The sequence below is a fragment of the Sus scrofa genome, chromosome 3, assembly GCF_000003025.6.
Source record: "Sus scrofa isolate TJ Tabasco breed Duroc chromosome 3, Sscrofa11.1, whole genome shotgun sequence".
NCBI classification, from domain to species: Eukaryota; Metazoa; Chordata; class Mammalia; order Artiodactyla; family Suidae; genus Sus; species Sus scrofa.
This window is the reverse complement of record NC_010445.4, coordinates 126,325,591-126,395,902: the sequence shown is the minus strand read 5'-3', so window position 1 is coordinate 126,395,902 and position 70,312 is coordinate 126,325,591. Positions and strand designations below refer to the sequence as shown.

General features: G+C 52.6%; 1 protein-coding gene across 2 annotated transcripts; it reads left to right on the top strand.

Moving 5' to 3' along the window:
* Window positions 28,758-38,705, top strand: RRM2 (ribonucleotide reductase regulatory subunit M2). Of its 2 annotated transcripts, XM_021087850.1 has the most exons (11): window positions 28,758-28,961; window positions 30,750-30,888; window positions 30,981-31,055; window positions 31,409-31,552; window positions 31,815-31,931; window positions 32,438-32,571; window positions 34,586-34,680; window positions 34,792-34,925; window positions 36,288-36,392; window positions 36,484-36,597; window positions 36,689-38,705. In XM_021087850.1, the coding sequence occupies exons 2-11, from the start codon at window positions 30,790-30,792 to the stop codon at window positions 36,839-36,841; spliced, it is 1,170 nt and encodes a 389-aa protein (XP_020943509.1). In that variant the 5' UTR covers window positions 28,758-28,961; window positions 30,750-30,789; the 3' UTR covers window positions 36,842-38,705. The 2 variants fall into 2 exon arrangements, with proteins under 2 accessions (XP_020943509.1, XP_020943508.1); XM_021087849.1 differs by lacking the exon at window positions 28,758-28,961 and having other exon boundaries at window positions 29,672-30,888.

The following is a 70,312-nucleotide window of genomic DNA, read 5'->3' as shown; positions in this document are numbered from 1 at the left end:
TTCATGCAATGACCGGGGTGGGGGCTGGTGAGCAGGTTGGGAGATGAGGCGCAGCTTGGGAGCCGTCTGCTTAACTCCTGGAAAATAAGAACAGCCTTCCAATGAACACATTAGACTGGGAGAGAACTATGGTTGTTGATACTTTTGGCAGGAAATGTGTCCTGAGCGACGCTTTCCTTGGCCACTGGACTAGCCTGGCATCTGGAGATGAAGCCTGAGGACCACCCTCGCTGCTCTGGACTGCCAAGCCCCATCGCCTTCCAAAGTCCCCCTTAAATGCCTTTCCTCGACCCCTCCAAATCTCCCCCAGCTCAGACCCTCGGTCATTTCCCACCACTTCCGATGCATCACTAGCCATTACACAGGAGCCAGATATTGTATAGCTGCAAGTCATTATGAATATGCAGAAAGAGAGTATTTGTATTCAGATGAGAAATGAGACAGCGTTTGTGAGGTGGGTAAGCCCTGTTTCTATTTTTAATGCTGAATGGGTAACTTGAGAGAGCCACCGTGCTATCAATTATTGCTGATACAGTTCAACAGCAGCATCTCATATAATTGCTGTTGTCTCCTTGCAAAGCTCCAAGCTTTTGCATTTGGTTTCATGGCTTCGCCACTTCGAGGGATGCGGGAGACGTAAGAGAGAGTGAACACCATTGAGGACAATTAATGAGTTACCCATTAATGAGTTCTGAGCTTTATTCAGAAATAATGTATCTTGCGAGTTGGCATGCTTACATGATTGGTTTGGCCCCTTTTAAAACATTGGGGAAAATTCTGACCACATGCAGGAAAACATGGATGACTTTATACCCTGTTTGAACAAAAGATGAGACGTGGGATTTGTGAAGCGGACTTTCCATTAGTCGAGCGGTTTTCCCTCCTTAAAGAGACGTCTCCGGGCTTCTGGTTCAAAATGACGGATCAGGCAGAGTTTGCGTCTCCTGTTAGTTGAGGCACCTCTGAAATGAAGTGTTTAAAAAAAGGAAGTAGAGGAGTTCCCTGGTGGCTTATCTGGTTAAGAATCCGGTGTCCTCACTACTGTGGCCCTGGTTACTGCTGTGGCAGGGGTTCGATCCCTGGCCTGATGACTCTGAATGCCGTGGGTGTGACCAAAACCAAAACAAGCGAGACCCAGAGGAGTTTGTGCTATGGCACAATGGGTTGAGAATCTGCAGTGGCTCGGGTTGCTAAGGAGGTGTGGATTCAAGTGGGTTAAAGGATCCAGCATTGCTGCACCCGTGGCTCCGATTCAATCCCTAGCCCAGAAACTTCCATATGCCAAGGATGTGGCCATAAAAAAAAAAAAAACCCACAAAAACACAAACAAACAAAACGGAAAAATGGTGAGTTGTAGTATATAAATCACAAAAATTTTAACTAAAAAAATGTTTTTGAAAAAGTTCAAAAGAATAAAAATCATTTTAAAAAATTAAAAAATAAAAATAAAAAAGAAAGTTCATAAAATTTAAGAGGGACAGGGAAAGAGTTGTAAAAGGGAGAGAAAAATCACACACGAGAGATTTCAACACACTTTTAGAAGATGGAAAGCAGGCAGTAGAGACCTGCCAGAGGAGACAGGGCGCCACAGGCTGAGTCTCCTTTCCACTAACTGGCAGTTTTTATTTTTTCTTTTTCAGCCACACCCACGGCATATGGAAGTCCCCTGGCCAGGGATGGAATCCAAACTGCAGCTGCCACCTATGCCACTCCTGCAGCAAGACTGGATCCTTAACCCCTGTGCCACAGCAGGAACTCCCTCCAACTGACCCTTTTGAGTCGGAGACTAGGAGACCTCGCAAAGTGCGGTCAGACTCTAGGCTTGGTTAGGGTTATTTACCATCCCCAGGAAATAGTGTAGCCGGAGGGGAGAGGACAGTGAAGCCTGTGCCAATGTGACTGTGGACAAATCCTTTATCGATGGATTAATCCTTCTGTTTATCGCAGAGGTTAAGCTTTATAACACCACTGGCTCAAAAAGGGAGTGTAACATACATGAAATATCCGACTCTAAGCTCAAACGCTCTCTCTGAAGGCCAGCTCTGCAAGGTGGAAGCTGCCCTGTTTAGATGGTCAGGTCTTCACAGAACCAGCCTGGGGTTCTAGAGAGCTGGGAAAATGCTGACAGTCCAACTTCTCACTGGACGTGAGAATTAAACCGCGAATGAATCAGCCGAAGGAACAGAGGTCTCCGCTTAAAGCTCAGGTTAAACATTAAGTCTCTTGGCTCTTTTGTTCCAGCTCTTCAACTTGTAAAGAGGAGTTGAAGTAGCACACTACTCCCAGCTGGTCCTGCCAGGCTGCGCTGGTTCCCATACAGACTCTGCCTCATTGAAGGAGCCTGTCAACAAGCCCCCGAGGCAGACATCACCTTCCTGCATTTTATGGGTGCAAAGCTGAGGCTCAGAAGAGTGGGGGACCTGCCTAAGATCTCAGAGCTAGTAAATAGCAGAGCTGGGACTCAAACCCAGGTCTGTTTCGTCCCCCGGGTCTTTTCATTATGCAAGCTATGCCCAATTAAATGAGAAACCTAGTAGAGTAGACCGGCTGACCTCTGAGTATAAGGAACTACTATGCGGGTCCCCAGGGCTACCATACAGATAGGGTCACCAAACATTCCTGCTTGCCTGGGTCTGGGGGTATTCCTGGGTCATGGCCCTCCGTGTACGGTTGTACAGGTTGCTCATTGAACAAAAATACCTGACCAAGCAGCAGATCATGGCTGAAGCCAGCTCCATTCACCAAGCTGTTCCCTGTGGAGCAGAACTGCATCCCTCTAGACAAAGTGCAGCGGGAGCTCACTAAGGCCCTGCCAGTTCCTCTGACAGTATTGACTTGGAACTTTAAGGAGTTCAGTGATTGGGGTATTGGCTTTTTATTATTATTATTATTATAGCTGATACACAAGTTTGCATGTTTCTGCTGTTCAGCAAAGTGACCTGGTCGTACATATATATACATTCTTCTTCTAGACCTTCCATCACGGTCTAGCACAAGTGACTGGATCAAGTTCCCTGCGCTGTACAGTAGGACCTCATGGCCTATCCATTCTAAATGGAATAGTTTGCGGAGTTCCCGTCGTGGCGCAGTGGTTAACGAATCCGACTAGGAACCATGAGGTTGTGGGTTCGATCCCTGCCCTTGCTCAGTGGGTTAACGATCCGGCGTTGCTGTGAGCTGTGGTGTAGGTTGCAGACGCGGCTTGGATCCCACGTTGCTGTGGCTCTGGTGTAGGCCAGTGGCTATAGCTCCGATTCAACCCCTAGCCTGGGAACCTCCATATGCCGCGGGAGCGGCCCAATAAATAGCAAAAAGACAATAAATAGATGGAATAGTTTGCATCTACCAACCCCAAACTCCCAGGGCACCCCACTCCCTCCTCCTTTGGCAACCACCCATCTGTTCTCTCAGACTGTTTCTGTTCTGTAGATAGGCTCATTTGTGCCATGTTTTAGACTCCGCATTTAAGTGCTATCATACGGTATTTGTCTTTCTCTTTCTGACTTCACTTAGTATGAGACTCTCTAGCTCCATCCATGTTGCTGCAAATGGCATTATTTTGTTCTTTTTTATGTCTGCGTAGTTACTTTTTAGAAGTAGTTTGGTGAGTTGGGTAATGGCTTTATTCTATTTTGTTTTGCCCACGCCCACGGCATGCAGAAGTTCCCGGGCCACGGATTCAACCCATACCACAGCAGTGGCAACACCAGATCCCCAACCACTAGGACATCAGGGAACTTATTGGCCTCGTGTTTTGTTGTTGGTTTTTTTTAAATTTAGGGCTGCACCCACAGCATATGGAGGTTCCCAGGCTAGGGGTCAAATCAGAGCTGCAGCTGCTGGCCTACATCTCAGCCAGAGCAACCTAGGAGCCAAGCCGTGTCTGTGACCTATACCACAGCTCCCAGCAGTGCTGGATCCTTAATCCACTGAGCGAGACCAGGGATTGAACCTGCATCCTTATGGATACTAGTCAGATTCTTAAGCCGCTGAGCCACACCAGGAACTCCCTGGGGTGCAGTTTTTCAAAGGCCACCCTACCCTATCTCACTGGGGATTGGAACCAAGCAGGACCCTATGGGATCTCCCCAGAAGATACCCCCCGCCCCACGACCTCCACCTGCGTTTGCAGTCAAGCAAAACCAAATAAGAATAGTTTAGCCATTCAACTAAGTCAGGAACCTTTAGTTCTTCCTCAAGGACGCTAGATAATATCCCGAGCTGTGTCCTTGGAGCTGTTTGGCAGGTGCTGAAGCCCCGCTGGACGGAAGAAGTCAACTGGGTAATGCCCACAAATACCTAGCAGACCCCATGCTGGTTGGAACCAGAAGGTTGATGACGCTGACTCCCAGTGACGTCACCACCCACCAATCAGGAAAATGTCCACGAGCTGATCACGCCTCTGCTCCTCACTAGCCCCTCCGAGGGGGAGGTCATTGTCCTTGAGGCATTAGCCTGCCTTGTCCCCTCTTTGCCTGGCAAATAAAGCTACTTTTTCTGTTTCCTCCAGCTCTGTCTCTGCATTTCTATTCGGCATCAATGTACAGAGGCAGCCAATATTTTGGCAACAGTGTTTTAAACATAAATTTAATAATAAAGTTAGTCCTTTTTTTTCTTTTTTTAGTAGAAGTTGCTTTAATGGTAATTGTGATGGTTAATTTTATTTATTTTTTATAAGGATTTTTATTTTTTCCATTATAGCTGGTTTACAATGTTCTGTCAATTTTCTACTGTACAGCAAGGCGACCCAGTTATGCATACATGTGTAGATTCTTTTTTCTCACATTATCCTGCTCCATCCTAAGTGAGCAGACATAGTTCCCAGTGCTACCCAGCAGGACCTCGTTGCAGATCCATGCCCAAGACAATAGTTTGCATCTATTGACCCCAAATTCCCAGTCCACCCCACTCCCTCCCCCTCCCCCTTGGCAACCCCAAGTCTGTTCTCCAAGTCCATGAGTTTCTTTTCTGTGGAAAGGTTCATTTGTGCCATATATTAGATTCCAGGTCTAAGTGATATCATCCGGTAATTGTCTTTCTCTTTCTGACTTGCTTCACTTAGTATGAGAGTCTCTGGTTCCATCCATTTGCTGCAAATGGCATTATTTTGTTCTTTTTATGGCTGAGTAGTATTCCTTTGTGTAATATATACCACATCTTCTTAATCTAATCATCTGTTGATGGACACTTGGGTTGTTTCCATGACTTGGCTGCAATGAACACGCGGGTGCATGTGTCTTTTTCAAGGAAAAGTTTTGTCCGGATATGTGCCCAAGAGTGGCATTGCTGGGTCATATGGCAGTTCTATGTGTGGTTTTCTAAGGTACCTCCGTACTGTTCTCCGTAGTGGTTGTACCAATTGACATTCCCACCAACAGGGCAGAAGGGTTCTCTGATGGTTAATTTGATGTGGCAACTTGACAGAGCCAAGGAACACCCAGAGAGCTGGTCAAACATTATTTCTGGGTGTGTCTGGGCGGGGGGAGTGTTTCCAGAAGGGACGGGCATTGAGTCAGTGGACTCAGCAAGGCGGATTCAGTTCAGGGCCTGAACAGAGCAAAAAGGTGGAAGAAAAAATCCTTGCTCTGTGCCTGAGCTGGGACATCATCGTCCCCTGCCCTTGGCTGTGAGCCCTCCTCATTCTCAGGCCTTTGGACTCGGATCGAATTGCGTCCCAGCTTTCCCGGATCTGCACACGGCAGGCTGTGTGAATTCTCAGCCTCTGTAACCTGTGAGCCGATTCCTAGAATGAGTCTCCTGTTACACGCCCCTCTGTATGTACCCTATTGGTTTTATGTCCCTGAGAACCCCTCCTAAAGCAGTAAGCCACATAAAATCCCTGAGTCAGGAGTTCCCGCTGTGGCCGGGTGGGTGAAGGATCTGACGTTGCTGCAGCCGAGGCCTGTGGCGGAGGTTGCAGCTCAGGCTCAGATTTGATCCTTGGCCTGGGAACTTACATATGCCTCAGGGGTGGCTGAAACAGAAAAAAAAAAAAAAAAAATCTCTGAGTCATAATAAAAGAAGCAAATTTATCTTCCTACGTTTCTGAAAAAGTTAACCCTTCTAGTGTGTAGGGTTGAGTAGGCGCTTCAGAGACTTCTTCCTACGAAGCCTAAAATATATAACACCCGGCTCCGCACAGAAAGGTTATGGATGCCCGGTTTGGTTGAAAGCCCTCTGAGTCATCCATTGGTTCTGCATGATAGGGTTTATTCATGAGAGAAAAAGAAATTAATATTTTTTTCTTTTTTGGGCCACACCCACAGCACACAGAGGTTCCCAGGCTGGGGGGCGAATTGGGCTCCAGCTGCCAGCCTACACCACAGCCACAGCAACGTGGGATCTGAGCTTCCTCTGCGACCTACACCACAGCTCACGGCAACGCTGGATCCTTAACCCCCTGAGCGAAGCCAGGGCTCGAACCCGGGTCCTCATGGATGCTCGTTGGCTTTGTTTCTCCTGAGCCACAATGGAAATTCCAAAAGAAGTTAATATTAACCACCTGTGATTTTTAGTAACTTACTTCTGCCTTCATACCTAACTGACCATGCTCTTGCCCCAGGCAAGACTGTTTCCAAACCCAAAGTAAAAAAAGTACTTGAAGGCAAAGCAGCCTTCGCAATTTTTAAATTCCTTCTTACGCACGAATCGGAAATGGGATCTGAAAGTCACCTTTATCTTTCTACTTCTAGATGTTATTTTTTCCTTACCTATCACGTTAGAAGCATGTCCCTTCCTTTGTCCTTTCTCTTATTCAGATACAAATGAAAAAGCTTTTTGATGTTTTGCACGTATCAACATAAAGACTATATTCAAAGTTATTTTTAATCCACTCAAAAATACTTATCCAAATATGTTTTGACGACTTAAACTGAAAGCAAACATCTACCAAAAGGAAATCATCAGAAAAGAAACTCAGGAGTGCCCGTCGTGGCTCAGCAGTTAACGAAATCAACAAGCATCCATGAGGACGAGGGTTCAATCCCTGGCCTTGCTCAGTGGGTTAAGGATCCCCTGGTGCCGTGAGCTGTGGTGTAGCTCGCAGATGAGGCTCAGATCCCGCGTTGCTGTGGCTGTGGTGTAGGCTGGCAGCGGGAGCTCCCATTCAACCCCTAGCCTTGGGACCTCCCTATGCCGCAGGTGCAGCCCTAAAAAGATAAAAAGAAAAGAAACGCAATCTGTTTGCACAAGTATATACCTCACATAAATGCAATCTGATTCAACTCTATAAACATCGTAAAGCACTTACTAAGTGATAAACATGGGGAAAACACAAATAAATGACCTGTAATTCTTGCCTTCAAGGAACTAGGGTCCAGTGGGAGAGACAGCTGTGCTGATTAATTCAGACAGAGAAATGTGAAATAGCAAAGTACAAAATACAGACAAAGAGAATTTACAGGAGTTAATAAGTCCAGGAGAGGTCAATAAAGCATCATGGAGAAAACACATGGGTTTGGGGTTTTTTTCTTTTTTTAATTATTATTATTATTATTTCTTTTAGGGCCGCACCTGCAGCCTATGGAGGTTCCTAGGCTAGGGGTTGAATCGGAGATGCAGCTGCTGGCCTACGCCACAGCCACAGCCACTCGGATCCAAGCCACGTCTGCCATCTACACCACAGCGCACGGTTACGCCGGATCCTTAACCCACTGAGCGAGGCCAGGGATCGAACGCTCATCCTCATGGATACTAGTTGGGTTCGTTACCACTGCAGCAGGAACTCCCAGAGCTGGGCTTTAAAAGAGGAACAGGAAGTGAGGTCTCTAAAAGCAGAGGCTAAGGCACCAGGTTTGGAAAACTCAGGACATGTGGGACTCGGCACACCCGGGGGTGAGGCAGGGAAACCAGACCCAGGGTCGTCTCCCAAATGCTCCCCTCCCCCCACCCCCGGGTACTTAGCCTACCGCTATCGTGGGGAAAACAGCAACCTGGTTTTTAAAAAGAATCCTGCGTTTGGTATTGAAATGAAATCTTAAATTAAGCAATGGCTTCTCCAGCCCCAGCCCATCTGCCCTCTCAGCGCCAATGGCATCCTGCTGCTTGGAGAACAGTCTGCGTGGCCCTCTACTGGCGAACACGTGTGACAGCCAGGGCGAGTGCATGCCAAACCCGGGAGGTGCAGAGTCAGCACTGGCAGGGGCCCTGGGTCACGCATGCTCACATCAGAGTCCTAAAGAAGGCAAAGTGACAGCTCTGGGGTCCCCTGGAAAGGACTTGAGCGCTGTCATTTACTGAGAGGGTGGTGTCCTGGGCACTCGGAGGTTCTGATGGTTTAACCCTTGGCAGCATCGTGGAATAGATTCTGTGGTTCCCCCATTTGATGGACAGGGCACTGAGCTCAGAGAGCCCAAGATACTTGCCCCCAGTCACACAGCTGATCAGTGCTGGAGCCTCAGGCGGTCTCGTGCAGAGCCCACCCCCCGCCCACACCTGTCCTAATGCTGAGCGCAGGTATCTTGGGTCCTGGCCATCCCTCACCACCAACGAGCCACCCTCACTAGCGGAGCAGTGGACAGTGACACAAATGGCTTTGGTGGCAGTTGTAAAGCATGTGTTCCTGTCCTCTGAGGAGCCTCATGCCCAGACCAGGGCTGTAATAGCATCTTCTGGCCCCTGAAAAGACTCGGCCTGTCTTTGAGTTTTGAACCTGGCACCCGTGTGCCTCCCTCTAGCAGCGAAGTGCAGGAGAGATTTATCTGAATGCGCCTGGAGCCTCCACCGTCATAACATCACGCATCTCTGAGTCCAAAGATCTGAACACCAGCTGCCCTGAAAGCAAACTTTGGTTGCCATGGTAACCAGGCCATCCGCCTCTTCCTGACTTAACAGTGGCTGCCAGCCCTGGAAGGGGCCCTGGGTCACGCATGCTCATAACGAGTCCTAAAGAAGGCCGTGACTGATTTAGGGTCCCCTGGCAAGGATCTGAGAGCTGTGGTCTTAGCGTCAAAACCCAGCCATCCCGGGTCACTCTCTGGTGGCACACTGCGGACTCTGGGTCAGTAGTTAGGGTGAAAGCAGGTAAAGGGGGCTGGGGGGGGGGGCAAGTAGGGACAGACGGGCTTCTCCTGACCGGCTGCAGTGTCCTTCAGCCTCAGAGCAAATTTCAGCCAGTGCTTGGATCCTGATGGAGTTCAGGAACCACCCCCCCCCGCCCCGCTCTGTGTTGTTGGGGAAACGGGCCAGACAAGCCTCCCGGACCCAGTTCTGTTGATCAGAAGTGGCCATGGTGACCGGGGATGGGCAATTCCTGGGCTAAGAGCTGCAGGGAGCTGGGCACCAGGGCGGTGGCCCAGATCAGGCAGAGACTCAGCTTCCACAGCTCCGCTCTGGGTCTGGCTCCCTGGGCGGGTGGCCAGAGCTCCCCCCGGGCCCCAGACTCCTGCCCAGACCTGGGCCCGCGGAGGAGTGAAGCAGGTGCCAGGCAATTGCCAAGGAGACCAAGACTGGAAGAGAGTAGGGAGGTAGGACCGCAAAACACAGGGAGGGGTCCTGTATCACAAAAACAGCAGTGAGGGCACACTCGGGAACTGTGGGTAAAGCCTGCAGTCTAGTTAGTAGCATTGCACCAAAGTTAGTGTCTTGTTTTCCGAGACACCCAGGGTACTGTGGTCATGCCAGGCCTTATAAGCAGGGGAAGTTGGGTGGGGTGTGGAAACTCGGCCCTGACTCCTGGAAAGCCGGAATTATCTCAAAAGAAAACAGTATTAAAATTTTGTATTTTTCTTTGTAAAAGAATGTCATGGCCACACCCAGGGCCTATGGGAGTTCCTGGACCAGGGCTTGAATCCGAGCCACAGCTGCTGTAACGCTGGATCCTTTTAACCCACCGTGCCGGTCTGGGGATCGAACCTGCACCTCCACAGCCACTTGAGCCGTTGCGGTCAGATTCTTAGCCTACTGGGTCACAGCGGGAACTCCAAAATTGTGTATTTTTCTTTGTGAAAATTAAAGGAGGCTCTGGCTTTCATATCCTGATATATCATAGAGTAATTTTGTCATCCTGCCTCATGTCTTTGTCCCTCCCACTCGGGCACAGGCGTGCCACACAGACCACTGAGTGAAGGTCCACGGGGCCAGGCGCAGCAGAGGAGGGAACAGCTGGCCTCTTCTCAGTGCTCCAGCTTCGTCCTGACGTCTCTGCCATCCCACTTCCCCAGTCCCCAGGAGTCCTCCTTGGCTCCTCTCATATCCCGCCTTTAAACCTTCCAACCACATGTCTAGAAGACGGCCTCTTCCGAGCACCTCCACGGCCCCTTTTCATCCCTCTGCATCTTCCCTGGACCCCAGGCTCAGCCTCAGCTGTGCCAGACACACAGGCACCTCAGGGCCTTTGCACTGACTGTGTCTGTGTCCCTCTTCCGGAAAGCTGCCCAGGTCTCATCTGTCCACGTCTCACCCCCTCCCATTCCATCAAGCTAGGAAGGCTGATTTTATTTTATTGTTATTAAAAAAAAATTTTTTTGGGGGTCTTTTTGCCTTTTCTAGGGCCACTCCTTTGGCATATGGAGATTTCCAGGCTAGGGGTCGAATTGGAGCTGTAGCCACCAGCCTACGCCACAGCCACAGCAATGCAGAATCTGAGCCGCGTCTGTGACCTACACCACAGCTCAGGCTACGCTGGCTCCTTAACCCACTGAGCAAGGCCAGGGATCGAACCCTCATCCTCATGGATCCTAGTTGGGTTCGTTAACCCCTGAGCCACAAAGGGAACTCCTAGGGAGTCTTATTTTAAATTAAACCTCTGCTCCTACACTTCAGCTCCTCTTTAGATTCCTGTGTTCTTCCCACAGGCCTCTCTCCTTCTAAGACACAATGTAATATACTTATTAATTATGGTGATAATTTGCCTCTATTTTCCTTCTGCTAGAAGACAGGCTCCCAGGGCAGGAATTTTTCTGTGTTGTACCCAGCAATGACCCCAGCATCTCCGCTAGTAGTCAGTTGGAGTTCCCTGGTGGCCTAGCAGTTAAGGATTCAGTCACTGCTGTGGCTCAGGTTCAACCCCTGGCCTAAGAATGTCCACATGCCTCAGGTGCGGCCAAAAAAAAAGCGGGGCGGGGGGGATTGTACTTGCTCCTTGGTAACCATTCGTGCAGTCGCTGTTTGGTGTGAGGGGAGGGGTACAGGACGGCCACTTTCTCTCCAGGGACAAGAACGGGCAGACTGTCCACAGAACTGTTCTTTCGTGGGTGTTTTCCCGGAGCAAAAATACGTCTGGTCATAGGCATATCCCCCAGCCCAGGACACCTAGCAGTGGGGTCTGTTGTCACGTGCAGCTTTACGGAGCAGAGGCCTCTGGGAAATGGAGGCTCTCAGGTCAAGCTGGTCGGCACCATCCAGGTAGCTTAAGCTCACGGTGCCTCAGTTTCCCCATCTGTCCAATGGGGACTCTGAAAACACCTACCTCACCCTGTTGTGAGACGTGAATAAAATTAAGGTGGCAATGCATGTCAAGCCATTGGCACATAACAAGCGCTCAAAGAGTGTGAGCTGCAAGTGCATCTGTAAAAAGAGACTTTAAAATCCAAAATACACTTTTCCAGAGAACAAATGGAAGCAGCAAATTATTCCCTGGAGCTCCTTGGAGAAGTTTGATAATTGAACTGAGAACATACAATCAGCTCAAGTTAATATGAAGTTGGTGAACATTTTTTGGGGGGACTCGATGGCCCCCGTAGCAGTGACAGTCAGGACTTACTTCTGAAGCACCGCACAACTTGGTTTTACCCCCTGGCTCTGGACTCATCGGTAGGATTAGAAAGCAGAGGGGGGAGTTCCCTTGGGGTGCAGCGGGTTTAGGATCCAACATTGTCACTGCAGGGGCTTGGGTCGCTGGTGTGGTGTCAGTTTGATCCCTGGCCTGGGAACTCCCACGTGCCATGGATGCCGCCAAAAAAAGGACAGAAAGTAGGATGGGACAGAGCGCAAAGGACATGGTGATGCCACACTCTACGCCGCCCTCTGGGATGAGCCACCTGAGGCCCGGAGAGGATGTAAATTCCTTGCCCAGAGTCACGCAGCTGGCAGGTGCCACACACCACTGCCCTCCTCCATCCTGCATCTTGGCCAGGTGGCTGTTACACCGAGCGCCAAGCTACCCAGGGGCACAAGCACCAGCCGATGGAGAAGAGGAACTCAACCCAGGTTGGCCTGCTTCCAAAATCATGCCTTATTTTTTTGCTCTCTTTCTGTCCCACCCACCGCATTTGAATATTCCCAGGCCAGAGATAGAACCTGAGCTACAGCTGCGACCTATACCACAGCTGCAGCAACACCAGATCCTTAACCTACTGCATCACAGCAAGAACTCCCATGTTGGGGGAGTTCCCATCGTGGCGCGGCAGAAACGAATCCGCCTAGGAACCATGAGAACACAGGTTCAATCCGTGGCCTTGCTCAGTGGGTTAAGGATCCGGTGTTGCCATGAACTGTGGTGTAGGTCGCAGACACAGCTCAGAGCCTGTGGGCGGGCAGCTGTATCTGCGATTGGACACCTTGCCTGGGAACCTCCATACGCTGCGGGTGTGGCCCTAAAAAGCAAAATAAAAAAAAAAAGCACACAAAAAACCTCCCATGTTGAACCATTTTGATGCTCAACATGACTGTATCAATAAATGACTATTATATTCATTAAAATGTCTTTGTAGTAAACCCGTGGCCTGGGTCTTCTATGTCTGAAACACCTGTGCCACTGCTCTCAGCCTCGATGCGTGAGGCCTCAGCTTCCTCCTCCATCACCTCCTTCTTTCTGTCACCGTTGCTCTCACAGTTCCCAGAGCAGGAAGGGTGCCTTCTGCTTGGCTTCCAGCCTTGAGGGAACGAGCTTGTTCAGGACCCAAAGGCCAAGCTCGCCCCCTGCTGACCACTGGTGGTATACAGCTTCCAGGACCACAATCCAGTTCAAGCTGCGGGGCAGGGTGAGGCTCCCGACCCCCTTCCTAGCAGGGGCTGAAGGGCAGTCACCTGCCTTTAAGTTCAGGGAGTGAGAGTGGCCATGGGCCTTCGCCGATGCCCTTTGGAAAGTGCAGTGTTTGATTCGAGCTGTATGTTTATCTGGGGAGATGTGCCCCACCCCCAATGACACGCTTGTTCCTTCAATGTCACTTCGCTAAATTTCATATTTATCTCGTGCTACCACGGGCAAGACGCGGTGCTCAGGGCGGCAGGAAACACAGAGATTCATCCGATGTCTATTCACAAAGGTGAAAACGCAGCACGGTGGTCCATCAGCCAGCGGAGCACCTGTTACCATGGGCCGAGGTGTGGGCAATGCAATTGTTTATAGAAAGTAAACGTTGGAAACTTGGCCATGAGACAGACGGGGCGCACACACCACACAGCCTGCGCTCAGGAAATGTGTGCCATGGTCCGAAGTACCACTGGTCAAGGATAAATGACGTGTCAGAGGTGCCAGAGTGAGGGATGGGGCTTTTACTGGAATGAAGGGTATGTACACACACACACACACACACACACACACACACACACACGCACACATATGTCTGTATATACCTGCTTTGGTTCAAATGTTTTTTTTCTCTTGATGCATCCATGGTGCTAGAAAAAAGAAGCTGAATTTAAACGGTTTCACCCTCTTCCTGGAAGGACCAGCACAAGTGGAGTGGGCTCTTCTGCCCGCACCTCCTCCGATAGCTGGGGAAGGTCCAGAGGGTGACGCCCAGGGTGGCCCAGGAGTCCGGGCTCCAGGCCACCTGTTCCGCTTTTAGTCTCGGTCAGTGAGGTTAACAGAGTCTTTCCTGCAGGATTCTCAGCCCTTCGATCTGCTAACATGTCCTCCAAGGGAGAGGTGGGGGGCAACATTTCCCAGAATCCTTTGCCGGGGAACATTTCTCAGGGGCAAGTGTTCAGAAGGGGAAATAAGTGTCCCCATGGCCTTGTGGGGACCCTGTATGGCCAACCAGGCGGGCTGCCATCCTCAGTGCTCCCAGCATTCAGCCCTGGCCCTGTGCAAGCTGCTCGAGTCTCAGACAAAAATCAATTCATGGGGGAATTTCCGTTGTGGCTCAGCGGTAATGAACCCGGCTAGTATCCATGAGGATGCGGGTTCTATCCTGGGCCTCACTCAGTGGGTTAGTGATCCGGTGTTGTCATGAGCTGTGGCGTAGGTCACAGACATGGCTCGGATCCCGCACTGCTGTGGCTATGGCTTAGGCCAGCAGCTGTAGCTCCAGTCCCACTCCTAGGCTGGGAACTTCCATATGCCATGGGTGCGACCCTAAAAGTGTCTAAAAGACAAACAATCAAAAAATCAGTCCATGGGTCCTGGGGAATTAAAGGTGACCAAGGGGTGTCCCTGAGAGCAGGGTGGACTGTCAGGTCCCTTTGTCAGGCAGCTCTGACGGTCCGCTGAGATCTCAGGGCCCTGGGTTCCTACACAGCCCTGGGATGCATCCAGGGCCCGATGGACGGATCTGTTTCTTCCTTTGACAAAAAGCTCAGAAGAAGCACTGGAAATAGACACAGTGGGACAACCCATGCCATCTGCTGAGGGCAGCCTCCCCAGACAGCGGGGGCCGAGGGGGCGGGGGACCCTGCAGCACCTGCAGGAGGACTTAGGTTGTGTTGGCCACCTCGGCTTAAATCCCTTCTGGGAATTTAAATGCATGGGCACTAAAACGTCCTAAGAAGTCAAATGATTAAGAACGTATGGTTTCAGAGTTCTTGCTGTGCTGCCACAGGGTCGTCAGTGTCTCTGTGGTGCCGGGACACAGATTCGAGCCCTGCCCGGCACAGTGGGTTCAAGGACCTGGCGTTGCAACTGATGTGGCGTAGGTTGCCGCTGCGTCTGGGATCTGATCCCTGGCCGGGAAGTCCATAGGCAGCAGGGTGGCCCAAAACAAACAGCAGCAAAAAAGAATGTATGATTTTTAAGATTTTGTTTTGGACGTGCAATGTATACATACATACATATATATTTTTTTACATATATGAGTGTGTATATGCACATATGTGTTTTTTAAGGGAACATTGTCTAAATAACAGGAAGATGTCATCTCTTGCCAAGCCCTAATTTAATTACTAGGCTCTTATGAGGAAGTAAGTAAAAAGTTCAGCTTTCAAAGAATGAAATATCAGGAGTTCCTGTTGTGGCACAGCGAAAATGAATCCGACTAGGAACCATGAGGATGCAAGTTCGATCCCTGGCCTCGCTCAGTGGGTTAAGGATCCGGCGTTGCCATGAGCTGTGGTGTAGGTCACAGACGTGGCTCGGATCCCCTGTTGCTGTGGCTGTGGTGTAGACCGGCAGCTGTAGCTCCCATTTGACTCCTAGCCTGGGAACTTCCAAATGCCACGGGTGCGACCCTAAAAAGCAAAAATTAATTAATTAATTAATAAAACAAAACAAAATAAAACAAAAAATAAAACAGAGGAAAATAGCAGTTGAAATTCTTTTCCTATTCAAACTAACAGTAAGTGATGTTTACACCTTTCCCGCCCTGTTTTTCAGCTCTCCTCGAATCGTTTCCTTGTCTAGGCGGAACTGGAGGGTCGCACCCACACACCCTTGTCTTGGGAGGGGCAGGAGGCGAGAAAGGGGGGGCCGCCACTCGTGGGAAGATGCTTGGAATGAAGCCAATGGGTGGGGGGGGGGGGCAGGAGCACGGCCAAATGAGGCGGAGTGGAGGTCGAAGGGGCAGCCAGGCTGATGGCACAGCGGGTGCTGGGGGCAGGCGTGGTGGGAGCTCTTCTCTGGGCTGTTCAGGCACATAAACTGGTGACAGCCTTTGTGCTTAAGTGTCTCTCACATGCCACCAAAAGAGTCTAAGGGTTCCCCTCTTCATCTCTGTTCTGCTTCCCTCTATGTTGATGCCGTGTCCCGCTCTGTGCTCCCAAGAGTCTCAGGCTTAATTTTCAAAGCTCCACATGCAGCAAAATCAGGGTTTCTCTTAGCTCTCCTCTCACCCCCCAGGGCCAGCAAATGGCCTGAAATCAGGCTTTTTAAGAAAGGCTTGAGTCCACTGCCCATTCCTAGTGGGTCAAGAGACTAGAAATTGCCAGGGTCACGTCCCTCCCTGCACCTTCGGGGGCAGGCAGGCAGGGCAGGCGGAGAGCTGACCCGCTTGAATCGCATGAGCCCGGTGGGCCTTGGATGGACTTGAACTTGGGCTTTGCATGAGACAGGGGGAGGCGAAGTGGGACCAGGGGCGGAGGGTAGAACCCGGGCATCCTGGCCCCACCCACACTCTCTCTACTTCCTCAGCCTGTCCCTCTACTTCCTGGAACATGCTCTTGCCACTTTGGGGGATGGCAACCCACCCGAAGTGTGATTCTGCAGGTTTTTAAAAAGCGCATCTGCCCGGCCCAGTGGCGGCCTCATCCATCTCCCGGCACCGCCCGGGGCTGAGCCAAGATAAGCCGCCCATCATCAGACACAGGCAGGGAGAACAGGAGGAGCCGCCTTGGCTGTCTGGCTCCAAAAGCCTGCGCTAAAGTCACGGCTCCTCCGCTTCCATGTCCCACCTCAAATGAATCTCATCTCTTGTCAAACTTTTCCAACCTTTCTCACTAAGCAGGGTTATGTGATATGCAGCAGAAAATAGCATCAATTTTACTCCAAATGCTACATGGCCCACCTGGTAAAATGCTCCTGTAAAGCTGGAGTTCCCGTTGTGGCCCAGTGAAAAGGAATCTGAGTAGAATCCATGAGGATGGGAGTTCAATCCCTGGCCTCACTCAGTGGGTTAGGGATCTGCCATTGCCATGAGCTGTAGTGTAGGTTGCAGACGTGGCTCAGATCCTGAGCTGCTGTGGCTGTGGTGTAAAAAGACAAAAAAATATTAAAAATTATTCTCCATACTTATTATTATTATTATTATGTTAGCTTTTTAGGGCTGCACCTGTTGCATATGGAAGTTTCCAGGCTAGGGGTCAAATCAGAGCTGTAGCTGCCAGCCTACACCACAGCCACAGCCACACAGGATCTGAGCCACATCTTCAACCTACACCACAGCTCAGAGTACCGCCTGATCCTTAACCCACTGAGTGAGGCCACGGATCGAACCCACATCCTCATGGATACCAGTTGGATTCGTTTCTGCTGGGCCACAATGGGAACTCCTTAAACATATTTTTTAATGAGAAAAAGAATGAAAAGTATATGGCACATTTTCTGATGACAATGCAGTAAAAACAGAGTGAAAAGAAGAAGATAACCCAAACTGAAATCAAACCAACATGGATAATTAGCATTTTTGATCTTCTAAATAACTCAGATTGGAATTTCCATAGTGGTTCAGCAGGTTAAGGACCCCACATGGTCTCCGTGAGGATTGGGGTTCCATCCCTGGCCCCGCCCAGTGATTAAGGATCCAGCGTTGCCACAAGCTGCCGTGTAGGTCACAGATGTGGCTTGGGTCTGAGTTGCCTCTACTCTGGCGTAGACTACAGCTGCAGCTCCGATTCAACCCCTAGCCCAGGAACTTCCATACGCTGCGGGTGCAGCTGTAAAAAGGAAAAAGTAACAATAACTTAAATAAATAATAACTCAGATCAAGGTGGAAATCAAACCCAAAAAACTCTATTTAGAAAAAAATGCAAAAGTGAGCTCCTCCCTATTAAAACCTGTGGGACTTGCCCAAAGCTCACTCCAAAGAGCATGCAACTGGCATTAATGATTTGGTTTTTAAAAAATGCTGACTGCAATGTGGGACCCAGGTTTAGACCCTGGAATAGAGAAAGGACACTGGGGAGAAATCTAGCGGAATCTGCTACATGCCTATCAGAAGCACTGGAATAACAAAACGCTAGTCCTAACAAGGGCTCGTGAGGAAGGGGGGCAACTGGAGCTCCTGCTCGTAGCTGGTGAGGACGCAAATGGCACGACGACGCCACACAGCGGTGTGGCAGGTTCTTGCAAAGTTAAACCTACACCCCCGGCGTGATGCAGCCATAACACCCCGGGTAGTTCTCCTGGAAAAAACGGAACGTGTGTTCACACCGAAACCGGTCCAGGAACATTCGCAGCAGCTCGAGCTCTCCTCTCTGCTCGCCAAGACCCGAAACCCAGACGTCCGGCCCCAGGGGGCACATCCATCCCGTGGAGAGCCCTCAGCAACGAAAAGCAACTAACTGCTCATCCAGTCAGCACCCTGGATCATCTCAAGGGCACCAGGTTGAGTGAAAAAAAGCCAGTTTCTAAGGGCACACGCTGTGATTCCATCTCCGACCTCTAAGTGACAAAACTGTGAGATGGAGACCAGGCTGGCGGTTGCCAGGAGTCAGCACTGGCAGAGGGTGTGACTATTCAGGAATTTTCTTTTTTTTTCTTTTTTAGGGCCACATCCTTGGCATATGGAGGTTCCCAGGCTAGGGGTCGAATCGGAGCTACAGCTGCCAGTCTACACCACAGCCACAGCAATGCCAGATCCAAGCCAAGTCTGCAACCTACACCACAGCTCACGGCAATGCCGGATCCTGAACCCACTGAGCGAAGCCAGGGATGGAACCCACAATTTCATGGTTACTAGTCGGATTTGCTTCTACTGCGCCACAGCGGGAACTCCAGGGATTTTCTTTCTGGTGATGAAACCATTCTGCCTCCTGATTGGTGATGAATATTCAAATCTATACCTGTGACAGTATTTCTAAGGACCACACATGCGCATGCACACATACACACACACAGACACACACACACACAGAGGAGTGCATGTGGAAACTGGTGAAATCCACCTCAGATTCACCATTTACTTAACAGGATGGCACAGGGTCAGCTTCCTGATTTTAACAACGTGTGATGGTTGCATAAGGTGTTGAGGGAACCTGGGTTAAAAGTCCACAGGAACTCTCGGTACTAATTTTGCAACTCATTCTCTGTCTTAAACTCTTTCAAAGTAAAAAGTGATCATTTAGAAAAGAAGAAAAAAAAAAAGACACAAATGAAAAATGAGGAAATACAACTGCAACATATCTGATAGAAAAAGAGGTGCCTTCCCAAACCTATACAGCTCCTATAAATCACTATGAAAATAAATAATCCAGGGAGTTCCTGCTGTGGCGCAGCAGATATGCATCTGGCTAGTGTCCGTGAGAATGCGGGTTCGATCCCTGGCCTCGAGTAATGGGTCGGGATCTGGCATTGCTATGCGCTGTGTGGCTTAGGTCATAGGCAAGGCTCGGATTCTGCACTGGTGCGGCTGTGGTGTAGGTCGGCAGCTGCAGGTCTGATTCGACCCCTAGCCTGGGAACCTCCATATGCCGCAGGTGCAGCTCTAAAAATAGCAGCTTTCTATTATAGCTGCTTTACAGTGTGCTGCCCATTTTCCACTGCACGGCAAAGTCACCCAGTCACACATACATACGTATCTTCTTTTTCGCACATTACCCTCCCTCATAAGTGACTGGATACAGTCCCCAGCGCTGTTCAGCAGGACCTGACCCAGTCACTCCACGCCTAGACATAGAGCTACTGGGTGAAACGGTGTGAACAGACTTAGGTCGCAGCACTGGTGTCATTTATATTTCTCTTACACCAAGTATGCCATTCGTGTTATACCATTAACACTGCAGCAAATGGAGTAACAGCTGTATATTGCAGCGTTGTTTTAACAGTGCAACACTGGCGGTGGCCTGCAGGTTTGTTAGCAGCGTGGGCGGCTGCTGGTTAGACAAAGTATAACAATGTCAACGAATATTTATCTGTGGCAAGAGCATGTTCCAGGTGTTTTCATGAGGGTTTTTCATGTCATCACTCCATTTAATCCTCACGACCGTCCCAGGAAGGAGGTTCTAGGTACGATTATTGTGTCTGTTTTACAACTCGGAGACTGACGTTCATGAGCCAGTGGGGAAGCTGGGATTCACCTCCAGGCGGCCTGGGTCTAGGCACCCTTAACCACATGCCACTTTCCCAGGTGCCACCACGGAGGGACATGTAAGGCAAGTTCCTTGAGAAGCGCAAGCGACACAGCAGCGTGTATAAAAAGAACCCCAGAGGAGCTCCTGCTGTGGCACAGTGGCTTAAATAACTGATGTTGTCACAACAGCGACCTGGGTTGCTGCTGTGGCATGGGTTTGATCCCTGGCCTGGGAACTTCCACATGCCACGAGCATGGCTTTTTTTTTTTTTTTTTTTTAAAAAAAAAAGAGTTCCCATTGTGGCTCAGTGGTAATGAACCCAACTAGAATCCATGAGGGTGTGGGTTTGATCCCTGGCCTTGCTCAGTGGGTTAAGGATCTGGCGTTGCCCTGAGCTGTGGTGTAGGCTGGCAGCTGCAGCTCTGATTTGACCCCTGGCCTGGGAACTTCCATATGCTGCAGGTGCAGCCCTAAAAAGCAAAAAACAAACAAACAAACAAACAAAAAAACAACCCTAGAAAGTGTACATATCAAAAGAAAGGTCTGACAGATTCTCTATTGAACTTGATATTGTAGAAAACATTTACTCTTTTATTATATACTTTTATAATGTTTGACTTTTTACCAAAAAATGCATCTCTTTTTTTTTTTTTTTGTCTTTCTTTAGGGCTGCACACACGGCATATGGAGGTTCCCAGGCTAGGGGTCCAGTCAGAGCTGTAGCCACCGGCCTACACCACAGCCACAACAACGAAGGATACGAGCCGCCTCTGTGACCTACACTACTGCTCACGGCAATGCTGGATCCTGAACCCACTGAGCGAGGCCAGGGATTGAACCTGAGTCCTCGTGGATGCTAGTCGGAGTCGTTAACCACTGAGCCATGACCGGAAGTCCCATCATTTTTATAATTAGGAGGATAACAAGGATATTTAAAGGTAACAGACCAAACATTTAAAAGAGAGAGAGAGGAGTTCCCGTCGTGGCGCAGTGGTCAACGAATCCGACTAGGAACCATGAGGTTGTGGGTTCCATCCCTGCCCTTGCTCAGTGGGTTAACGATCCGGCGTTGCCGTGAGCTGTGGTGTAGGTCGCAGACGAGGCTCGGATCCCGCGTGGCTGTGGCTCTGGTGTAGGCCGGTGGCTACAGCTCCGATTCGAACCCTAGCCTGGGAACCTCCATATGCCGTGGGAGCGGCCCAAAGAAATGGCAAAAAGACAAAAATAAATAAATAAATAAATAGAATAATACTTAAAAAAAAAAAAAAAGAGAGAGAGAGAGAGAGAAGAAAGAAAAAATACCACACAGACTGGTAACTAGACTTACCGTGGCGATCACTTTGAAATGTATAGAAATATCGAGTAACTATATTGTACACCAGGAAATATCATAGTCAGTTACACCTCAAAGCCAAAGATGAGGAGTTCCCGTTGTGCCTCAGTGGGTTAAGAGTCCGACACAGAGTCTGTGAGGATGTGGGTTTGAACCTTGGTCACCCTCAGTGGGTTAAGGATCCGGTGTTGCCGTGAGCTGACCTACACCAGTAGGTCACAGACGTGGCTCGGATCCTGTGTTGCTGTGGCTGTGGCGTAGGCTGGCAGCTACAGCTCCGATTCGACCCCTAGCCTGGGAACCTCCATATGCTGCGGGAGCGGCCCTAGAAAAGGCAAAAAGACAAAAAAAAAAAGCTCCACCTGTTTGAGGAGAGGAGGGACGTGGGGGGGTGGGGAAAACTTCCTGCTTAACCATTTCCTGTCCACTTCTGGGTGAGCTGTATGTAAACTAATTACACAGTTTTAACTGAAAGGACTGGAGCAAAGTGGGGAGCTGCTCCCTGGACTTAAGGATGTGCAGCTGCCAGGCTGATGGCCCCCGACTATGTCTGAGCCCAGTAACAATCAATTTGCTACCAATACTCACCAGATTTTTTTGTTTTCTTTTTATGGCCAGACCTGCCACAATGGGAACTCCAAAACAGCTTTTTAAAGAGCTAACATTTAATCTAAGAAGAGACACTCTTTTTAGCAAATGCTAGTACCCTTCCAACAATGAAAAGGTGGATTTCAAAGACATTCTCCTTTCTGCACTGCAAAGGAAACCCTAAACAACACAAAAAGACAACCCACAGAGTGGGAGAAAATATTTGCAAATGAATCGACTGACAAGGGATGAATCGCCAAAATTTATAAAAACCTCCTACTGCTCAACACCAAAAAAAACCAAAGAACCCCATCAAAAAATGGGCAGAAGATCTAAACAGACAATTCTCCAAAGAAGACATACAGATGGCCAAAAAACACATGAAAAGATGTTCAACATCACTCATGATTAGAGAAACGCAAATCAAAACCACGATGAGATACCACCTTACAGCAGCCAGAATGGCCATCATCAAAAAGTCCACAAACAGTAAGTGCTGGAGAGGGTGTGGAGAAAAAGGAACCCTATGACACTGTTGGTGGGATTGTAAATTGGTGCAACCACTGTGGAAAGCAGTAGGGAGATTCCTCAGAAAACTAAACATAGAACTCCCATTTGATCCAGCAGTCCCACTCCTGGGCATCTATCTAGAGAAAACCAGGACTCGCAAAGACACATGTACTCCAGTGTTCACTGCAGCACTATTTGCAATAGCCAAGACATGGAAACAACCTAAATGTCCATCGACAGAGGAGTGGCTCACAAAGATGTGGTCCATACACACTATGGAATATTACTCGGCCATTAAAAAGAACGAAATACCGGCCTTTTTAGCCAGATGGATTCACCTAGAAATTATCATGCTAAGTGAAGTCAGCCATACAATGAGACACCAACATCAAATGCTTTCACTGACATGTGGAATCTGAAAAAAGAACACAATGAACTTCTTTGCAGAACAGATACTAACTCACAGACTTTGAAAAACTTATGGTTTCCAAAGGAGACAGTTTGGGAGTGGAGGGATGTGCTGGGGTGGGGGATGGAAGTCCTGTAAAATTAGGTTGTGATGATCATTGTACACCTATAAATGTAACAAACTCATTGAGTAATAAAAAATAATAATAATTTGAAAAAAAAACAGAAAATGCCAAGTAAAATAAATATCCAGCTTCTCGTCTGGGGGAAAAAAAAAAGACGTCCTCCTGCTCATTAAATGGGAGAAAGTCTGGGCTTTTGACCCCAGCTCCTCCATGAATCCCTTTATTGTTGGGGGCCAAGGCTGTGCTTGACTCTGGTCCATGCAAGGCCATGTTTAAGTTGGCAGGATGATCTGAGAGTTCTCTGGAAATGCTTCCCGGTGCAGCTGGGATGCAGTCTAGGTTCGAGACTTTTATGCTGCGATGCCTCTTCTTCCAACCTCTCTTATTTCAACACTCAGCCACACTGCCAACTTTCTCCCCCTCCCCATGCTGCCCTGACCGCCAGATGGCTACTCAAGCGGAATGGACCATGACAAGCCACGGAGCAAGGAGACAGCCCCCTGACACAGTGGCAGCACCAGGTGTGGACCAAAGAGTCAAGATGCCCCTCGGGGCCAGGCACGCAGCATGTAGCTGGTGTGTCAGGAGGTGCCGCCCTTTGGCACGGATGTTATCAGACCTGGCTCCTTGGCACAGGCCTCAGGCCAGAGTATCCAGGGACTGATGCTTCAGAGGGAAGAGGAATTAGGCCAGGAGGCATGGGGGCTTTGTGGAATTGGGACTCTGGGGCCTGGTCCCCTCTTCCTGATGAGTCACCCCTGCATTTCCTTGGAGGGAGCCTGGCTCCCACCGGTGATGGCCAACAGGTGCAGCACGGGCCCTGGGCTTGGGAGCTGCCTCTGCTTTGCCTTCCTGCACCGAGGACCATGGGGGGTGATGGGGAGGAGACAGAAAGGCAATGGCGACAGAGGAGCTGGATTTGTGACTCCGGGGCTCTGGTTAACTGAGGACCGGAAATGAACTTCAGTGGGAAACTAAGAGGAACACATTGGACTAACTCGTGCGCGTTCCATTCCGAGGGACTAAGAGAGCTGAGCCAGGCTAGTTAAATGGAAAGGAGTGAACTAAATACCCTGCCCCGTTTAGTCTCTGGGCTCATGCCAGGACGTGGAAATGATCATATGCCCACTTTTTTGGCGATGCTTGTAGCATGAGGAAGTTCCCAGGCTAGGGATCAAAACAGCGTCGCAGCAGTGACCTGGGCCACTGCAAGGACAACGCGACGTCCTTAACCTGCTGTGTCACAAGAGAACTCCTATCGCGCCCACTGTATCAGTAAAGGAACAGGCTCAGAAATATCAAGTGACTTGTCCAAGGTCATCGAATACATACGAAGTGACACGCATTCAGCCCTGAATCCAACGCTGGTCCCTTTATGCTACTTCACTGATCCAGTCGAAAAAGAGCTGAACTTCTAGGAAGTAAATCAACAGGGCTTTGCGGGGTTGATTCTGCAAAAATTCCAGGATTTTGCCTTTCCCTCACCTAAAGCTGTTATTCAGCTAGGACTGTGGGCGGGGACAGTGGCCTGGGGAGTTATCTCTGCTGGGGTCGGCCTTGTTTTTTTGCTCCTTCCCAACCCCCCAACTCATTCACTAAAGGCAGGAATTGCTGCGTCCTATTTGCATAGGTTGCTCTGTACTTACCAGTTCAGATAAACATTAAAACTGGCCAAACCCCCATCCCCCCAAACACACACACATCGCTGTACTCAGAAAGAAGTCAATAACATGGATTTGCATCCAGGGAAGGAGCCTATTAACGAAGAAATTATTCAAGGAGTTCCCGTTGTGGCAAAGAGATTGGCAGCATCTCTGGAGCCCTGGGACACAGGCCGGGGATGGCCTGGCACAGTGGGTTAAGAATTCAGTGCTGGAGTTCCCATCGTGGTGCAGTGGTTAACGAATCCGACTAGGAACCATGAGGTTGCGGGTTCGGTCCCTGTCCTTGCTCAGTGGGTTAACGATCCGGCGTTGCCGTGAGCTGTGATGTAGGTTGCAGACGCGGCTCGGATCCTGCGTTGCTGTGCCTCTGGCGTAGGCCGGTGGCTCCAGCTCTGATTCAACCCCTAGCCTGGGAACCTCCATATGCCGCGGGAGCGGCCCAAGAAATAGCAACAACAACAACAACAACAACAAAAGACAAAAAGACAAAAGACAAAAAAAAAAAAAGAATTCAGTGTTGCTGCAGCTGTGGCTTAGGTCACAGCTGCGGTTCGGATCTGATCTCTGGCCTGGGAACTTCCACGTGCCTTGGGGTGGCCAAAAAATAAAAGAAGAAGAAATTTTTCAGTAAGAGCCAATAGGAAGCTAAGTTGGTCAGGAAATAAACTAAATTTAGGCCTGCAAAACTGTGGCCTTCCATTCTTATTATTCTTTTTCAGGTCAATCCATGGGAAACCCTCTCCTTCAGACTCAGCCTGCAGGGGAGGCACGCTGGAAGACTCCAGGCCCAGGAAGACCAGGGCAGGTCTGCCTGGAGGAGGGAGGGATGAAGGCCCTGGGGAAGGTGGGGGGCTATTTTCAAAGGGGGAGAGAGACGTGGGCAGGGGCAGGTCCTTGGCAGGTTTGGGGGGTCCTCAGAGAGTCTGCAGGGCAGAGGAAGGCAGACCCAACCCCCACCTCAGCCCACTGCCTGTTCTTGGACTTCCGCTGCTAACGAGTCACTTTTTTTTTTAGGGCTGCACCTGCTGCACATGGATGTTCCCAGGCTACAGGTCGAATCAGAGCTGCCAGATCCTTTGACCCACTGAGTAAGGACAGGGATCGAACCCACATCTTATTGACACTAGTCGGGTTTGTTACCACTGAGCCACAAAAGGAACTCCTAACAAGTCACTCCTGAGATGGAGTATTCCGTCTGTCTGCTTCCCGAGAATGCTTTTTCCTCAACAGAGGATCTGAGGATCCTGAAGTTCTGAGAGCAGAATGTCAAGTTCAGAAAGAAGAAGGAGGTCCCCTGGAGCCAGCAGCTCAGCTTTGAGGAGGGTTGACCTTGCTCCTAGTCCTAGTGGCTGGGAAACTAAAGGACTCCCCGGAGGGAAGGGGCCAACGGGTTGCAGAGAGGGAATCATTACGAAATGAGATCATATGAAATATGGGATAGGAGTTCCTGTCGTGGCTCAGTGGTTAACGAATCCGACTAGGAACCATGAGGTTGCCAGTTTGATCCCTGGCCTCGCTCAGTGGGTTAAGGATCCTGTGTTGCTGTGGCTGTGGTGTAGGCTGGCAGCTGTAGCTCCGATTTGACTCCTAGCCTGGGAACCTCCATATGCCACGGGTGTGGCCCTAAAAAGAAAAGAAAAAAAGAATGAGGAGTTCCCATTGTAGCTCAGTGGTAACAAACCTGACTAGTATCCATGAGGATGCGGGTTCTATCCCTGGCCCCAATCAGTGGGTTAGGATCCAGCATCGCGGTAAGTGGCAGTGTAGTTCACAGATGCTGCTCGGATCCCGAGTTGCTGTGGCTGCAGTATAAGACCGCAGCTGCAGCTCCGATTCAACCCCTAGCCTGGGAACTTCCATATGCCGTGGAATGCAGCCCTAAAAAAAAAAAAAAAAGAATGAAATTCTGACACCAGGTACAACATGGATGAATGTTGAAAACTTTACACCAACTGAAAAAAAAGCTGGACACAAAAGAACAGATACTGTAAGACTGCACTTGCATGAGGTACTTATATTCATATAGACAGGAAGCAGAATGGTGGTCATGAGATTGATGGGAGGGCGTAATGGGGAGTTAGGGTTTCATGGGGACAGTTTCAGTTTAGGATAAAAAGTTCTGGAGATGATGGTGGTGATGTTTGCATAACACTGTCACTGTGCTTAATGCCACTGAAGGGCACACTTGAAAAATGGTTCAAATGGGAGTTCCCGTCGTGGCGCAGTGGTTAACAAATCTGACTAGGAACCATGAGGTTGCGGGTTCAGTCCCTGCCCTTGCTCAGTGTGTTAAGGATCCAGCATTGCCGTGAGCTGTGGTGTAGGTTGCAGACATGGCTCGGATCCTGTGTTGCTGTGGCTCTGGCGTAGGCCGGAGGCTACAGCTCCAATTTGACCCCTAGCCTGGGAACCTCCATATGCTTCGGGAGCGGCCCAAGAAACAGCAAAAAGACAAAAAAAAAAAAGGTTCAAATGGTAAATTTTAGCTTATGTATTTTTTTTAGCTTATGTATATTTTAACCACATGCAAAAAATATAAGCCCAATGTAATAAAACCTTTAGATCCAACTTCTAGTTTACAGTAAATACAGTGATCAGAAAGACAAGTTAAATGACACTCTGAAGACACATCAGGCAAATGTAGAACGTGAGACAGTCCACAAGAAAAGTGGCCTGAACATCACACAGCCAATATCATGGGCTAAAAACAAAGTACGGTTGTTCAAATTCAAGAGACTAATGGAGTTCCCGTTGTGGCTCAGTGGTAAGGAACCCAACTAGTGTCCATGAGGATGCAGGTTCGGTCCCTGGCCTCGCTCAGTGGGTTAAGGATCTGGTGTTACTGTGAGCTGTGGTATAGGTCGTAGATGTGGCTCAGATCCCGTGTTGCTGTGGCTGTGGTGTAGACTGGCAGCTGCAGCTCTGATTTGAACCCTAGCCTGGGAACTTCCATATGCCTTGAATACAGCCCTAAAAAGCAAAAAACAAAAACAAAAACAAAAAAGCGACAGACGGGGGGGGGGGCCTAAGAACAACTATACAAACAACCACTGTCTTGATGCCACTGCATGTAACTGACTTTGTTGTCACGTCCACCACTCTGCAGATTAAAAAAAAAAAAAAAATCAAAGAACAAAAAATAAAGCTCATTTGATATGATTTTAAAGAGACTAAAAAGATACAGTGGACAAATGTAATGCATGTGCTAAACAGGATCCTGAATAAAAAGTGAATGAATTAAAAGACACATTTGAAACGACTGGGGAAAATTTGCTTATGGACTAGAAGCTATTAGGTGATGTTAGAGAATTAATGCTGGTTTTCTTAGGTCTGAATATGATGTTGTGGTTACGTTAGTGGATGTTTTTATTTTTAAGAGTTATATGCCGCAACATGCTGAAATATCTGGGGATGAAGTGTCCTTTCTACAACCCACTTTCAAATGATCCAGAAAAAACTAAAGCCTCCCACGTCCAGAAAGAGAAAGCAATAAGGCAAAATGGAAACAACCACTGAATCCCAGGTGGTGGGTGAAGACTGTAGGATTCTTTTGTTTTTCTGTTTGTTGAAAACTTTATTTATTTATTTTTTTGCTTTTGCTTTTTAGGGTTGCACCTGTAGCATATGGAGTTTCCCCGGCTAGGGGTCAAATCAGATCTCCAGCTGCTGGCCTGCCCCACAGACACAGCAATGCCAGACCCCAGCGGTGTCTGTGATCTACACGGCAACGCTGGATCCTTAACGCATTGAGCAAGGTCAGGGATGGAACCCACATCCTCATGGATACTAGTCGTTACTGCTGAGTCACAAGGGGAACTCCGAAAACATTATTAACAAAAATTGGGAGAGGAAAGTTCTAGCTGGGCAGTTTTAGGAACCGTATAACCTTGGACATTCTCCTTGCCTCTCAGACCTTGATCTCAAGAGAACCTCACACTGTCCTTTGCATTTTAAGTGTTAATCACGTGGTCCAGGGGCCCAGGGGCTGTGGAGTTACCGACGTCAGTGTCATTACCAGCGCGGTGTCCCGTATATAGGTGATGAGTGCTGGGGTAGGGTGAGGCGCCTCTTAAGAGGCCACCAAACCCGCCCGCCCTAGATGCTAAAAGTACAACTTCTCCCCGCGCGACCGCAGGACCGGAAGCGGGGGCGGGGCTTACGGTGGCCTGGCGTGGGATCCCGAAGGCTCGAATGAGCGCCTCCTCTCGGAGGTTGGGGGCGGAGTCTCTGTCCTACTGGCCAATCGTGGAGCAGCTGTCAAACAGGCGCAGAGGGAAGCCAGGAAGATTCCTGGTCAGATTCCAGCGCCCGGCCCTAGGCAGCAGCGGAGGGCGCTCTCTCTTCCGGGGAATGGGCCGCCACGTCCCGCCCGGCCTTTTCCTCTCCGGGACCCAGGCGAGAGAGGAGGCCCTGCCTACCAGAAGCCAGGCCCCGCTGCCTCCTCCCGGCTTGACCTCCCCGCAGAGTCACGTAGCCTTCTGCCCCTGCTTCCTCCTTTGTAAAGCGAGAGCGGTAAAAACCCGACCTGGGGGGGAGGGGATGGGACCTCCCAAATGACTCAGAGGTGGGAGGAGGTGAAGGAGAGGATGGCGACTTTTCCCCCTGCCTCGTGGCAGTTCAACCGAAAAAGAAGTCACGGTTTCTGGCTAGTTCACCGAGTTATACTTTATGGTTCCTGTACACACGGAATATAACAGGAGCTAAAAAGCACATGGTGCCTGGAACAGCAACCCAAAGGAGGACTTCAGGTATTAATTACCCGACATTGAGGATTAGAGAAGGACAGAGAATCACTGATAATTGCGATCGTTTTATGGTGGCTGATAAAACCATCACACCTCTATCAATAAAAATATCCATTTTCTGAAAGTGCATGCTGAAGTAAGGGGAAATCGACAATGTCTGTGAGCTGCTTTAAAACAGATAGACCAGAGTCTTAGTTGTTTTGTCTAAGAGATGCGAAGCTCTTTTTTTTTGCTTTTTAGGGCCGTACCCGTGGCATATGGAGGGTCCCAGGCCAGGGGTCTAATTGGAGCTGCTGCAGCTGCCGGCCGACACCACAGCCACAGCAACGCAGGATCCAAGCCACGTCTGGGGACCTACACCACAGCTCATCGCAGCGCCAGATCCTTACCCTACTGAGCGAGGCCAGGGATCGAACCCGTGTCCTTATGGATACTAGTCGGGTTCGTTACCAGGGAGCCACGATGGGAACTCCTTAACACTGCTTCCTCTGCAATCATTTCTTGAATTTTGCCACATTCAGGGCAAAATCTATGGCAAATCTGAAAGATCATGTACAAAGTAAAATGGACACTTTTACTTAGTTCGAATCCCCCCCTCCCCCATGGAGGTTTTCAACCCCCTCTCCAGGATCTTGGATGCCCAATAAGCAGTACATGAATTTCTAGTTCTTCAAGCACACACTGGACTCTTTCCCAGGAGGTTTTGCTTAGTTTGCCATTTTTAAAACAATATTGACACAGAGGACAGTGGTCTGAAAGCAGACACGATTTCAGCGGGAAACTGCACCAAAGGCCCTTCCTGTTAATGTGAAGGTTTCCAAAGAGCTTCCCATTTTACATGAATGGTCTCACTTAATCCTCTCATTTTCTTAGGAATCCCACAGGTTAGGTAGAGCTACCAGCGCACCAATTCTTTAAGTCGGGTGACCTGTCCTAGTGACACAGCAACTGCACCCCGGGACTCTGAAGCCAGCGGCCCTAAATGCTAGGCGCCACGGTCCCCGCTGAGCACCCCACACCTCAGGGACCTTGTACCCCTCCCCCAAGTACACGTATGTAAATCGTCGCAGCCATGGCGCTTCCCTCGCTGCCGGGGCCGTTTTACTGGCCTTTGCACCAACCTCATTTGCAAAACCTCTCGCCCAGAACCGCGAAACCGGTCCGAGAGACGTTTTCGGAGAGGTGGGGCTCTGTGGGGTGGGGTGTCAGCTCCCGCTCTCCGGCGCCTGGCGGGCTCCAATCGCGTTGTTTCATTCAATCCCAAACCGTCCGGCCCCAGCGAGTGCCCGCGCGCGCCAGGCCACCGAGACGCGCAGGGGCTGCAGCCTTTGTCCAGTGGGGCCCTCGGGGAGCCGGGCAGTGGCTCCCCCTGCCCACCCGGCGGCCCCCGGAGGCCTGGGAGGGGTCGGTCCCGAGGGTCCCCGGCGGGCAGGGGCGGCCTGAGATCCCGCGCGGCGCTTGAATCGCGAGGGGCGTGGCCAGCGGCGGCTCCGCCCAATGAGCGCTCAGGATGCTTTAAATTCCCCTGCGGGCCGGGCTGGGGCTCGCATCCCAGGACCTGCGCCTTCGCCTCACCTGCCCCTCCGCGCGTCGCCATGCTCTCCGTCCGCGTCCCTCTCGCCACCATCGCCGACCCGCAGCAGCTCCAGCTCTCGCCCCTGAAAGGGCTCAGCCTGGCGGACAAGGAGAACACTGTGAGCGCGCGGGCGCGGGGGCCGGGGGTCGGGACGGGGCGGTGGGGTCCTGTGGGACGCGGGCGGGCCCCTCACCACGCGTCTCCCTGCAGCCCCCGACCCTCAGCGGGACCCGCGTGCTGGCCAGCAAGACCGCCAGGAGGATCTTCCAGGAGCCCGCCGAGCCGGTGCGTAGGCGAACGGGGGGCGCCCGGAGAGGGGGCGCTGCAGGAAGGCGGAGCCGGGAGGAGCCTGCGCTTGGCGCCAAAGCCTCATTGTCTCCTTTCAAAGCCTGCCCCCACCCACCCGGGCCCGCTCTCCTTTCCCGCCAAGTCTCTTCCCGATCATTCACCCAGGGGGGGCATGGCCTATTTCCCCACATATAGTCCTGCTGTTTCGTGTATAGGCCACATACCTGACAGCGACCCTAGATTCAACCCCATGAAATTCCCGATCATTGGGTGTACGTGACCTGACTGGAAAAATGACAATTTCATCGTCTGCCCGCTCCTTAATGTTTTCACTGCTTTCCCCCCGACAGAACCCTAAGCTCTCGGCCCCCAGCGTGGAGGACGAGCCGCTCCTGAGAGAAAACCCCCGGCGCTTTGTCATCTTTCCTATAGAATACCATGACATCTGGCAGATGTATAAGAAGGCAGAGGCTTCCTTCTGGACAGCTGAGGAGGTAACTCCGTCCAGAACCCGGGAGACTTAAAGGAGTGCCCCTTACTCTAGGGGAAGACCCCTGCCCAGAGGCGGTTAGACTAGGCTGGTCTGAAAGAGGCTTGGCTTGGCTTTGCCTCTTGTTCCCAGTGGGGCCCACTGCGGGTGTCCTCCCTGGTGAGGGCTATACACTCACCAAGAGATGCTAACAGGCTGGAAGTGTAAGAGTTGTGCATGTGTCACGTCCAGCCCTCTTGAACCCCCTGTGAATGTCTCGACCTCAGGTGGACCTCTCCAAGGACATTCAGCACTGGGAGACCCTGAAGCCGGAGGAGAGATATTTTATTTCACATGTCCTGGCTTTCTTCGCAGCAAGTGATGGCATCGTGAATGAAAACTTGGTGAGTCATTGTCGTGTCCATTTCCACCCCAGCCCTGCCGCCCTCAAAAGTCACTTCAAGACTTGAGAGAGGACAAATTGACAAAGTATCTTTCCTCATCTTTTAAATTTTTCCCATACTGCATGTATATATATCTGGAAGCTAGTATATCTGTTACATGGCATTTCTTGTTCTATAATATATACTTGGCTTATTTCTTCCTGATGGTATTTCCCCCCCCCAATTATGTAGAGAAGCTCAATGACAATGGTAAGCAGTAGTCATAGGTATACCACTCTTGCAGCTATTGGCTCTCCTTTTTGGGGCTTTGCTGTTTTAATAATTTGGTTGCCTATGTCTTGTTGAGTGGATCCTTCTTGCAATGAATTCAAAAAGAATGATCTGCTCTTTTTATGTATAGAAACAAACCTTATAATGGTACAAAAGAGTGGCTGTGAGGCCACCAGGGTTCCTTGAGTTGCTGCTGGTTGGTTTCCCTTGAGCTGAATTTTGCGTTTCACCACTAGGTGGAGCGGTTTAGCCAAGAAGTTCAGATTACCGAAGCTCGTTGTTTCTATGGCTTCCAAATTGCCATGGAAAACATACATTCTGAAATGTATAGCCTCCTCATCGACACTTACATCAAAGATTCCAAAGAAAGGTGAGTATTTGGGGGATAGATCATCATGTTCAGGACTTTCTGGGTGTTACTTTTTGAAATCAGGCAGGCATGGGAAAATGACTCTAAAATGACCAAGTCCAGGAAATTGCTAGCACCTATGGTGATGTCTGCTCTGAAGAAGAGGGTAAATTCACTTTATTAGCCATCATTTAAAAACAAAGATTACTCTATTGTGAGTGCTGGAAGTGTACTCTTGAATGTCCAATCAGTGCCTTCTGGGAGAAAAGGAAAAAAAAATCCCTGTTGACCACAAGCAAAAAACCTAGGTCTGGGAGCTCCCTTGTGGCACAGCGTATTAAGGATGGGACGTTGCCACTGCAGTGGTTTGGGTTGCTGTTGTGGCGCAAGTTCAATCCCTGGTCCGGGAACGTCCACTGCCATGGGTGTGGACCCCATCCCCCCCAAAAAAGGTGGGGTGAAAAAACCCATCTAGGTCTGAGTGTTTTTAGGTCTGGCACATCTGTCAGTCTACATCGTGAGGCTGGGCAGAGAATAATACAAAGTAGAACAGAACTGGCCTCTTAAGGGGCTTATAATATAACATAGAAGATAAGACTAAGTGAGGAATTGCACAGAACTGCAGAGGCAGCCGTGAGCTATGAGGCTAATTTCACACACACTGGTAACAAAGTCTATCCTGGGGGGACATAGAGGTAACCGAGGGTCTGTATTGCATTTTGAATATTGACTGGAGGGAGGGGAACGTTAGAAATGGGCAGTAGCCTTGCTACTAAGGGCAGGTTCAGGACAAGGGCCTGTGTGGGACAGAAGCGGTGAAGCTGGGAGTAGCCTCTTATGTGGGACTTGGAAGAGCGGGAAGAGGGAAGGTGAGCGGTGCCTTGCAAGGCTAGCAGGTTGCAGAAACTTTGGGGCAAAAAGATTTGAACGCGTTTGTAGACAAATGAAAAAAGAAGGTAAAGGTGGGGGGATAATTGGGCTACATGACCGGAAGGGGTAGGATGGGGAAGGCCTGGTGCTTCAGTCACCAGCTGACCCGGGCAGCCGTGGAAAGAGAATGAGAGGAGCCCCATGGGGCTGGTGACCTTGGCTTCAGAAAACAAGGTCATCGGGGCAAGAGGCTGGGGAATCAGTGGACTCCGAAGGTGGACACAGGATAGGCTGGAGGTGGAGGAGGGTCATAAGCTCGGGTGAGTGTAGGGCCAGTGGATGGGGTCTTCGGGCCGGGGATCGATGCTGTAGCACAGCAGGCAGCAATCTCGGGTTGTTTACTTAATTGCCTTTACTGACTATAAATGCATGTGGCATTTGGGGCCCAGATGGCCCCCAATGATAATGATGTGGGGGGGGGACACCTAGTGAGGGGAGATGATGGGTCAGCATTGTTTCAACAGCCCCAGCAGTTCAGATTTTCTCCTTTTATGAATTTAAAAAAGATAGGGCCTGTCAACCTTGGCCTGACCTGGACTTGAAGTAGTTACTTAAGCCAATACAGGCTCTCGGTGTCGTAGACTTGAGTTCTCGTGTTCGTGGATCTTGGGGCTCAACATGAACTAATGAATACCCACGTTTGTACCAACATAAACCAAATGAATGTTGAGATTTTTAAAAACAACACTGGGGGACAGGAGTTCCCATCGTGGCTCAGTGGTTAACGAATCTGACTAGGAACCATGAGGTTGTGGGTTCGATCCCTGGCCTTGCTCAGTGGGTTAAGGATCCGGCGTTGCCGTGCGCTGTGGAGTAGGTCGCAGATGCAGCTCAGATCCTGCATTGCTGTGGCTGTGGTGTAGGCTGGCAGCTCCAGCTCCGATTCAACCCCTAGCCTGGGAACCTCCATATGCTGCGGGAGCGGCCCCAGAAAAGGCAAAAAGACAAAAAAAAAAAAAAAAAAAAAGAGCAGTGGAGGACCAAGCAAACCAGTAAAAAGAAAGTGCCCTTGGAGTCCCGGTGGGCCTTGGTCCCTGAGCTCTTAGCCAGAAGCTTGGGGCAGGAAGTCTTTGCCAGGATGGCTGACGCTCTGTGTGCCTACCAGGGAATTCCTCTTCAATGCCATCGAGACAATGCCTTGCGTAAAGAAGAAGGCAGACTGGGCCTTGCGCTGGATCGGGGACAAGGAGGCGACGTACGGTAAGGAGCCCTCAGCCCCGCTTCGCCGGGAGTTGCATTTTCCGAGTGACGTCACTGGCTTGTTCTTGAGCCCACAGGCCCTCACTGGAAATGTTTTGGGGTTCCCTCTAGGAGAACGGGTCGTAGCCTTTGCCGCCGTGGAAGGCATCTTCTTTTCTGGGTCTTTTGCATCCATATTCTGGCTCAAGAAACGAGGACTGATGCCTGGCCTGACCTTTTCCAACGAACTTATTAGCAGAGATGAGGTGAGTCTCGATCAGATAAGAGGCTAACCTACGCCCCGAAAGCCTGCAAAGCTTGTGTTCTCCGGAGGGATCCCTTTTAGGCACGTGGAACCTGTGGGTTCAACCCTGTGTGTGCTTGGCAGAAAATGAAATGCTTTAGGTGACTTACTGAAATGACTCATATTCTCCGTATGCATAGGTACCCCCCTATAGGGGATGGGCTTTTTATTATTTCTGGTCTTTTGTGTGCTCCTTCTGTCCTTCAAAGTGAGTTGGTGAGCGTCCCGTGAATGAGAGCCCCTGATGGTCTAGCCCAGGGCCCATCAGCGTTACTTGGGGTTCAACGCACCAAGACTGCAGACTTGCTTGAAATTGCATTCTTTTTTGTTTGTTTGTTTGTTTTGTTTTTGTTTTTGTCTTTTTGCCTTCTCTAGGGCCGTTCCCGCGGCATATGGAGGTTCCCAGGCTAGGGGTCGAATTGGAGCTGTAGCCGCCGGCCTACGCCAGAGCCACAGCAAGGGGGGGATCCGAGCCACGTCTGCAACCCACACCATAGCTCACGGCAACGCCGGATGGATCCTTAACCCACTGAGCAAGGCCAGGGACCGAACCTGCAACCTCATGGTTCCTAGTCGGATTTGTTAACCACTGAGCCACGACAGGAACTCCCTGAAATTGTATTCTTGATTTCCAAACGTGAGGTTATAAACCTAGAAACTAACTCACCTCGTGATTTTTTTGCCTTTCCTGCTAGAAGCAGTGGCAACAGCAGGCCACCGGGCTGTAAAAGAAAGGAGGCTCAGGAGTTCCCGTCGTGGCGCAGTGGTTAACGAATCCGACTGGGAACCATGAGGTTGCGGGTTCGGTCCCTGCCCCTGCTCAGTGGGTTAACGATCCGGCGTTGCCGTGAGCTGTGGTGTAGGTTGCAGACGCGGCTCGGATCCCGCGTTGCTGTGGCTCTGGCATAGGCCGGTGGCTACAGCTCCGATTCAACCCCTAGCCTGGGAACCTCCATATGCCGCGGGAGCGGCCCAAGAAATAGCAATAACAACAACAACAACAAAAAGACAAAAGACAAAAAAAAAAAAAGAAAGGAGGCTCAGAGTGCACGTGGTGCCCAGTCCTCGGCCACCACGCAGGGCCACGGGGAGCAGATCTGGGCTTCTGTCCTCTAGGGGGCAGCACGGAGGGCCCTGGGGGGACGAGCATGTCTAGGCCGTGCAGCCGTTGAGTCACCTTCCCTTTGGCCACCGCCCTGCTTTTAGCCCGGGCCTGCACGATGCCTAAGGCCACGGTGGCACGGCCGAAAGCCCGTTTCCTGCCCCGCGTTCCTGGGAGCAGGCAGCCGGCTGGTTTGACGGCGGTCGTCTCCTTCTCTTCCAGGGTTTACACTGCGACTTCGCCTGCCTGATGTTCAAACACCTGTTACACAAGCCTTCGGAGCAGAGAGTGAAAGAAATCATCGTCAACGCCGTGCGGATAGAACAGGTGGGCGCCGGGGGCCGGGGAGGGGTCTGGCGCTCGCTCGGGGGGCTCCCGGGGCTGCCGTTTCACTGAGATGCTGCCCTCGGGTCCCCAGGAGTTCCTCACGGAGGCCCTGCCCGTGAAGCTCATCGGGATGAACTGCACTTTAATGAAACAGTACATCGAGTTCGTGGCAGACAGGCTCATGCTGGAGCTGGGCTTTGGCAAGGTACAGTCGGCGGGGTCGGGCCCCCTGCGCCCCCCGGGTCCTCTCGGCAGCAGGGTGGTCTCTATTTATGTCTTGCTGTGGACCTTTTCAGGTCTTCAGAGTAGAGAATCCCTTTGACTTTATGGAGAATATTTCCCTGGAGGGGAAGACAAACTTCTTTGAGAAGAGAGTAGGCGAGTATCAGAGGATGGGCGTGATGTCAAGTCCGACCGAGAATTCTTTTACCCTGGATGCCGACTTCTAAGGGCGCTGACGAGGCGCTCTCCGTCTGCTGATTTTTTCCCCCCCTTTCTCATCAAAAGAGGAAAAAAAAAAAAAATCAGCTACTCAAACTGTCAGCCAGCTACACCAGGAATTACCCGTAACGTGCATCAGTGGCTGTGTAGCTACCTCAACTCCTGTAAACGCGCGCGGGGTCACCTAGGTTGAAAGCATAGACAAAAGCTACTCGGATGTTTAGGAACGACCTTCTCCGTGTTCGGCTTGGCCGTGCACGACTTCACCCTGGCTCTTAACAGCGCCTCTCTCGGCCTCAAAGTGTGGGGATTAGGTGCGTTGGATCCCCCGGGACCCGACAGGCAACCACCATGAGGCCGAAGGGAGACAGACTCACTGCTTCAGAGCAGATTTTAAAGTTTACTTATGCTTTGTATATAAAACTGGCACTTTACACCCAAATAAACATAGTTTATGCTGTGGGGCCTCAAAACCTTGATTTCACCTAAATATGTTAGTTTCGGCACCAGATCCAAAGTATTCTATTTACCACTAATGGGAGCCAATTCCAAATATGCTGGGTGACCCAAGCAAGTTAAGCCTGTGCAAACCAAGCATGTTATGTTTTATTCTTTCTTTAATGAATTGATGGCGCTTTCTAATTCAGTCCTTTGCACACCGAGCTGTTAGTATCAGCCAGGTGGTGCCACGTAGAACACAGGTGGGTTTTGTGCTAAGAGGAGAGAAGATTCGAACTTGCATCACTAGAGACAAACGATCCAGGCTCACTGCGGGCAACCTGGGTGGGCCTGAGGGGCGGGAGCAATGAATTCCCCACACTGTCTGTCCTCCGGCCTCGAATTAATAGGCAAGATCCTTGAAGAGTCTTCTTTGCTGGGATCTGAAATATTTGCCTGATAAATTGGTTTTCAAGTCATCCTTGAACAAAATGACCCACCTAGGAACTTTCTCCCCCTGAGTGGTAAAACCTGGGCTGAAGTTGCCTCTCCTTAAAGCTGAGTGTTTATTCTGATTTTGTTTCATTTGTGTGTAAGTAGGTACTGTTGACTTAACCATTTGTACTTTCTAAGTTAGAGAATTTTTCTACTATACATGTCTTTTAATATTGTAGCTATAGCTCATACTTTGAAATAATTACCCAGTATTATTTTGCAGTTGAGAATTGAGATATTGTTCAGTGCAATTACTTCTAGGATTTGCCTAAATCTGAGCATCACCTGCTGAATCCCTAAAGTTCAGTAAAAGACTAGTGTTATGCGAGTGATAAATACGCGTTCCACTCAGATGTTAATTTCAGACAAAGGCATGAACTTAGCAGATATGTTTAATAGGGCTAGTTTGAATCCCTCTGTTTTTATGTTCCCTCCCCACCCACCCCCTTCAAAAAAAGCCGAGAAGTGACCACACAACAGGTAATGCACGATGCTCATTCATCCTTGGGCCAAGTTGTTAAAACACGTTGTGTTGTGTGTTGACTGACCCCTGGCCTGTTCTGTTGTCAGTTTTCTTCACTGATTGCATAAATGGTATAATAGTCAATTTAAAATTTTCTGTCATAGGAGGCCCTTTTCTGTCTTTTAAATTATTGTTCCATAGAGTTGATCCAGGTTATATAGTCCTGAAACTCGTGCAACACAAAAATAAAAGACACCCTTTGCCTTGAATTGTCAGGTACAGGTGGGTGCTGGAATCAGATTTTAGAATTCTACCTCCTGTTAGCTGTGTGATGTAAGAATTAGCTTCTGCCAACGAGGATTCGGTTTCTTAATCTGTTTAAAGCGTAACAGATTTTTGTTTAAAGTGTTTCAACATCTTAATATGGAGTACTGCACAAGTGTTAAACGATTTAAATAAAACTATTCTTATGTCAGTCCCTTGATTAAAATTTGCATTCCAATTCAGGAAGGGAAAAAAACACAACTATTTCATAGATACTGAATATGAGTTTGCTTCATATTCGGGGTGGGGGGGTGCTTTCCTCATGCCTGTTCTGGCGCAAAGGTATGTGGGAAACAGGTATACCCGGAAGGCAAGCCTCAGAGCATCCACTGCGCTGGGGTTTGTGGAGCCGCGGTCGAGTGAGTTCCGCTTCCTGCAACCTGCCTGGCTGGGATTTGGCTTTGCTCTCCCTTCTCCCACTGAACCTGGGGGCTGAGGGTGGTCCCTCTTGTCTATAAGGGCCCTCCCGGAGCCATCCCACCTGCCTGCATAAGACCTGTTAGAAGTCACGAGACCTGTCCCCTGGCAAATCAATGTACTGCATATCACCACTTCTCTTGTGCCAACACTCGCTGAGCAAACAGCAGCTACCTTGTCGGGCACTGCCCGTGCCCTTGAGATTTTCTCCAGGAGGATGCTGGATGCCTAACTACAGCCCAGTGTTAGGGATGCAGTTACAGAGCCAAACAGGGAAGGTACTGCAGGGGTTCGAGGATGGGACTGCTTAGGAGCCTGCGGTGACTGCTTTTCCCTGGGGAGGTCGGGGTTGGGGGCGGATCTTACTGATGGTGCTGCTCCTGCTTTGTTGTCTTAAGATCTGTTCCCCGGGGGAGCTACCTGGTGGCTTAGTGGTTAGGGCACTGTCACTGCTTTGGCCTGGGCTCAGTCCCTGGTCTGGGGACTGAGATGGCACATCAAGCCACCCCATGCTGCAGCCAAAAAGAGAAGGATCTTCCCTGCTCCTCCAGTGAAGGAGGATATGCTCGCTTAGAAGGCACGCAGCCCGCAAAGATCCGCCCTCAGGGAGGGGCTGGGGGAGGAGATAAAACCGAGCTGATAGTTGGGGTAGTGTCTCCAGTACTAGTGTGTTCTGCGTCCTGGAGGAGTCGCGGGGAGCTTTGCATGTTGCACCCCAAAGGCACTCGTATCATTCAATTCCCAGTGTCAGGGTCTGGCCCTTGGGTACCTTCCAGGCAGCCATGCTCTAAGGCTCATCAGCTAGCAGGTCAGCCTCCCTGCGGGCAGCCCAGGGCCATGGCCTTTTCTGCCCTCCCCCCCCCCCCCCCCCTGCGCGCCAGCTGCCCGTGCTCTAACTCAGACTCCGCCCTCCTGTGCTTCACTCGAGGACCTGCCCCAGGGTTGGTGTGGCCAGACCACCGAGTCCGAATCGCCTCTGGAATTAAAGGCGGGGGCCCCATCCCAGACTTGCTGACTCAGTCTTGGGGTGAAACCAGGGAGCCTGCAGCTTGAACAAGTTCACCTTGGGAGATGCTCACACGGGACGGGCTCCTTATAGGGTCCAAACCAGTGGATTTAATGGTGGGCCCCCCTGTGAGTTTTTAAAAACCCAGTGCCTGGGAGTTCCTGTTGTGGCTCAGCAGGTTAAGAACCCAGCACAGTATCTGCAAAGGTGCGGGTTTGATTCCTGGCCTTGCTCAGTGGGTTAAAGATCCAGCATTGCCACAAGCTGTGGCATAGGTCACAGATGCAGCTCAGATCCTTTGCGGCTGTGGTGTAGACCGGCAGCTGCAGCTCCAGTTTGACTCCTAGCCTGGGAACTTCCATATGCTGCAGGTGTGGCCCTAAAAGGAAAAACAAGACAAAACCCAGTCAATGCCTGGACCCCACTTCTCAGTTTTAATTGGATGTGCTTTCTGATTTGGGCTTGATGCGCCGAGCTCTGGCATGTATTCAGGGGGCAGCTTTCATTACACCTGAGCCCTGGGGTTCTGCTCGCTTGGTGTAGCCAAGCCTGGCTGCAGAGTGCAGAGCTGCGAGAGCCTACCTTTGGCTGCCAGGCACCACCTGGCCTGGTCCAGCCCGAAGTTGGGCTCTCTCTCGCACAGCCGGAACAGGGAACTAGATGGGTGTTTGTAAATGCCATCTGGCCAGGGAGCTGACTGGCTGTTAATAGGATCCATCGCCCTGCCAATGTTAGCTTGGTTCTGAAGATCAGAGTGTGGTTCCAGCAAGACGTCGGGCTAGGGTGCCCTAGAAACCGCCCGCTTCAGACACCTGCGAAGGAGGAATTCCCAGACGCTGGGAACAGCCACTGTGACCTCGGGAGCCTGTGATTGTGCAGCCCCTGGGGTGGTGATTAGCCCCTTAGAGAAATCAGAGGGTGAAGGACCAAACCCGCTGGGATGGGAGGGAGGGACTGGCCCGCCCTAGGGGACGAGGGGGAACCAAGACACCCGCATAAAGCAGGACCCTCCTTGAAATGGAAACTAAAATGGTCCCACCAGCGCGGGGGGGAGGGGTTGGGGGGGTGTCACTCCCCGAAAGTGGCCTTGAGCTGCAGTGTGAGTTGAAGATGTGGCTTGGGGAGTTCCCATTGTGGCGCAGTGGTTAACAAATCCGACTAGGAACCATGAGGTTGCAGGTTCGATCCCTGGCCTTGCTCGGTGGGTTAAAGATCCAGTGTTGCCATGAGCTGTGGTGTAGGTCACAGACACAGCTTGGATCCTGCGTTGCTGTGGCTGTGGTGTAGGCCAGTAGCTACAGCTCCGATTTGAACCTCCATATGCCACAGGAGCAGCCCAAGAAAAGGCAAAAAGACAAAAAAAAAAAAAAAAAAAAGATGTGGCTTGGATCTGGTGTGGCTGTAGTGTAGACCAGCAGCTGCCGCTCCAGTCTGACCCCTAGCCTGGGAGCTTCCATATGCTGCGGGTGCGGCCCTAAAAAAGACAAAAAAAAAAAAAAAAAAATCAAAACCGTAGGCCTACACCAACCTCTCAGATTCGTGATCTCGGAACTCGTGTAAGATACATACCCCCGACCCAGTGACATGATTCCCACATCACAAAACCCACAAGCAAACAAACCCCACAGTGTTAGGAGCGACGGGTAGAACCATTGCAAGGCCTTCAGGTTACTGAGAAGATGGGTCACATGTGATCAAAGGAGAAAATTGAGTCACAACCCGAAGAACAGAAGTGTACAGACCAAACAGGCAGGTTTCTAAAAGAACCAGCTAGAATTTCCAGGGATACGCAACCCGTGGCATTCAAGCTTTCGGAGCTTTCGAAAGCATCCTGCTTAATGGGTCAGACACAGCCGAGGAGTTTGTGATCTGAAGGGCTGTCGCTGCAGGGAGTGCGCAAAAGCGGGTGGGAACTCGGAAAGCACAGGAGACGGGGATGGTAAAATTGCGAGCGGGGAGTTTTAATTCAGGAGCGTGGACAGCCGAGGTTGAGGAGGAAGAACCGGTAATTCCCTCCCTCGGGCGGACTCATCCTCCCGCGTTGGTCCGGGGCTGGGGGTGCCATCGGGGCGAGGTTCTGGGGCCAGTGGGGGCTGGGCCGGGGGGACCTAGTGGCCGCCCTTGACGTGGACACTTTTGCAATTTGGCAGCCGTGACCTGGGGTCAGACCAGGTGAGGGGTGGTGGTCCGGGTGGTACCAGGGGGAGAAACATGTGGGCGCTGCTTCTGGACACAGGTGGACAGAGAGCAGAACCCTCCTGGTTGGGGGCTGGGGGCTGGGGGCTCAGCCTTGCCCAGTGTGGCTCGAGCTGAGGGTTCAGAGGTTGCCTGTGACCCAGAGAAGGCCTCCACGTCTGGACCCTCTGAATCGGGCGGAGGTGGCGGGAGCGGAGCCGTGGTCCCTCCGGGCTCTGGCGGGATGGGACCTGCTTCGGGAGTGGGGAGGGCCTTGGAAAGGCTGGCTAGCCCTCCTCCCGCCAGAGGCCACTGACTGAGCCCATGACCACAGTTCCAGTCTGCCAGGCTGCTCGCAGGGAGGACCTGGCTGCTGCCAGCGGAACTGGGCTTAGGACCTGGGTTTGGTCTGGGCTAGGGGAGACCCTGTTTTTCCCCTGGCCTTGGAGTTTAGGGCCCAGAGGCTCTGGGGCTGTTGCAGCCACCTTGCAGCCCTGGAGGCAGGCCTGTGTTGAGAGTGGGGGTGGCACCCAGGAAAAGAGCTGATGTACAGACTTCATTTTCTGGATTCAGCCATGCCTGAAGTCCAGGTCTCAAACTGCTCCCTTAAGTAAGCCAGTGAATTCACCCCAACTCAGGGACCTGAGTTCATTTGATCTGCAATCACCCCGGGGCAGGGATAATGAGACCCATTTTACAGATGTGGCCAAGAGGCACGGGGAGGTCACGTGCCTTGCTGAGGCCAGCCTGTACATAAACAGTGGCTGACACCAGAGCTCAAGTGCCCTGGCCCCACGGCCACACTCTTGTCCCTTTAGTGCTTTGGAGCTCTCGTTCCTCTTTGCAGAGGTCAGGCACTCCACTCTGGTCCCCAGGAAGTTGATGCAGGGACCCTTGTCCAGGGGACTGTGACCTGCTCCCCTCGTCCTGCTTTCCCTGCGTGCGAAGCCCCGGGGGGAGGCAGCGCTCTGCCTTGTCCCTGTCATCGTGGCCCTGTGGCCTGCCTGGGCAAGAGCCTCCCCGCTGTCTGTAAATCAGAATGTCACCACAGGCCCTGGAACCTCTCCTGACTTGCTTCTGCCTGAGTCTCCAAAGTGAGGTCCCAGGGACAGGCCTCTGGGAGGGCCAAGAAGAGAGCCCGGCACTCAGGGAACTAACTGGAATCGCAGGCCCCATGACTGGGTGAGGTGGAAAAGGGGAAGGTTCGAGCTGTTTCCAGAAGGTGCCTGGAGCCCTGGCTGGGTACCTGTTCCTCCCCTCCCTTGGGGTGGGGCGGCTACGCCTGCAGCCCCAGCCCCAGACGTGCTCCTGCTTTGGAAAGTGTGGGGGTGGGCTGGGGTGGGGGGTGCCTGAGGCTGGCCCAGCCTCCCGTGGGCTAATTCCACCCACTTTCAGTTGCTGAGCTGCATTTTCTCCTCAGCGAGCCTGTTTCTGTCGGCACAGAGACAGCAGCAGCAAAGGCTGGCTTTAGACATTTTCACCGTGAGGAGTTCCCACGGTGGCTCAGTGGGTTAAGAACCTGACTAGTATCCCTGAGGATGCGGGTTTGATCCCTGGCCTTGCTCAGTGGGTGAAGGATCCGGCATTGCTGCAAGCTGCAGCGTAGGTCCCAGATGTGGCTGGGATCTGGCGTTGCTGTGGCTGTGGTGTATGTGGTGATTCATATCCAAGCCTGGGAACTTCCACAGGCTGAGGGTGCAGCCCTAAAAAGAAAAAAAAAGAAGGAAATTGTCACTGAGAGAAGTGCCTGGTGTATTTTTATACAGCTTTATGGAGGAGTTCCTGTCGCGGCTCAGTGGTCAACGAATCCGACTAGGAACCATGAGGTTCCGGGTTTGATCCCTGGCCTTGCTCAGTGGGTTAAGGATCTGGTGTTGCCCTGAGCTGTGGTGTAGGTCACAGATGCAGCTCGGATCCCTCGTTGCTGTTGCTGTGGCTGTGGCATAGGCCAGTGGCCACAGCTCTGATTAAACCCCTAGTCTGGGAGCCTCCATATGCTGTGGGAGCAGCCCTAGAAAAGGCAAAAAGACAAAAAAAAAAAAAAAAAAAAACCAAAACAACCCACCTTTCTGGAGATATAATTTCAATGGCTTTTAGTATAGTCACAGGGTTGTGTAACCACCCCCACAATCCCCTACAGAAAGAGAAACCCCCTACCCATCAACCGTCCCCCACCCCCCAGCCCCTGGGAACCAATGAATAGTTCTGTCTCCAGAGGTTGTTCCTGTTGTTGTTATTTTTTGTTTGTTTGTTTGTCTTGGAGCCTTTGGCAGGTGGAAGGTCCCCAGTCAGAGATCGAACCCGAGCCACTGCAGTGACCTGAGCCACCGCAGTGACAACTCAGGGTCTTAACCCACGGCGCCACAGGGCGCTCCTTCGTAGGTTTGATGTAGCACATTTTTGAGACATCAGTAAACAGAAGTTATCAATGGAGACGCGCTGGGTTTTATGTCTAAAAGCTCATTGAGAATGTTAGCGGCAGCAGAGAGGACGGCCTGGCCTCACACGCGGAGATTTGATTTACATTTCAGAAAGCTCTTTTCCCTTGGCTTATTAGAAAGACATTTCACATTAAAAATGAAAAGATTCCTGACTGCCCGGAAGGGGACTTTGCCAGCGGAGGTGGAGAGCCTGCGAGCTGGCTGGTCGCCCCGCGTCCCGCGCTCCCTGGATCTGCAACCTTGAACCAGTGCTCCTCCCTCTGTGCTGGGGAGGGAGGTGGGGTCGGCTCAGGAAAGCAGAGCCCCCAGGCCAAATCTGATGGGGCGCCAGTTTTGTACTGACTCTCAGCTAAAAACGCTTTAAAATGTACCTAAGGAATATTTTCTTTTTTTCTTTTTTTCTTTTTGCTTTTTAGGACCACTTTCATGGCATGTGGAGGTTCCCAGGCTAGGGGTTGAATTGGAGCTACAGCTGCCGGCCTACACCACAGCCACAGCAACGCCGGATCCGAGCCACGTCTGGGACCTGCACCACCGCTCACGGCAATGCTGGATCCTTAACCCACTGAGCGGGGCCGGGGAGCGAAGCTGCCGCCTCATGGATCCTAGTCGGGTTCGATACTGCTGAGCCCCGACAGGAACCCCTGTGTGTGTGTCTTAATCTCAGGACACCAGTCAGACGAAGCCGGGGTCCATCCAGCTGATCTTGTTTTCACCTTAATTACTTCTGAGATGTGGGGGGGTTAGGACTTCAACGGATACATTTGGGGCTCAGTTCAACCCATAACACTGAGCTAGTTTAGCCACTGCTAAAAAGTAAATTACATAAACTTAGAATAAAATCAATTCTATCAAAGAGAGTACGAGAAACACTCCAAAGCCTGCCTTACTGTGTGATACTGTTACCCATGCTTCTCAGGCTGTTTGTGTCTGTTGTCTGTCTTTGGTGGAATAACTGTATAACAGTGCTTTCTCTCCAGTTCCACACCCAGTAATGTCACTTTGGTAGCTCAGGATCGGCTTCAGTGGGAGTATTTACACCCCGGAAATTGATAAACGCTGCAATTCAGGGTCCCCTCCCAGAGAGCCGGGTCTTACCTTTCCCAGCACAGCGCTGGCGCAGGATGCTAAGCGCTGAGGCAGAGGTCAGCGTGGGCACGGGGGCTCGGAGGAGGATGCCAGGGGCCTGGGGGAGTCAGGAAAGGTGTCAGACCAGGAGATGCCAAGGGGCCCCTTGGAGCAGGTAGGGGTGGACCAGTCATGGGGGCAGAAGGGACAACAAGGGTTTGCAAAGCCCTGGGGCGGGAGAGGGCACATGCCTTTAGGGAGTGGGGGGTGATGGCGGGGGTGGGGCATGAACCACCTGGTGGGAGAGAAGAGAGGGTGGTGGGAAGGGCAGGACCTGGAGCCCCAGGCTAAGGAGGTTCTCCTTGGCCCTGGTCATGGGGAGCCATAGAAGGATGCAGAGCCAGCGGGAGGGGGAGGGACCAGGGTGCTGGGGGGAATCGCTGGCCGTCAGTGGGTTTGCGGTTGTGCCGTGTGTGGAGAGGGGGTGCAGGGCCCTGTGACTTGCTTTCTCCATCCTCCACGGTGGAAGGTTCTCCATGAACACTGGCTGAATGGCTGAGTCATCCCGTTCATTCTGAAACCTCTTAACGGGGGACTCCGCCTTCCATCCGCAATTAGAGCTGGAGCCGGAAATGCCTGAATGTCAAGCAGAAGGCGAATGGTTAAAATAAATTACGGGGTATCTGCCCAGTGGAATACTCACCAGTCATTGTAAATGGCAAATGTGAAGGCTGTGTAGCAACACGGAAAGCTGCTTACAGAGCGATGCCAAACGAAATAGCAGAACATAAAACTGCATGTGCACCGTGTCTAGCGTGACATAAGCGCTGTGGAAATACATGCGCATCTGGATGCAGACGGTCAGTATCACAAAGAGGAATTAAGGCAGTTGTCTCAGGGTGGTGGGAGTCAGAACAATTTTTCTTTCTTTTCTTTTTTTTTTTTTTCTTCTTCGGGCCAAACCTGCAGCACATGAAAGTTCCCAGGCTAGGAGTTGGAACTGGAGCCCCAGCTGCCGGCCTACGGCAACCTGGGATCCGAGCGTCTGCGACCTACACTGCAGCTCAGGGCAATGCCGGACCCTTAACCCACTGAGCAAGGCTAGGGATCGAACCCGCATCCTCATGGATACCAGTCAGGTTCGTTACTGCTGAGCCACAAGGGAAACTCCCAATTTTTCTTCCTATTCTGTTTTTCTGTTTTGACTTTTCTTTAATAAATATTGAAGGGCAATTTCAGCAGCTAAGGGCAGGTACCTACCTGGCTGATGGCTGTTCTGGCCCCTGGAGGACTTCAAGACAGAGGAACGGGCCCCGGGCCTGGAGTTATGGCCGGAAGTGCAGGGCGGTGGAGGTGGAGGAGCCGGGGCTGCGTCCGGCAGACGTCAAACCATTTGCTGGGCCGCGCTGGTGACAGGTGTGCGCCCACTCCTCTGCAGTGGCCTCCGCGGGTGGCTCAGAAGGCTTGCGATCTAGCAGAGAGTCGGGATCCAGTTGCTTCTGTCTTGAGGGCTGGCCAGGGGACAGTTTTGAAGCTGCTTTCAGTTCTGAGGACTGAGCTCAGCTACGTCCTGCTCCGCTGTGTATGGGCCAGGCTCAGAGGGGTTAAGTCTGCACGTGGCAGGAGTTCCCGTTGTGGCTCAGCAGGTTAAGAACCTGACTAGTAACTATGAGGATTGCGGATTTGAACCCTGGCCTTGTTCAGTGGGGTAAGGATCCGGCGTCACCGTGAGCTGTGGTGTAGGCCAGCAGCTGCAGCTCCAATTCGACCCCTAGCCTGGGAACTTCCCTATGCTGCAGGTGCAGCTGTAAAAAGAAAACAGAAAAAACAAAAAAACAAGTCTGCAGGTGGCAGAGCTCAGAAGTCAGGTGGCATGTCGGGCCCTCTGCCTCTCCACCCCCACTGTGTCCCCAGGGCTTCAGGGAGCTAGTGCCACCCAGCCATGCTCAGTGACACGTGTCTTGGCTGTATTAGGATGATGTCCCTTCGTGCTGGCTCCCCAGGACGACTGTCAGCCCCTCCTAGGCAGGCCTGGTCTCCTCTGCCTCCCCGTGGCTACCAGCAGAGGCAGCCAGAGGATAACCACTTGTGACGTGGTTGAATGGAGGGAGCCTGGTGCCTGCTGTCTGGTGACTGGCTCCAGGGAGGGAGGGAGCGGGAGCAGGGGAAGAACTCCCTTGCTGGCTGCTCTTGGGAAGGAAGGAGCAGGAGAGGGAGTGGGGGAGCTGTTCCGGGGTCAGGGGTCAGAAGCTGGGGGCACAGGTGAGCACACAGAGCCGTGGGGAGGAGGGTGAGGTGCGGGCTGGGAGGCCACTGAGTCAGCCCTACTCTGTACCCTCTCTGCTCCAGGTGCTGGCGAGACAAGGAAGCACAAAGCAGATGAGCCCAGGCCCTTGCGGAGACTGCAAACCAGCCTGATGTGCAGTAAGTCAGGTGCTCCGGAGGAAACAGAACGGGGGGCGGGGGGCACCCGCTCTTTCCTGTGGGTGGTCAGCAAAGGGCTATCTGAGGAACTGGAGCAGAAAGTGGGCACAGACCACATCATGGGCGGAGGCAAGGCCGTTTCCAGCAAGGGAAGTGCAAGTGCAAAGGCCCTGTGGCAGGAACCTCTTGTTTTCATGTGGTCAGAGTCTGGGCAGGAGACAGGGGCAGCTCTGCGGCGTTTGTCTGTGCGTGGGGTTCTCCTGGGGTCTCGTAGGCCCAGGCAGAGAGCTTGGCTTTTGTTCTAGGGGGAGAAGATGCCTGGGAAGTTTGGAATCAGCCTTCCTTTTTTTTTTTTTCCTTGGCTGCTCCCACAGCATGTGGAAGTTCCCAGTGACCAGAGCCATAGCCGTGACAATCCTTCATCTGCTGAGCCACCAGGGAAATCCCTAAGCGCTTTTCATAGGCTGACTCATTCACTGCTCGCAATCCCTTTACAGGGAGGAACTGAAGGCACAGAGAGGTTAACTGACCTGCTCAAGGTCACACAGCCAATAAGAGGAAGAGCTGCTGGTACGTGAGCCTGGGGCAGCCTGGTTCCGGAGTCTTGCACTGAACCTTCGCGTCTGTTGTGCTGCCCCCTTGTGGCCCCTTCGGTTCTCACCAGTGTCCCCTTGGCTCTGTGAACCCACACCTGCTGCTCTGGAGGCTTCTTCTCAGTCCCCTTCGCCTCCCCCTGGCCCCCTACCTCCTCCTGCAGCGTTGCTCCCTGGGGCCTCTGCACACTTGTCTGGAATCGCAGCCCTCTCCGGACTTCAGAGACCTCTCCATGGGGACTCCCACCAACACTAGCCAAACTGCACCCCTAAGACGCTTGCCATTTTCTGTTTCCGGTGACGGGCACCTCCCCCCTACCCCGGCCTCTCTAGGTCATAAATCCAGGCCCTGGGTGCAGGGAGGCAGGAAGGCCTGCTATCCCTCGTGTGGCCAGAAGAGGGAGCCTCCTCCCCTCCCCTCTCCCTCGCTGCACCCCCCCACACCCCGGCCCCTGCCCCCAAAAGAGGTCTTCCCTCCTCTGACCTCCCCAGCTCCCCCGCCAGGGGCAGTGAGTCCCCTGAGGGCAGGAATGGGGTCTAATTGTCCCCTTGTTATCATCAGCTAGCATCTGGCACAGGCCTGGCAGTCTGGATTCTTTCAAATGCTTGGGTTTTGTTTGTTTGTTTCTTTTTTTCTTTTTAGGGCCACACCTGCGGCATCTGGAAGTTCTCAGGCTGGGATGGAATCAGAGCTGCAGCTGCCGGCTTACACCACAGCTCCCGGCAATGCCGGATCCTTAATCCCCTGAGCCAGGCCAGGGATCAAACCTGTATCCTCCGGAAATTTTTTTTTTTTTTTTTTTTTTGCTCGTTTGTCTTTTTAGGGCCACACCTGAGGCATGTGGAGATTCCCAGGCTAGGGGTTGAATTGGAACGACAGCTGCCGGCCTGCACCACAGCCACAGCAACACCAGATCTGAGCCTCGTCTGCGACCTACACCACAGCTCACGGCAACACTGGATCCTTAACCCCTTGAGCCAGGCCAGGGATCGAACCTGTATCCTCATGAATACTAGTCAGAATCTTAACCTGCTGAGCCACTGCAGGAGCTCCTGGATTCTTTCCAGTGTTAATTGAATGAGTGAGGGAGGGAATGGCCTGGGGGAGGCCTCTGTCTCTGACACAGGAGCAGGGGGTCACAGGGCTGGGGATTAATGACGGTGGATAATGCTGTGGAGGCCCTGACCGCCCCGAGGGGGTGGCCACTTCCTCCCCCCCCCCTCCCCTCTAACCTGTGGCTGCAGAGGCTCTGCTTGCTCACAGGGCCTCCTGGAGACTGTCCTGTGACCGGAGCTTCAGGCCTTCAGAGCCAGACACCCGAACGGAGGCGGGCTTCCTTCCACAAGTGTCGCCAAGCTCAGGGCCGGGCCAGCTGGCCAGCTGGCGCCAGAGATCTTGGGTTCTTCCCAGGTCGGTGCCGAGGTCTCCCCTCTGCTCGTTAATGCACAATTGATTTCTTTTGCAATTTTCTTTGGAACCTGTGCTTGTCCAAATGCTCACATGATGTGGCGGGAACTGGGTTTTATGAAGCCGTTGGCAGGGCAGCGTGTGGCATCCCTGTGGTTCTGGGGGTTTCTGGGCCTTGGGGCTGTGGCTCCAGCTGCCGACAGCTGCCTGCCTCCGCAACAGTCAGCTCATGAGCCCAGCAGCTTCCTCTCCCCAAACACACAGGTGACCTTGTGACTCTGGCCCTTCCGTGGTCCACAACAAACTCTTCCTGCGTGTGGGTGCAATTCCTATTTTTAATAGCCAAGCTACAGAGCAATTGTGGGGCTTCTACTTCCTTTTGGATGGAAGGCTTCCAGAAATATATCTTTGCTTCTGTAGAATCCAGGAAGTTGGCTTAGCCGAGAAGGGGTCAGCAGGTGGTGTGGACCCCCCTAGGAGATGGCCTGTGACGTCACACGTCACTTACGGGGTCCTGCCCTTGAGTCCTGGCCATAAACTGAGTGCCAAGGGGGCAGGGCGGTCCGGACCCCCCTGCCATCTAGCAGGGGTGGGGGTGGGATGAGAGGGACAGGGGACAGGTTTCCAGGGGCTTTCTGTGCCCCCCCACCCCGGAGGGATGTGAATTCTGTCCCCAAAGCCGCTGAGGTCTAGCTGGGGAGCGACCCGATCAGGTGTGCCTTCTGGAAGCTCGAAGGTCCTGGGCGGGAGCGGCATCTTTTGGTCTTCCGTTCCCGGCACAGGGCCTGGTGGCCACCGCGGCCTGTGTGTCCTGAAACAGCCGTCGCTTGTCCCACGCCGGATGCTTTCCAGCACCTTCCAGTCCCTGCTCTCTCATTTGTTTTCCTGAAAATGCTGTTTGCCACCCTCCCCATTGATTTCCTGTCTCCGGGAATGCTTTTGATCCGCAGCATGAACAGCACTGGATGGGAGAGAGGGCGACAGTGGGCAGGAGGCTGCCGGAGGCTGCTGTCACAGTCCAGCCAGAAGCGGCGGGGCGCGGGCCCTGGGTGGAGGGAGCGGAGCTTCCACGCTGTGGCCTGGGCCCCCAGGGGATGCTCGGCACCTCAAAACCCTGGGCTCAGCACCCCCGCCTCGGGAGGGAGACGCCAGGCGACTCCCGAAACAAGAGGGGGCCGGTTACTGTGCTGCCTCGAGGATCCAGAAGATGTGGTTTCATAACTCAGACCCACGGCGTGGTGTCTGAAAGTCATTTCATTAAGTGTCGAGTGGAATCAAAATAGAAATTACATCCTTGGGACAAAAAGCCCATTGCGCCCGGAGCCAGGCATTCTGAATTGGAACGAGAATAGTCTCCCGGAGGCTGGAACTCTGGATGCAAGGCAGCCCTGTCTACACAGCCAGCTTCTCCACGCTCCGGCTCACATGGGAATCAAGATGTGGCAGGTGGTCCTGGAGACCATTCTGCTTGCGGGAATCAGAGGCGGCCCCAGGGAGAGGGTGACGACAGCCCCCTTGTCACACACTTGTAGGTGCCTTTGCTGAGCTAATAGTTCCGGGTGTCATTGCTGATGCCCACTCATCATCGGGAGAGGCAGTTCTACTGAGAACGGGGAGGCTCAGGGAGGGCAGCTAAGGCGGTGGGTGTGATTGTTACTGTTGTCGTTTTCTCTTTTGCTTTTTAGAGCCGCACCTGTGGCATATGGAGGTTCCCAGGCTAAGGGCTGAATTGGAGCTACCGCTGCCGGCCTGCACCACGGCCACAGCCATGCGGGGTCCAAGCCGCTTCTGCAACCTACACCACAGCTCACAGCAACGCTGGATCCTTAACCCACCAGGCGAGGCCAGGAATCGAACCCTCATCCTTGAGGACACTATGTCAGGTTCTTAACCCACTGAGCCACAACAGGAACTCCTGGATGTAAGCTTTCATTCCTCTCGGGCAGACAACCCACATGCAGACTGGCTGGTGCTGTGGTAGGTATGCGGGTAACTTTGAAGAAACTGCCAAACTCTTCCCCAAAGGCACTGTCCCTTTTACCTGCCCGCGAGCACGTGAAAGCCATGTGAGAGCTCTTGGTTGCTCACATCCTCGAATGGCCAGTCTTCCGGATTTTAGCCTCCTAAGTGGGGGTCACATGCATCCCCCATAGTTTTCTTTCCCTTTTTTTTAGGGCCGCACCCACGGCATCTGGGTGTTCCCAGGCTAGGGGTCCAACCAGAGCTGCAGCTACTAGTCTACACCACAGCCACAGCAACGCCAGATCTGAGCCGCATCTGTGACCTACACTGCAGCTCACGGCAATGCCAGATCCTTAACCCACTGAGCAAGGCCAGGGATCGAACCCAAGTCCTCATGGATCCTATTCAGGTTCTTTACCGCTGAGCCACGATGGGAACTCCCCCCTTAGAGTCTTACTATACATTTCTCTAATGACCCATGACCTTGTGCGTCTTTGCTAATTGTCTTTTCAAACTCCATCTTATTAAGTTGTAAGTGTCCTTTATATGTTCTAGACATCAGTCTTTTCTGGAAATATGATTCGTGACTATTTTCTCCAGTCTCTGCCTTCCCTTTTCATTTTCTTCAGTGTCTTGAAAATCAAAGTGTTTTTTTTTTTTAATTTTAATTGTTTTATTTTTAGGGCCGCACCACAGCATGTGGAAGTTGCAGACACAGGGGTTGAATCAAAGCTGCAGCTGCCATGCCACAGCCTCAGCCATGCAGGATCTGAGCCGCGTCTGCAACCTACACCACTGCTCACGGCAACGCCAGATCCTTAACCCACTGAGTGAGGCCAGGGATCGAACTGCATCCTCAGATACTAGTCAGGTTCTTAACCTGCTGAGCCACAACGGGAACTCCTTGGTTTTTAATTTGAGTGAAGTTGAACTTCTTCCTTTCTTTCTGCCTTTTTTGTGTTTTTTGTGTCTTGTTTAAGAAATTCTTCCCAACGCCCAAGATCATGAGTATTTTCTCCTATATTTTCTTCTAGAAGCTTAGTAGCTTTAGATTTTATTGGGGGGGCTGCACCTACGGCCTGTGCGAGTTCTCACACTAGGGATCAAACTCGCCATAGCAGTGACCAGAGCTGCTATAGTGACAACGCCAGGTCCTTAACCCACTGCACCACAGGGGAACTCCAGCTTTAGCTTTTATATTTAGGCCCATGATTTACTTTTTAGTTATTTTTTTGTGTAGGATGTAGGTGGGGGTCGTGGCTTTTGCTCCTGGCTATCTTTGAGGTAGTTTCTTTTCTTTTTTTCTTTGTCTTTTGTCTTTTCAGGGTCACACCTGTGGCATATGGAAGTGCCCAGGCTAGGGCTCAAATTAGAGCTACACCTGCCGGCCTACACCATAACCACAGCAAGGCCAGATCCAAGCTGTGTCTGCGACCTACACCACAGCCCATGGCAACGCCGGATCCTTAACCCAATGACGAGGCCAGGGATCGAACTCAAGTCCTTATGGATACTAGTCGGGTTCCTTAACCACTGAGCCATGATGGGAAATCCTGAGGCAGTTTCTGGAAGGAAACATGGGCTATGCCAGTTCCTCTTCTGTGTTCAGGCTGCAAGGCTCATGCCAGTGGGGTATCTTTAGTTGGCGTGTTTAAATTCTCCAATGGGGTGGAGTCTCGCGAAGATAAGATAAGTTACAGAGAAATCAATAAGCTAAATATTTGGCACATCTGTGTGTGTTAAATTTCAACCCGGCTTCCGGGGCAGAGTTTTCTCCTCCCTGTGTCTTTATTCTGCAGGCAGAAGGATCCCCCCCCATCCTGCCAGTGAGTCAGCTCAGAGGGGTGGGGTGGACCCGGGCCTTCTTACCCCGAGCTCCGTTTGTCCTTCCTGCCACGCCTGGGACTCCTTACCGTCGAGTGAGGGGCTGGGCAGAAGGCCTGGTCTCCTGCGCCACACTGGCAGCCCAGTTCTAGAGATTTCCTCCACTTTTTCAGACCCCCTGCCCTCTTCTATTTCAGGCTGAGGTGTTTCCTTTCTGCCTCAACACCCCTGATTTTCATTTGACTGGCAGCAGCCCCAGAGCAGGGCGCTGCGAGCCATTGGCCCGCCCTGGGGGACACCTGCTCTCTTTACTGTCCCTCCAGCCCGTGGGACCTCCTGCAGGACCCTGCAGAATTCTCAGAGTCAGTCCCCCAGCTGGGGGAGTGATGCTGAGCCAGGGCAAGGGACCCCCCCGTGCCCCCTGGGAGGTGTCATTATGCCGTCAATTCTCACTGGTTCTGCTTTAAGGAGAAGGGGGCTGTGGCCCAGAGAGGCTGTGCAACTTGTGCAAAGTCACACAGGTCGTCTCCTAAACCAGATCATCTGCATCCAAAGAATCCATCCCAAAGGGCCGGGGATCGCCTGGGTCTGTAGGGAGATCCCGGGAGCCACCCCAGCGCCTAGACCTTGGAAATACAGCGGCTCTCGAAGCTCAATTTCAAGTCAGTCTATTTTGTAGCAGAGACATGTGCAGTCCGCTTAGAGGGGGGACAGCTGCCAGGCCTGTGAGACCTACGGGAAGCTGGGTGAAGGCTCTGGGCAAAGAAAGGGGCACACTGGGTGGTCCTTGATGGTGGGAGGGGCACGGTCCAGCCGAGTTTCCTCTGGAATGAGGGGCATTCGAATCATCCCTGCAGGGCTGAGGACACCCCGCCCCCCCGGTCTATTTGCCGCCTGGAAGTGCTCACCTGCAGGAGGAGAGAAGGGAGGTAGAGAGGCCCGCCCCTCCCTTCATTCAGTAACCAGTTCCAGAGCCTTCCCTAAGTGGGAGGGGAGGGAGCACTCTGGATTCTGGAGCAGACTTCCGAGCCCACAGCCCCAGGGGGAGGGGCTGCAATGGAAGAGAAGTGAAAGGGCAGTGATCTTGGCCCCAGGGATAGGAGGTGGGGCCTGAGCTTCAGCTTGGAGGACTAGGAAGCCTCCACCATTGCAGGGAGCAAGAGACGAGAGCTGCACAGGGGCCCGGCGAGGTCCCCTGGGATCACCTGGCCCTGTGACCCTGTCCAGAGAGAGGACTGGGAAGACTGCGTCTCTAGGAGAAAGTAGCCCAGTCCTTGTCACACCTCAGTTGTTCATTGTCAATAAAAGATGTGGCTTCAGGTTTATACATCAGCCACTTGAGCCTGGCTAATGTGAGTCTTCCCTGCAAGCTGATCTGTGCTCTGCTTCTGGCACAGCAGTGAGGTCTCTGAGCTGGGTCAGCCGAGGAATAAAGGCTGCCTTAGGAGGTTCTTGGAGGACAGCTAGCCAGTGTCAGCCACCAGCAACATAGCAAGCAAGAAGTCACATTTGGTTCAAGCACAAAGATTGTGAACCCCCGTGGTGAGAAGCCAGATGAATTCTTTTCAGCCCAGGCTTCCCCCCAGCTTTTCTCCAGCCTTTGCAGCCTAGGCTGGGACTGGGCTCATGGCGTGAGCTGGAGAGAGCCTCACGTTACCTGTCCCTGCTGGGGGCGGAAAGAAGAGCTGCTGGGGGCTGCGTCATTTCTTCCTTCCTGGGCTACTGTTCCACCACTTTTCGAGCACCGCCATGCTGTGTGCTGTATCGTCTGAGCCCTGCGAGGGAAGAGAGATGAATCCCACCCAATTCTTGCCCTTGAGGTCCTTGGGGTTGGGAGGGGCTGAGGGACCCTGAGAACCAGCTCCTCGCGTGACAGGCAGAGAGCGTCGGCTCTGCCCTGGACTCACCTGTCCACCTGCTGTCTTTGGATTTCCTCACTCCAGAGGGCGGTCACTGCAGGAAGATTTCCATAAATTCCATAAATTTGATATTCAGTCTGTTCTGAAACGAGGTTCTGGGTTACATTATTTCTGGAGGTTTTGACAGACTGCGGAAGGAGCTAGATTAAATTAAAGCACAATTGCAGTCGCTGAGTTAATGACTGTGACAATACAAATAATTCACAACCAAATTAATGCAATATTAGGGCTCATCATTATGCTAATAATCTTCGCACAGCAATACAGAAACAATTGTTTGGGGAGGAATAATTCATTAAGTGGGAGAACAGAGTTTTGGGGAAGGTCTCAGAATTTCCTTCTGTGATTGGAGGAGGGAGAGAGAAGAGCTAAGGTTTCCAAAGTGCCTACTGGGTGCTAGGATGCTGGGGTGACAAAGAGTCCCCACTCTCAGGGGGCACCCAGCTCACAGGGTGGGGGCAGCCAGCGAGACTGTGAGGTGAAGTAGCCTTGAGAGGAAGAGGGCCATACGGAAGGCTTCCTAGAGGCGGCAGCATTGAGCTGAGCCTGGAAAGACGGTAACATCGTTTGGGTCTTGTCCCCTCCTAGCCTCCCTTTTCTCTGCAGCTGGCTGCAATCCGGCTTTTGTCATCGCTTCACCTCCAAAACGCTTTTTTTTTCTTTTTCCTTTTTGCTTTTTCTAGGGCTGCTCCCGCGGCATAGGGATGTTCCCAGGCTAGGAGTCCAATTGGAGCTATAGCCACTGGCCTACGCCAGAGCCACAGCAACGAGGGATCTGAGCTGCATCTGCAACCCATACTACAGGTCACGGCAACGCCGGATCCTCAACCCACTGAGCAAGGCCAGGGATCAAACCCGCAACCCCATGGTTCCTAGTCGGATTCGTTAACCACTGAGCCACGATGGGAATGCCCCAAAATGCTCTTATCACATGACCTGCACATGGGCAGATCCAAACTTGGGCCCTCAGTCCTCCTCATCCCTGATTCCCAAAGCTTGAGCTTGGGAAGGGTGAGATGTTGCAGCAGCCCCCTGGGGTCCCTCGGGTGTCCCCTGGGTCCATGGGGCTAAGCCAGAGATGCCCAAGGAGCCACATTCGTTGTCTTGGCACCAGGGGAGGGCACATGGTGACCACTGCACCCAGCTCTTCAACCACTCAAGCCTGAATTGAGAGCATCACTCAGCAAGAAAGTGGGTCTTGTCCTATTTGGAGCCATAGACCTCTTTGAAGATGTCACCCACCCCCACTCACCTCTTAGTCGTAGATATGACTAGAGAGTAGGGCCAGGGGTTCCCGTCGTGGCTCAGTGGTTAACAAATCTGACTAGCATCCATGAGGACACAGGTTCGATCCCTGGCCTCGCTCAGTGGGTTAAGGGTCCAGTGTTGCCGTGAGCTGTGGTGTAGTTTGCAGATGTGGCTTGGATCCTGGGTTGCTGTGGCTGTGATGTAGGCCAGCGGCTACAGCTCCAATTGGACCCCTAGCCTGGGAACCTCCATATGCCGTGGGTGCGGCCCTAAAAAGACAGAAAAAAAAAAAGAAAGAAAGAAAATGTTGGGCCAGATTTGGTCTTCATTTAAAACTGACATCCGTCTCTTGGGCTAAGAGTGTGATGATGCAAATGAGGAATTAATGAAAGAAGCCAAGATCCTGCCCCATCCGAAGGACTAACACTCCCACCAGGCCCCAGGGGCACCAGTCTTTATGGGTCACTGTTCTAAATACTAGTCAGTTCTCTAGAGGTGAAGCTGCCCAAGAAGGGCCAGCCCAGGTTGGGTCAGTGTGGTTTCAGCCTGGTCACAGCTGAATGACCTGGTGCTGGAGGCTGCGCCCCTGGAAGCCGAGAGCTCATCTCTGGGCTGAGCAGCCAGGCGGTGCTCAGAGCAGGGGTTCTGCCCCAACTCCACTCACACGCTAAGCTGGTTGTTATTTGAATTTAAATTAGCATGATAGTTCAAGAGGCCCTATTACTCCAGACACAGAAAATGAAATTCGTAGGCAGATACCACAATTGCATGCTAATCTCACCCTCTGGATAAGTTGAAGGGAGGGAGGCCCCCAGATCCCAAGGCTGAGTCTAAATGATCTGTTTAATCATCACCCAGGTTACGGGCAGGATTGGGACCCGGGTGGCTTGGGAACAAGCCGCCTTCATGTCCCAAAGCTCAAGGAGAAAGGAGGATAGGCAGGGGCTGGAAAACATAGCTGAGACCCCTCCTTCACTCTTGCATATCCCCAGTGGGGGATATGAGGCTGTAAGATGATGCAAGGTTCATAGGTTCAAATCCTGGGTTGGCCACCACTTAAAAAGCCACATGAACTTGAGCCGGACGATGAGCAAGGGTGATGAAGCCCTTTTGCTGTGCCAGGACTCCGCTAACTGTTTTACGTATATCACACCCTTACTCTCTTAACGACCTGCGAAGATCTATTGCTACCATTTTGCAGATGGGGAAACTGAGCCCAGAAAAGTTAAATGACTTGGATGCGCTAAGCCTTGAAATTTGTTTTCATCTATAAAATCAAGGTAATCACCCATCTCCAAGAATTAAATATAGTAACATTTACGAAAACGGTCAGCACAGTATTTGATACAAGGTGACATGTAATAACTGTCTTCACTTTTCTTTCTTTCTTTTTTTTTTTTTTTTTTTTTTTTGTCTTCTTGTCTTTTCTAGGGCCGCACCTGCAGCACATGGAGGTTCCCAGGCTAGGGGTCGAATCGGAGCTACAGCTGCCGGCCTACGCCACAGCCACAGCAACACAAGATCCTTAACCTACTGAGTGAGGCTACTGAGATTGAATCTGCATCCTCATGGATACTAGTCAGGGTCTTACCTGCTGAGCCACACCGGGAACTCCAGTGATGTTTTCCAAGGCAGGCTCTTACTGGTGCAACCAGAAAAAAGAGCTCTGGGCAGAATGAGCTTTAGGGATCGCTGGAGTGAACGGGTTCAGCGGGTCTCCTTACAAGACTGCTCGGGGCCTTTATTGGTCGCTGAGAGGTGGGCAGTGGGCGTCTCCCGAAGGCACAAGAGCATGACCCTTGCTGCACACAGCCCAGACCAGACACTCTCCCAGCCCTGGAGGCGGGTGGCACCATCGCTGTTTTACAGACAAGGGACGGAGGTGCGAAGAGGCGAGAGCCTCACCCAGGTGCAGGTTCAAAAAGAAGCCCACTTCTGGAATTCCTCTGTGGCACAGCAGGTTAAGGATCTGGCGTTGTCACTGTAGCAGCTCGGGTTGCTTCTGTGGTGTGGGTTCAGTCCCTGGCTGGGGAATGTGCACAAGCCGGCTGCAGGTGCACCCCACCCCACCCCCAAGAAGAGCCGAATGATAGCCAGGGATCCTTCTCTTGGACCGGTCTCTCTCAAGCGGCTGAGCCTCAAAGTTGGTGGCTAGTGGAATGATCTGGAACCGCCCCCGTCTGCGGCATGGGCTCTCCACCCAATCAGGGTGCCGCCTCCTTAGCTACAGCGTGTGGGGGTTGGGGTTGCTGATATCAGAGTGAGCCCTGGTCCAGGAATCAGGGAACACAGGCTGAGTCGTGGCTCTGCCATTTATTGGCTTTCTGAGTTGACCCGGTTCCTCCTGGATCTTGGTTCCTTCCGCTGGGGATAAAGGACCCCCTCTCTGTCCCCAGGAAAAGTAGGGGCCACAGTTTCCTCGGCCTGTCAACGATCTGATGCACGCACCAGTTTAGGAGAGGAAACAATTTCCTTGAGTTGGCTGGAAGCCTCTACTTTTTTGTGGCCAAGATGACTGCGTCTCCAACCAGCCGTATGGTCAGCACGAGGCAGGCACACCTGCTGGGAGGCTCGGTGCTGTGTGGGGGCTCTGCCTGGACTTGCTACGTGAACTTGGGCGGGATGCCTCCCCTCTCCGACTGCAGATGCTCCACCTTTACAAGGAGGCGACTGGGCCTGCTGCTCTGGAGCGGTCCGCTGCTCCAGCATGTCACAGCTGGGCCTCTCTAGGTCCTCACGAATGGCCTGTGGCTGCAGCTGGCCCGGCCTGACCAGGGGAAGGGACCAGGGGCATCGCCACCCCATGGCACATCCTAGAGCCAGGTGTGCTGCCAGCTGCTTTCAGGCGCAGCTGCCAACAGGGCGGGCGGGGTGGCGGAAGGATGGGGGCTTGAGGGGGTCGGGGTGGGGGTGGGTTGGCGGGCTGGCTCTCCTGCGAGCAGGGCTCTGGGGTCCAGTGCTCATCAGCTAAGCAGGTAATTATGTGTGCGCTTTGTTCCCCACACAAAGGAGCTCTCAGAGAACTTCCGAGAGGCTCCACTTCCTGGCTGATTTGATTTTTGCAGAACTGGAGTGTGAAAGCCAGGCTGAACCTGCCTAATTGTGCCTGCGAAGGCTATTCAGAGAGACCATTCTTGGAAGGAAATCAGGACAATTAGCTCTTGGCTGCAGGAAGAGGGGGAAGCGAGCTAATCATGGTGAATGTCAGCCTGTTCCCAGGGGGACCAAAGGGCACAGAATCGGGAGAAGCGAGACGAAGAAAGTGCTCATCTGCCCGCCCGCCTCCGGGGACTGGCGCGTCTATCAGGCGGGAGCAGAGCCCGGGCCAGGATCGGGGAGCGGGGGGTGCTCACCTCGAGCTGCTGGGATTGCTTGTGTGACCTTGGGCCAGTCACCGAGCCCCCCCGGGGTCCCAGTGTCTCTGAGTCTGCAACCCAAGTGCTGTGCGAACTGACCAGATGGAGCCCGTCCATCACGGGAACGGCAGGTGGGAGATGCAGGGTCCAGAGCAGATGGTGCCGGAAGAGCCTGGAAAGAGGGCTCCTGCCGCCAAGCACACACCCTGCTTCTCTGGCCCCTTCTCAGTCTCTGCGCCCTCCCCTGCCCAGTTTTCTGCCTGAAAACCAGAGGGAAAATTTAATTCCAACGTGAGGGTCTCCTTGGGCTTCCAAGTCAGAGAGGTGGCAGTTCAAATCTCAGCTTTGCCTCCTCTTAGCTCTGTGGCATCAGGGACGCTCCTTAGCCTCTCTGCACCATTTCTTAGCTAGATACCTGACAGTGGGCAGTGGTCTGACACCCCGTAGGTGACGAATGCTCGTCGTCACCGCTGCAGCATCTGGAGACGAGGGGCCACGACAGGCTTATTTTCCCCGTAACGAAAGCTTGTGCGCACATGTGGCTATTCGTTTAGACAGAAGCGTTTCTAAATAGAATATGTGCTTTTCTATCTTTTTTGAATGGAGTCCAGGGTGCATATTCCAATTTTTTTTTCTTTTAAAGAGAAACAACAGAAGGTTAGAGCACCAGCCTCATGATGGGGCGCCCGGGTCTGCATCCCGGCTCCCCCCTCACCGTGTGTGTGACAGTCACTTTGATCCCCACTTCCGTTACGTCTCAGTGGAAATAGTGATTACACCCATCGGTGCGTTACGGGCCCCAAAGTCGTTCATAGGCTCAGCACTTAGTAAGTGCTCAATAAATTTTTTTTAGGTTTTTTTTTATTACTCCATGAATTTATCACATCCGTAGTTGTATAATGACTGCTCAATAAATGTTAACAACAACGTCATGATTATGTGATGGCTCTGAGTTGCACTGTGAAATCCACACGTCCCAGCAGGTGACGCGGGAATGAGCCTGTCCTCACGTGGCTGACGGAGAGATTCAGGGCGTAGGTTCAGCCACTGCTCACTGGCAAAGCCGGCCGGCTGGCACCTGTTCCTCCTGGTCTATGCTGGACCACATCAGCCTTTAACTATTTTGCAGACGGCTCCTGGATAGAAGAGATAGACACCCAGGAATACTTCAAATGCAGGATCAAGGGGACAGGGTGGGTGTGGCCCCCACAGCCACGCCTCTGTTCCCCAGCAGGTGCAAACGATGCTGCTACGCCAGCCTCAGCTTTTTCAGCACCGCTGCCCCGGACACGAGAGGAAGCTTCCTTGTTTTACTTCTTCAATCCTTAGGCTGCTCCTCGAATAAAAGGCTTTGCCTTCTCCCCACTCAGAGGGCAGCCACTCGACTCTCTTGGTTATCTTCATCTCAGCACTTTGGAGGAAATGATGGCGTTCCCCGTCCATGTTTCTCAGGGACACCTTCACGGAATCCTGGGGGATGAAGGTTCCAGCTTCGAGCGGCCATGGTGGCAGCTGTGGATTCGTGGCCCCGTAGCGGACGTCCTGGGACCCTGTTCTAGGTAGGGGGAAGGGTGTGTGAGGCTGATGGGGCCACCAGTCCCACACAGGGGACCAGCTGTTGTGGATACAAGGGGAATAAAGTGTCCACTGCCTATGTGAAATAGAGGTTTTAACAAGCTCTGTGGGAGTTCCCACTGTGGTGCAGTGGGTTAAGGATCAGGCTTGTCTCTGTGGAGGTGCCTGGCCCCGTGCAGTGGGTTAAGGATCTGGCATTGCTGCAGCTGTGGTGTAGGCTGCAGCTCTGCCTCGGATTCTATCCCTGGCCCAGGAACTTCATATGCTGCAGGTGCAGCTGAAAAGAAGAAAAAAAAAACAAAACCCAACCATAAAAAAGCTCTGTAAATGGCAATGTGCCAACAGCCACTCGTGCTTATATGACTAGTGTCCTGGCCTTGGGGGACCAGGATGGCGACAGAGCCGAAGATACAGCCTATGAGGGATGGTGAAGCTCTCAGGGAGAATTCTTCCCCCGAAGTGTTCCTGAAAAGATGCTCGGGACCGATTCGGTCCAGGGCTTGGTTGAGCCACTGTTCCCTGCGGGCCGTGGGTCACGCGACTCCTTGCGGGTTTTCTCTCCCATTTTGGCGGCTCCGGTGCAGGAGCCCTTCCCCAGGCCGTGGTGTCGAGGATGGGGAGGGCGGGGGGCCGCTCGGAGGGAGAGGGACAGCTGGTGGCGTTTGCTGGGTTGGCTCAGGGGCCTGTTGGTCCTTCCATCCTCGGGCTGAGTCGGTGGGGAGGCCTGGAGCAGACGGAGCCCCGCTGGGGGAGCCCGGTCCACCCAGCCTCTCCCCGCAGCCCCTCCCTGCTGCCCACCTGGAAACACACCACTCGATCTCAGTGCCCTTTTATTATTATTATTATTATTATTTTGTCTTTTTGCCTTTTCTAGGGCCGCTCCCACAGCATATGGAGGTTCCCAGGCTAGGGGTCCAATTGGAGCTGTAGCCGCTGGCCTACACCACAGCCACAGCAACATGGGATCCGAGCCGCCTCTGTGACCTACACCACAGGTCACGGCAACGCCGGATCCTCAACCCACTGAACACGGCCCGGGATCGAACCGGCAACCTCATGGTTCCTAGTCGGGTTCGTTATCCAGTGCACCACGACGGGAACTCCTCAGTGCATTTTCAATAAAGCCTTGAAGATGACAAGCCCCGTTTCCCGAGCAGAGCAGAACCGTTATTTTACACTTCATCTAACTGATTAAAATTGCTCCTCTAATGTAGCCAGGCTCGGCAGAGCCGACAGTGGGGTTGTGAGACCCAAGACGGAGTGGCTTGCCCCTGAGAGAGATGCTGGGAGTGGGGGGGGGGAACGGTGGGGGCTGGATGGAGCCCCGAGGTGGGGGCCGCCTCTCCTTGGCCCTGCTCTCCTCCTTCCCCCCCAACCACCCTGATGACCCGCAAACTTATGTTGGCCCCTCGCTCCTAAGAGGCTCTGTCCCTTGCTGGACTCCAGGCTGTGACAGGTCAGGGCTTCCCTTTTGGGGCTGGCACGGGTCGGGGACACATCTGCTCACTGCGTGGCAAGCCGGTGAAATGCTTGGCCTCCAGCATCCCCTTGAATCTGCAAATGGCCCCAAGAGGTAGATAATGACGATCCCATTTTATAGCTGAAGAAACTGAGGCCTGGTAGCAGGTGCTGGGGACCAAGGCTCCCCCCGGTGACTCTGAGCCCAAGCCTGTTCGCTGCCACGCTCCTGCCCCGTGGGGCCAGGGAGGCCCCCTGCTCTTATGTGTCATCTCGAAAACCCTGACACAGGGCAAGCCACACCCCGTGGGGTTCTGAGCGGGTTTTCCCATGTGGGCACGGTTGGGAGAAGCCAGTTGGCTCAAGTCCCCCTCCCGCAAGGGGAAGCCCTTCCCCACCTGTGAGGGCTGGGGGCCTGGGAGGGGGCAGCTTGCCCTCACGTCAGCACCTCCCTCTGCTGGGGCCCGTGTAGGCAGAAAGGGGGCCTGTGCCTTCGGGTTGGATATGAAATTCTGTTTGATGCACACGTAGGGACACCTGTCAAAGAGGCCCGTCACAGCCTCTTTCCAGCAGGACTCAGGTGCCGCCTCCTCGGTGAGGTCTCCCTGTCCTCCGGCCTGGCATTCAGCACCCCTGGAGCATCACCCTGACTGTGAACTTGGTTACAAGGAGATGCCTCCCCTGAACCCACCCCCAGGGCCTTGGTTTCCCCAGGTCTGTCCACAGGACGCACTCGGCCCATGGTCGTTGGACCAAAGAGTAGGCAGATGAAGGACTGAATTAGCAAGTGTGCGAGAAACCAGTGCCTGGGTGTGACGGGATCCCTGAGATGGAGTTGGGAGGAGCCCCATCTAGGCATCGCCCCCTCGCCACCACCAGAACTTCACTGCTCAGCTCGGAGGCACCTTTCTGCCCTGCTGGCCACGGGCGGGTGACTGACCCTCCTCCTTATCCAGGCAGAAATCAGTGCCCACGCCCCACAGAGGTGGCGGCAAAACCGGGCAGGGTCTGGCAATCCTTCTAACACTGGGCACCTCCTGGCCAGCGCCTGGCGGGGGCGTGTCTGCGGGCTTGTGTTCAGGGGATGGGGCGTGTCAGGGCGTCAAGGCAGTGGTCCTGTCTTGCTGATCTACAGCTCCGGGCTGTGCCCAGCCCTGGGCAGGTGCAGACACAAGACACAGCAGCTGGTGAAAGGCCTCCTTTTTTTTTTTTTTTTTGCTTTTTAGGGCCACATTCTCAGCATATGAAGGTTCCCAGGCTAGGGGTCGAATCGGAGCTACAGCTGCTGGCCTATGCCACAGCCACAGCAAGGCCAGATCTGAGCCACATCGGCAACCTACCCCACAGTCACGGATCCTTAATCCACTGAGCGAGGCCAGGGATCGAACCTGCATTCTCATGGATCCTAGTCGGGTTTGTTAACCACTGGGCCACGACGGGAATTCCTTGAAGGGCCTCTTTTCCTTGGCTTTCCTGCCTCCTGTCTCTGCCCCTCCCTGCTCTCCTCTCTGGGGCAGGAGGAAGCAGAGACAGAACGGAATCCCAGAGCCTGGGCAGGGGGCCTGGGAAGCATGAGATGGTCAAGCTGGTTCTCCTGCTGCAGCCAGAGTCCTCCCCGAGGGAGCCGAGACCGGGTCCCCAGACCACAGCAGCTCAAGCCGGGCTGTGCATTACAGGGGCTGGGGGCAGGATGGGCACGGAATGGCCGTGCTGGCCAGGACAAGAGAAGGCACGTGGGCTGGTTATGGGTGAGACTGGACAGAAATGGGAGGGGTGGGATGGAGCCCGTGTCCCCAGCCCCAGAGGCCCTGTCCTCCCAGATACTCCCAATGTACTCCGCGGCCTGTGTTTACGGCCAGCCCTTTCCCGTGTTCCGAATCAAAGGGGGTTGTGGCTGTTCTGATTTCTCTTCCTATGCGAGGCCCTGTCTCTGCGCATGGGCGAAGCCTTTTGGCCAAATGTCTGCTTGCAGAGGAATGATCTCCAGGGCGTCTTGGAGGCAGCTTTCAAAACAACACAACAGAGGAAAAAATTTACTCTACGGATCCGGGGTCATCTTTGGGCCTGTGAACGTTACTGACAATGGGCAGATTGACGGAGAAAAGATGGCTGTGTTTGTAGCATATGCATGCACAAAAGAAGTGGCTTAATAACTGGAGATGGGGGAGTTCCCACTGTGGCTCAGAGGGTTAAGAACCTGACTAGTATCCATGAGGATGAGGGTTCCATCCCTGGCCTCACTCAGTGGGTTAAGGATCCGGTGCTCCTGTGAGCTGCGGTGTAGGTCACAGATGCCTCTCAGATTCCGTGTGGCTGTGGTGTAAGAGCAGCTACAGCTCCGATTTGACCTCTAGCCTGGAACTTCCATATGCCACAGGGGCGGCCCTAAAAAAATAAAATAAAATAACTTAATAGGGGAAGGGGAGGGGCAGAAAGAAAACATGCATTTGTTTTAGGAAAGACCCAAGACTGTCTTTAAGAGATAAGACAGTTGTAATGAGGTTTGTTTGCACAGGGGGTCTTCTGTCTTCTTCTGGAAGGAAAAACTCCCCCAGGGTGTTGATTTATGGCAGCCTCCCTTCCAGAAACATCTGTCTTTAGTCAGATAACAGAAGCGCCCAACAGACTTCTTTCTGCACCTGTTTATCTCTTTCATTCATTAGTAAGCAGTCGATGCGCTTGGCCCCGGGGCGCTGGCTTCTCTATAAATTCTCAAGCTGAAATCCCCTTTTTAGGTATAATTTTTCCTATGCAACAAGAGGAAGAGACATTCCTAGATGAACTACTGGGTCCAGAATTGCTCTTAAGAAAGGGAAGGTCTTGGAGTTCCCCCTGTGGCGCAACAGGATCAGTGGCATCGCTGCAGCCCCAGGATGCAGGTTCGATCCCCAGCCCCGGCTCAGCGAGTTAAAGGATTTGGCGGCCACAGTTGCGTCGGTTCAACTGTGGCTTCGCGCGTCTAATCCCTGGCCTGGGACCTCCAGATGTGGAGGAGTGGCCAAAAAACAAAGAAAGAAAGAGAGGAACTGTCTTTGTTCCCAAGAATGGCCTCATGGGCCCTGTGGAAGCCTGGATGTCCTTGGCATCCATGCTCGGCAGGACACCACTTCTGGGTGTTGGGCCGAGGCAGCACCAGTTGAGAAGGCGCCATGGTGGGGGTAGGCCGGGCGGGGGGCAGTGGGGTGCAGGCCAAGGCCCTCCCAGCAGAGGGCATGGAGTCAAGCAGGGCCTGCTGCTCCTTTGAAGCTTGCTGGCTTGGCCCCGGTGCACATGGCCTTGGTGTCCACTAGCTCCCGGAGAGTGTGTAAATGAACTCGAAATTCAAGTGCCCTGACCCCGAAGGAGAGCTGCGTTTCACACCCGGATTCTTGACAGGTGGAAGCAGGATCCTGGCGGCCCCAGGGATGAGAAGTCGTGAAGAGGGTTTGACTTGGGAGAAGAGAGAGATGACAGCCAGTTTTTCCAGGCTCCCGAGGGCCCCGGAGGCCTTGGCTGCCTCCCGCTTACAGGGGGTGAGAGGTCCCGCCTGCTGGGTGGAATCCCATTTCTGGTCCCCAGGTCAGGGAGACCAGGGGAGCGGCCTCAGGCCCGCCCTGCAGGCTGCCTGCCCAGCTCTGTCTTACTGGACACGGGAGCCCCCCTCCTGCCCTAAAGCCCCCTCAGGAGAGCGCCCCGAGTCCCACGCCCAGACAGCGTTTCTGGAGGGGGACGGATGAGGACTGCCGGTAATGCGCACTCAGAAACCCCCCGGGCCCCCCAGCCTGCCAGGAATGCACCCCCTGCCCCTCGGTCACGTGGTCCACCCTCCAGAATGACCCATTTGCCCGTTCCCTGGTTCAGCATCACATTTCCTCCCAGGCTGGAACCTGGAACTGGTTTTTGAGGCTGAGACCTGGAGCATGAAGACACCACGACCGGCCGCAGGTCACGCAAACCCGCGGCCTCTGTCCCCAGAAGGGGTCTCCGGGCCAGGGTGCGGAATAATCCCTTGGCTGGCTTTGACCTCGGCGGGTGGGGGACCTGGGTTGCCCCCGGCCCAGCCCGTGGGCGCTGGAACCAGAGGAGGGTTCCAGCATGAGCCACAGATGCAGGAAAGGGGAGCCCGATGGGCTGCGGTGTTGCCAGTCTTGTTTCCCTGTCTGGGATGTGTGTGTGTGTGTGTGTGTGTGTGTGTGTGTGTGTGTGTGTGTGTGTGTGTGTGTGTGAGGGGGCAGGGGAGAGGAAGAAGGAGAGGGAGAGACACGAGGCGGTGTCTGGGTGGCTGATTAGCTCAGCTGCCCTCCGTGGCTGCAGTCAAGTCGGGCCTGAGACGCAGACACAGCCCCCCCCCGCCCCCGCCCCCTGGAAGTGGGTCATTTCAGCCTGGGTCTCTCTCCTCTCCCTGCTCCTTCCCTCCCCCCTGCCTTCCTTTCCCCTGTGTCTCTGAGCAGCCAGAGAGTGGGAGCCTCCGGCCTCTGCTCCCTCCCACGGCCCCTTGAAAGCCCTGAGCTGAAGGCCTGATTAGAAATCAGATGCCAGAAAGACACGCTTCTTAAAAGCCAGTGCAAAGCAGAGGCCAGGAGATCCGGCCGAGCCATCAAAAAGCCCCCTAGCCAGGGGCCCCCCTCAGGGCCAGGGCTCTGCTTTGAGAGGCAGGGCCCAGGCCTCATGGGGGAAAATAAGTCACCTGGGGGGGAGCCCTCTGCCTCCAGCAGGCTCAGGGCCCAGGCAGTGTTGGCAGGGGGCGCTGCGGGGCACCCGGCCCAACCCCTCCATGCTTCAGGCTGCTGACTCCCCTTCGCCACAGGGAACCACAGTGCTGCACCCCCCTACCCCCCCGCACCAGGGCTGATCAAGGAGCAAACCAAAAATCCAGGATAGAGCCCAGGGAAGAGTGAAAAGTACCCTTTGCGGAGCTTCCTGCAAAATTAGGGACGATGCACCAAGGAGAGAAGAGACACTGGCTGGGGGGTAACTCTGCACTGGGGGCTGGGGGACCCCCACAGGCTTACGTCCAGCTCAGATCCCAAGCCTCTCTTGCCGGCCTTTGGTATTTCTGCAAATGCTCATAAAGGGGAGCCTGTCCGTGAAGTGGGCAGTGGCTGGGCAGGGTGCGGGGCCTGGCTGGCACCAAGGCTCTCCTACTGTGGCTTCCAACACTGGACGGGCCTGAGCAGAGGGGTGATTTGGGAGCCACAGAGGAGCTGTCCTGGGCTTCTTGTCAGGGACAGGGCTTCTTGTGACGTCCTGGGTCCCTGCTGGATGCTCTCCTTGCCTGGGGGTGAGAGGAGGTCTGTGGTCAGAGCCTGGAGTGGCCGCAGACGCTGCCCCCAGGCCGACATCACTTGAATAGTGCTTCTCATTCAAAAGTATTGAGTGTCACATGCACCCGCATGTTCATTGCAGCACTATTCACAATAGCCAGGACATGGAAACAACCCAAATGTCCATCGACAGATGATTGGATTCGGAAGAGGTGGTATATATACACAATGGAATACTACTCAGCCATAAAAAAGGATGACATCATGCCATTTGCAGCAACATGGATGGAACTAGAGAATCTCATCCTGAGTGAAATGAGCCAGAAAGACAAAGACAAATACCATATGATATCACTTATAACTGGAATCTAATATCCAGCCCAAATGAACATCTCCTCAGAAAAGAAAATCATGGACTTGGAGAAGAGACTTGTGGCTGCCTGATGGGAGGGGGAGGGAGTGGGAGGGATCGGGAGCTTGGGCTTATCAGACACAACTTAGAGTAGATTTACAAGGAGATCCCGCTGAATAGCATTGAGAACTATGTCTAGATACTCATGTCGCAACAGAAGAAAGGGTGGGGGAAAAACTGTAATTGCAATGTATACATGTAAGGATAACCTGACCCCCTTGCTGTACAGTGGGAAAAAAAAACAAAAAAAAAACAGAAAAAAAAAAAGTATTGAGTGTCAGCTGTGTGTCAGGCTATCTGCACAAAAGAGTAAATTTTTTTATTTTTTTATTTTTTTTTTTTTTAGGGCCATACCTGCAGTATCTGGAGGTTCCCAGGCTAGGGGTGGAATTGGAGCTGCCGCTGCCGGCCTACACCACAGCCACAGCAACGTGGGATCCAAACCGCGTCTACAACCGACACCACAGCTCACGGCAGCACCAGATCCTTAACCCACTAAGCCAGGCTAGGGATTGAACCTGCATCCTCATGAATGCTAGTCAGGTTCTTAACCCACTGAGCCACAACGGGAACTCCTGGACATGGAGTCTTGGTGGCAAGTGAAATGGACAGAAACCCTGGCCCTGTGGACTTTAGATGAAAGGAAGACACCCCCTGTGGGGGTGTCCCCCACGTGGTGGGGCCTGGGGGGCCTCGGGAGAGAGTCCTCCTTCAGGAGTGTCCACTGTCTTGGAAGAAGACCTGGACGGGGACACGGGGTGGGGCAGGGACCCCGCCCCTCCAGGCTCCAGAGAGGCCAGTGCCCAATGCCCCACCTGCCAGTGCCCAAGGATAAGAGGCAGCGCGGCTCCATTGAGGGATTAAAATGTATTTTATTGAGTTCCTGCTGTGGCTCAGTGGGTTAATGACCTGGCTTGTCTCCATGGCACTGCCTGTTTGATCCCTGGCCCAGCACAGTGGGTTAAGCATCCATCGTTGCCGCAGCCGTGGTGTAGGTTGCAGATGAGGCTCAGATTCGACTCCTAGCTTGGGAATGTCCATGTTCCGTGGGTGCGGCCAGAAATGGCGGTTGGGGGGGGGGGAAGGTGGCCTCTTTGACCAATAAAAAAATAAGCTGCTGACAAACCCCTAAAAAAAAAAAAATTTCCTTGTGACTAGATTGAGAGAGGGGACAAGGTGAGTTTACAGGCCCGAAGTCTGGAGCCAGACAAACCTGGCTTAGATCCTGGC

Excerpts from the sequence above, each read along its gene's own strand:
- RRM2 (XM_021087850.1), top strand. The coding sequence starts at position 30,790 with ATGCTCTCCGTCCGCGTCCCTCTCGCCACCATCGCCGACCCGCAGCAG. Across the intron at positions 31,056-31,408 it reads TCCAGGAGCCCGCCGAGCCG|AACCCTAAGCTCTCGGCCCC; the intron begins GTGCGTAGGCGA and ends TCCCCCCGACAG. Across the intron at positions 34,681-34,791 it reads GGACAAGGAGGCGACGTACG|GAGAACGGGTCGTAGCCTTT; the intron begins GTAAGGAGCCCT and ends GGTTCCCTCTAG.